The sequence below is a fragment of the Cavia porcellus genome, unplaced genomic scaffold (assembly GCF_034190915.1).
Source record: "Cavia porcellus strain 051 isolate PalLab524CR breed Dunkin Hartley unplaced genomic scaffold, mCavPor4.1 scaffold_1, whole genome shotgun sequence".
Taxonomy (NCBI): domain Eukaryota; kingdom Metazoa; phylum Chordata; class Mammalia; order Rodentia; family Caviidae; genus Cavia; species Cavia porcellus.
The window spans coordinates 141427157-141499245 of record NW_026947484.1 but is presented as its reverse complement, the minus strand read 5'-3'; the positions used below and the strand labels follow the sequence as shown (position 1 = coordinate 141499245).

The following is a 72089-nucleotide window of genomic DNA, read 5'->3' as shown; positions in this document are numbered from 1 at the left end:
TAACTTGTAGGACACAATGAAAGCAGTCCTAATAGGGAATTATATAGCAATAAATTGTCATATTAAGAAAATAGAATGAGTACAAATAAACAACCTAATACATCTCAACTTTCTAGAAAAAGAAGAGCAAAAACTCAAAGCTCATAGAAGAGAGGAAAATGTAAAGAGCAAAGCAGAAATTAATGCAATTGAGACTAAAAGAACACCACAAAGAACTAAAGAATAAAAAGCTGTTTTTTTAGATAATAAACAAAATTGATAAATCCTTATTCAATCTTATCAAGAAAATGAAAGAAGAAACTCAAATTCATGCAATAAGGACTGAAGAGAGAAATTGCTACAGATCCAAGGGAAATTCAAGAAGATCATGGATATCTACTTTGAAAATGTCTATTCCCATGGGGTGGAAAACACAGAGGAAGTGGACAGATTTCTAGAAACATGTAAACTACCAAAGCTCAATCAGGAAGATATAACAATTTTGAATAACCCAAAAAACCCATGCATATTATTGTACCATAGGGTCACACAGTTATTGAAACTGAAAATGTGATTTAAAACTTATCAACAAAGAAAAGCCCAGGTCCTGATAGAGTCACAGCTGAATTCTCCAAAAAATTTACAGAAGATTTAACACCAATAATCCTTAAACTCTTCAATGAAATTGAAAGAGAAGCAATTCTCACTAACCCATTGCTGAAGGTAAGTACTATTCTGATACCAAAAACAAAGGAAGACTCAATCAGAAAGGCAAAGTATAGGCCAATCTCACTGATGAACATCAATACAAAGATTCTCATTAAAATACTGGCAAATAGAATGCAACAAATCATCAAGAAGATTACACATCACGACCAAGTGGGATTTATTCCCAGAATGCAGGAATGGTTTAACATATGCAAATCAATAAGTGTAATACATCACATTAACAGAGCCAAAGAAAAAGACCTCAAGGTCATCTCAAAAGACACAGAAAAAGCTTTTGATAAAGTCCGGCTTTTATTCATGATAAATACCCTACAGAAACTCAGAATGGATGGTAACTGCTTAAATCTGATAAAGGCCATCTATGACAAACCAACAGCCAATATTATACTAAATGGAAAAAAACTTAAAGATTTCACTCTAAAATCAAAAAAGATAAGAATGTTCACTATCACCATTCCTATTCAATATAGTTGTGGAAACATTACCCAGAGCAATCAGACAAGAGAGAGAAATAAAAGGAATAAAGATTGGATAGGAAGAAGCTAAATTATCACTATTTGCAGATGACATGATAGTCTATGTAGAAGACCCTAAAAACTCCATTAAAAGACTACTAGAGTTTATCAATAAGTTCAGCTATGGGGGTGGATACAACTCAACACTGAAAAAATCAATAGTATTCCTGTACACAAACAACAAACTCCATGAGAGAGAAATTATGGAAATATTGCCTTTCACAATAACATCTCAAAAAATGACATACTTAGGAATCAGCCTAATCAAGAATGTAAAAGATCTATATGCTAAAATTTATGCTAGTCTAAAAAAGGAGATTGAAGGAGATATTAGAAAATGGAAGGATATTCCTTGCTCTTGCTTAGAAAGAATCAACATTGTGAAAAAGGCCAAACTACTAAAACTGTTATACAGATTTAATGCAATCCCAACCAAAATACCATTAGCATACCTTATAGATCTAGAGAAAACACTCCTAAAATTCATTTGAAAGCAGAAGAAACCCAAAATAGCAAAAGCAATTTTGGTCAACAAAGGCAAAGCTGGAGAAATCTCAATCCCTGACCTGAAATTATACTGCAAAGCTACAATGAAAAAGTCAGCATGGTACTGGCAAAGAAATAGACCTGAGGATCAGTGGAATGGATTGGAAGATGAAAACACAACTACAAAGACTCTTGGGGACCCACTCTATGGTATTCTCAGTTTCCTTCCCTGAAGTTGTATCTGATTCCTGATCTTTCTAATATCACTGTATAGTACAGAGAAACAGAGAACATTATGCCCAAAAGGAAGAAGACCACTGAAATCTCCAAGAGTGGGAAAAGCTGGAGAGCAGTTATACCTATTTTTCAGACTGTAATGAGAATAGAGTGCTCCAAGCAAAAGAGTTCAGGATAGGAGTACAGGCAGATGACAGTAGACAAGTGATAAAGATGATGAAAGAAAGCACATCGAACAAGAAAAAAGATAAAGATGGCTCCCGTTATCCAGGAGTCATGCCTTCCTTATCAAAGCAGAATTAAGCCTGGATGTTCCTCTGGCTTGCCCAGTGGGGTTGAATGAGGAGTCATGTGGTTTGTAGAGACTCAGCAAAAATAGAGGAAAATAAATGTAAAAATGCAGAAATCCTACTCAATTATGTAGTGGACATATTTGCCTCTTAAAATTTTTTCTGATCTCCCCTTCCATATTACCCAATGACTGCGCTTAGTATTAATAAACAGTTATGTACAAGTTGTCTATACTGGCTAAACCTGTGCATGGAGTCAACCCAAACTTGTCAGAAGAAGACATTACCTGAAGTTGTCCTGAGACGACAACAACTGCGATTCCAAAGAAAAAAGCACTAAGGGAAGGGTAACCAATCAAAAGCATTACTTTAGGGGAGCTCATATACAGAGAGGGCTGCAGTATATCCCAGCAAAGAACCCCAACAAGGGCTGCCCTATCTAGGGATGTCTGCAACAAAGGGATCAGGTTATGGAGTTTAGATAAGGGTTTAAGAAATTTGACTCAGGGCTGGGATTAATTTTTCAGGTTTTAGGCTATCTCTCTCTCTCTGTTTCCTAACAACTTCATGGCCAGATAGTATTATTTTTCTCATTTTATTGATTGAGAAATGGAAACAGAAATTTAGAAACTCGAGCAAAGTCACACAACTAGTAAATGGCAGAGCAAGGAATCTGTCTCAGATGCTATTCTCTTAACCACTGTAATGTATAATTAACCCTTCTATTGAAATGTCTTTTCCTTATCAATCTCTAACTATAGATTTCTAAAGTTCAAAAACCTACTTTTACTCATTTTTATATCTGAAAAAAATATATATATATCTTATAAGATATTGTCTATCTTGTTGGGGGCTTACTAAGCAAATGAGAAAAACAAGTTCATTAAGTGAGACAATTCAATAATTCTTTAGAGTCCAATTCATGGAAGGTTACAGGACAACAGGACTTTCAAGTTTATAAGTTCAATCTCATTTTACAAAGGAAGGTCTGAATTGAAGAGAGGAAAGTGATTGGCCCCAAGTATTATAGCCAGTTAGCAGTAGAGGGCAGGACTCTTAGATCCAGGAATAGTCCAGAAATAGTCTTTCCCTTCAGGAGTTTATAATGAAAGAACTGCTGCAGGTACTAACAGGAATGGTATTGACATGAAAAGATCTTGCTAAATCATCTCATGTAGTTGACCACCAATAGTGTTGTCTCTACCCTGAGTGCCTAATGAGGGATCCTGGTGATCTGAGCTTGAAAAGAATAAGGAATCTGAGATAACAGCCAGAAGCCAAGTATCATAAGGGTCTCACCTTGTGTAAGGTTCAGTACAAGTAGCACTTACTTCCTGCAATCTCATTTTGTAATCTTTGAACTGACAGAACAGATCAAGAAGGCACTGATTTGTTTCAAGTATTACATTTTTTAGACATTTTGGTTCAGATCATAGTTGTTTCACCTAGTCCTCTTTGTTGGCCACTTACAAATGTTATTCTTTATGATTCTATTTCTCTTCTTTTCACTTAACTTTTCCTGATTGATCTTGTCCATTCTTATGATTTCAGCTTCTGACTTGACCCTAGATACTTACTTATTGAATAATTTAATAAATAAAGAATTAAACAAATTGATAAGGAATGACAGGAATACAGATAGCTCATTTATTAAGCTCACTAAGAAACAGAAATGAAACTATATCTGGTGATTGGAGACAGAAGCAAATGACACAGAGATACAGTTTTGTAAGTGCATTTATTTAAATATTTATTAAAACCCTACAGAAAAAGAAGATGTTTTTAGCGTTGAAGAGAGCAAAGTTTGTGTGAAGGCTGAGAAAACCTTGTAGAAAAGCAAAGTGTGAGCCTGAGAAAATGGTTAAAGCAAAAACTGTGAGGAAAAATAAAGATGTAGCCAAGAGCACAGGTATAGGGATTTGCAGTGCAACAGAGGAAGATAAGGCCATTTCCTCACCAGTGAAGCTCCTGTCCTTCACAGTTGTCACCAAATATTTTATCACTTTCCTCAGCTAAGATTCTCACCTCCTCAGGCACCAGCACATCCATTTCACTTCAGCTGTTGTTACTGCTGAAACCCAGCAGAGACAGAACAGGTGCTGTCTTTCCTTTGGCAATTCCTGAGCTCTGGGAGCAGCAGGATGGCCACTCTGGTATTTCAAATCCTTCCCTTATGCCACAGAACATCTCCCTCATACCCTCTTGGTTCTTATATAGCCGCTGTATCCCCAGAGCTCTTCCTTAGACTCTATTTACTCCCATTCTTTCCTTACCTAAAGAGCCTGACTGGATCAGAAAGCACTATGGGTGAGATCCTGCTATTTCTGCATATACTGGGTAGAACATTATTGAAGAGAAATTCTGATTGTCTGTAGGACAGTGGTGTTTTTGTGGTTTAATGATGTAGGATTTGTTTTTAGATCAGACCTCAGTCAGGAAGCTATTTACTGTAGCAATGTCACTTAATAGGTTGGGTTAGAAAACAGACAGGACAGTAAATACTCAGAGATGTGTAAAAAGTTGGCTAGAGCTGCAGTTTTGTGCCATTTAAGAGAGAGAGATTGCTCCAGAATAGTAATCAAAGTAGGCAGACAAAATTTTGCATAGCTTCATATTCAATTATTCATCTGATAAATATTTGAGTACTCGTTATATGCCAAACACTGTGGAAAAACACTAAAGATAGAACAGTCAACAAATAGATCAAAATCATTGCCCTCAAACAGTTTATACCTTGGCATGGGGAGACAATCAGTCAGTCAGTCAGTTGGTTAGTCATTTGGTCAGTATAAATAAACAAACAAATAGATAAGTAAATCACTTGTGAGGCAGGGTTTTGGTATGTAGCCCAGTTTTGTCTTGAATTCACTATGTAGTCCACACTGGTCTTAAACTTGCAGTGAACTTCTTGTCTAAGCCTCCCCAGGTGCTGAGATTACAGGTGCATACCACTACACCCACTTAAAAATAAATCTCTTAAACAAGAAAATTGTATTGTACATTAGAAGGCAATAAGCACTAAGGAAGGGAAAAGTAAATTGTGGTCCCCACACTTTATGGAGCTAGCCTGTGAGACCAATAGAATGCACAGAAGTGATGGTGTGTGACTTCCAAGGCTAGATTATGAAAGATCATGCAGCTTCTACTCAATTCTTTTATATTAGTTATTCTGGAGATGCCATGTCAGAAAGCATATTGCAGCATTTGGAAGGAGCCCTTGTGGGAAGGAACTGAGGCATCCTACCAACATCCTAACATGTCAATAAGGCATCTTGGAAGAGGATCCTTCCATTCCAAACAAGGCTTTAATGCTCACTGACATTTAACAATAACCTGAGAGGATACTCCAAGCCAGACTCATTTACATAAAGTGTTCCTAACTCAAAAATTATAAAAGATAATAAGTGCCTATTGTTTTAAGTTACTAAATTTGGGGTAATTTGTTATACAGCAATTGCTAACTAATACTAAAGGAAGCCAGGCATGGCAACAAGGTGGGATAGGGGCTCAAATTTTAGATAATGTATTCAGAGGAAAATGCTGGAGAGCTAAATAACAACAGCTAAATCTCTCCAAGATTTAGAATCCAGACACTGAAAAATAACAAACTGGGGAAGAAAGGAGGATAGCAGATACCTGGGACCCAAAAAGGATCTCATTGGGAAGTCAGAGCCTACAGAGGAGTTGAGGAACAGAACACAACACAGAAAAAGAAGGGATAATGTATGATTTCCCCTGGCTCCAAACCCAAGGATTACAAGAAAAGGAGACTGATTCTACTGAGAGAGTGAAAGTGGGAGACTCCAGAGGCCTCCAGAGAGAAATGCCATAGTAGAATGTACCAGTGGATGCTCTCTGCTGAAAATCTGGTAACTCCAGTCCAGGTTCTGACCATATCTCCTGGAAAGAGTGGTCAGATGCTATACCGAAAGAGTTTGACTGAACCTGGGACATAGCAGCAATGGATTAGTTTCATTTCTTGACTCCCAGAACTATGCTCCTCCAGTGATTGAATAAGAAAAAGCCATGAGAGACAGATGTGGTTAAGATGCCATGGTCAGGCCCAGAAAAGATCACTAGAGGGGTCTGAGTTAAAGGGGTCAGTATCTCACCATTGCCAAAGGCCAGGCTCAGCCTGTGTTGCTCTGAATTTGAAGGTTGCAGAACTGGCACATCTATCCTAATTCTAAAGCTTGCTGGTGACTGAGTCCAACATAAATCTTGACTCTAGCTGTCTTCTTTATTTACCAGTATGTCTTGAAATGGATATTTCCCCAAAATTGTAAATTCTGAAAGAATTTACACACATTTGAAAACCACACATTTGAAATTAGATAAATTTCTTTTTTTTTCATTTTTCTTAGTTTTTGTTTGTGTATTTTTTCTGAGTGTGCACATTATTTTTAGTCTTTTGTTCTTTTTCTCTTTTCCTTCCATTCTTCTTCACCAGTCTCTTGGAGATTAAGAAATCTTTTTTTTATCCTGCTTTCTTTCTGATTTCTCTCTTACTACTCTCCCCTATTTTTCCTTTCATATTTTCATTTTTTCCCTTAATTGTTTCTCATATATCTATATCTACATCTACATGTCAACACTGATATCAATATTGATATCTATCTATCTAGATATATTTGGTACCAGGGATTGAACTCATGACCTTGTGCTCGTCAGGCAGGTGCTTATGCTGCTCAGCTAAATCTCCAGCCCCTTTCTCTTATATTTTTACTGTTTATATAATTTCTTTCATTTCCTTCTCTTTTTCTTGTATCTTCTATTTCTTGTCATTTTTGTTACCTTTACTTAATTCTGTAAACATTCTTCTACTCCCAATCGTATCATTGTGCCACTTTGATTTCCTCATATCATTGAGTTTAAGACTTTAAAAATTTCCTCTTGCATTCCCTTATCCTCAAACTCTAAATTCTTAACAATATAAACATGTTGATTAAGGGGACAATTCCAGAGGAAGAGTTAACAGTTATAAACATATATGCACCATATACTTGTACATCTAACTTCATAAAACATAAACTAGTGGACATGATAAATCAGATAAACACCAACACAATTGTAATGGAAGACTTCAATATCCTACTGTCACAAATGAACAGATCAGCTATACAGAATAAATTTGAGAGTTGAACCAAACCTTCAAACAAATGCACTGAACAGATATCTACACAGTATTCTGTCCAACAACACATTCTTCTCAGCAACACATGGGATTTCCTCAAAGATAAACCACATGCTATCCCATAAGTTTGCTTAAACAAATGCAAAAGAATTGAAATTATCATATGCATATTATCATATCATAGTGCAGTGGAACTTGAAGTCGATGGCAAAAGGCAGCACAGAAATTATGCGAACAACTGGAAATTAAATAATACCCTGTTGAATAATCAGTGTATCACAAATGAAATTAAAGAATAGATTAGGCAATTTCTTTTTTTGTATTTCTTTTTTATTTAGAGAAAGACAAAACAGAATAGAAAATGGGCAGAAATAGTACATACTTTCAAAGAAAAGAAATAAACAGTAATAAATCTCTAGTTGATGTGTACATATTGTCCCCCCACAAATAATTGTTCAAGATACAAAAGAGGAACATGTAAATGGGAATTCAACCGGGGAAACTGCAAACCACTCTGTTCAACTATCCAACAAAAACTAAGTAATGTGAGTATCAATCCTATACACTTAGACATGTACGCATTCATCCATATCTTTATTTATGTTGATAGCTAACAAACCCTATTAGATTAAAATCCTTCTGAACAAAGATTAATAATACTGATGGATTTCACATTATAACACTCTCGAATCAGCACTGGGTACTGCAGTGCCCCCTTTTTTCCTTCAAAGTATTTGTTCATTTCATCATGTGTCATAAGATTAGTTCTCATAAACGGTTTATAGGTTTTACGCAAGCATGAGTCTTAACATGTATTTCTATCCTTTCTATCTTAGAGGGAGAAACAGAAAAAAGCAGGACAGAACTAAACATATTCCTATAGACACATACAACTAAAAAGACATATAAAACTGCTGTATAAAGAGTTCTAAGATGGTTACTGTGCTGTGTCTTGTTATCATCAACCGAATTGGCTATATCATCAGATAAAGTATAATTGAACATATCAGTACATAACAGAATTAACAGAAATACAACTTTGTAGATATTGTAGAGCTACAAAAACAGGTAGTAATCAAATCAGAATGGGTATCATGGTGAATCATTGTCATTTTCAGTATAGTTGTCTATATTCCTCAACTCAATACCAGCAACCTAACAGTTTTGAATAAAATCTGTCAATAATAAGCAGTATTCAAACAAGTCTGATTTAACTAAGATCAGTCATGATACAACAGTATAAGTCATACAGGGATCCTGATTGAGTTAATAGGTAATTAAAGATGACCACTGTGCTATGTCCTGATATCTTCGGGACATCTGTCTGTGCCCTCAGATCCAGTGCTTGTATACAAACTAGGATTGAACAAGTTCCAAACAAGCAGAGTGGTGAAAGTAATAAGAGTTTTAATTCCTGATACACTGTTAGCTATATCTTTTGCTGTTTTTTTTGAAGACTATTTTTCCCCTTTACTCCCCCAGAATGAACTGTGTGATTAGGAAATTTCTACAATCAAATGATAATATCAGTACAAAATAGTGGAACCTATGGTACAGAATAAAAGTAGTCCTAAGAAGAAAGTTTATAGCAATGAATTCTCACATCAGAAAAATAGATCAAGCTCAAATCAATAATCTAGTGATGCACCTTAAGATCCTAAAAAAATGAGAACAGTACAAATCCAAAGCTACTATGAAGAAGGGTAAAGACCAGGACATAAATGAACAAAATTGAAACTAGAAAAAAATCAACACAAAGAATCAATCAATGAATTGCAGACTTAATTTTTTGAAAGATTAATTAACATATACAAACCTCTTGCCAACCTTACCAAAATAAAGACCCAAATCCGATGCAATTAAAAATAAAAAAGTGAAATCACAATAGATTCTTCTGAACTCCAGAAGATTATCAGCAGTTACTTTGAGATCCTGTATTCTAACAAAATGAAAATTCAGGAGAAATAGATAAATTCCTACATGTATATGAACTACAAAGCCAAACACTGAAGATATAAAAATCCTGAATAATCCAATATGTTTCTGAAATTGAAGAATAATAAAAAATACCAAGAAAAGCCCAGATCATAATCCAATTACTGCCAAAATCTACAAGAATTTTATAGTAGATCTAATGCCACTTCTCCTCAAATTATTTAATGAAATTTAAGGGAAGTGGTATTCTTTAAGCAAGTGATATTCTCTGGAAGCAAGCATTATCTTGATTCCAAAACTATAAAGGACTAAATAAAAAAAAGGAAACTATAGCCCAATGTCTTTTATAAACTCGATACAAAACTCCTCAATAAGGTATAGAAAAGCTTGGTTCATGAGCACAGTTCATTCCATAAACATGGTTGCAATCCAAAGCACTTGTACTTCAAAGTAAATTTCCCGATAAGAAATACTGGAAACTCAGATGACTCATTTCACAACTAAAAATATTCATACAAAAATGATTACCAAACTGCAATATGATAAAAAATACAGTGGTACTTAGGTATACAAATGATTCATTCCATGACTCTGGACTGTGTTGAGTGGGCCTGCAACATTGCAGTGAGTTTCCCTCTCGAACAGAACACCTCAGTGGGTAAACAGGAGCAGCACCAAACCATTCCCTCCAGCTATAGAATCTTGGTAAGCCTGGAAAGAATGTGGGATGAGTCCTTCCTCTGTATAGAGAACATCAGGTGGGTTGAGGAGAGTTCTGCATGATAAGAGCTCCTCCAACCTGGAAGAAATTAGAAGGGCTTATGAGATACTCAGTGACACAATAGGGTCCTAGCTGAAGCAAACACTATAACTAGGCAGATCTGGTGGCCTAGAACTACCTGAATCCATAGTAATAGCAGGTACTAAGGGTTGACTTATGTCAATACTCCTAGGCTAGTCAGCCCAGGAAGAATATAGGACTTAACCAACAGGCCATACAGGAAGAATTCAGGTGACTGGCCTTACCCTTCATTGTGGAACTCAGCAACTGAACAAACATCAACCACACAATAGATCCCTAAGACATGCACCTTGGACAGTTGAGACTTGTGGGACTGAAAGACCAAATATTAGCCCAAGAGGTAAAAATGACAAAATGTAAAAGCAAAATGCAATCTCAAACATCCAGTCCACAAGGAACAAGTACAGGAGACACTGAAATAGAGGACATTAGAAGTCATACACCTGAAATTTCTGAAAAGATAACAAGTGAAATAAAGAAACATCCATGAGGCTAATGAAGAAATCAGATTAGAAATAATCTCTCACATTAAGAAAGAAATGACAACCTTAATATAGGAGCCTTAATATAGGCTCAGCATAGCTAGAGAAGATATAGACAAAAAAAGTACAAGAGCATAGAAAAGATGAAAATCTTGAAGGAACAAGACAGAAAAGATGTAGAATGCATGAAACAAATTCAAAGAGATATTCAAGAAATGAAAAATTCTACTTAAAGCTGGAAAAACCATTTGAATAAAACTGAGGATAGAATTTTGGACCTAGAAGACAGAGTCACAGCTAGTGACCATGAAAGGAAAGAACTTTTAAAAATAACAAAGCAGCACGAAATGACAACTCAACAGCTTCAAGATGATTAAAAGAAAAACAATATAAGACTAACAAACATCAATGAAGATGTAGGGGACAATGCAAGTGACATAGGAAAATTACTCACAGAAGTAATAGCAGAAAAATTCCCAAACATGGGGGAAAATCTGATATACAAACAAATGAAGCATATAGAATGCCAGTCATAACCAAAATAAATCTACACCCAAACATATAATAATTAAGATCCCAGACATACAGCATAAAAACAGAATATTAAAAGTTGTTAGAGAAAAGACATTACTCACCTATCAATAAAAGCCCATTAGAATCAGGCAGAACTTTGAGCACAAATCCTCAAGTTAAGATGAGCTTGAAGTGAAGTATTTCAATCCCTGAAAGAAATAAACTTTCCACCCAAATTGCTGTACCCTGCAAAACTGTCTTTAAAATTTAATGGAGAAATAAGATACTTCCATGGCAAAGAACAACTGAAGAAATTCATGTCCACCAAATCAACCATAGAAAGAGTACTGAAAAACATACTAGATAGAGACAAAAATGACTGTAATTCCCAGAACAACAGCAGAAAGAAACTACCAGACAGGGTAAGAAAATCAGCAAAAGGAAAAAGCAGGAAAACAATATGACAAAGTTGAGTCAGAACATATCAGTTATATCCAATAATGTACATATCAGTTATGTGTATGAATGTAAATGGACTCAAATCACTTATTAAAAGAAATAGATTGGCAGATGGATCAAGAAACAAGATCCCACAATATGCTGTACACAAGAAACACATCTAATTCAAAAGAAGGCTCATAAACTAAAAATCAAAGGATGTAAAGCAATATTCCATGCAAAAGGAAACCAGAAAAAAGAGGAGTAACTGTTTTGTTAGCAGACAAGTGTTTTGCACTTCAAACAAAAATTGACCAAAAGAGATTTAAAAAGTCTCTACATACTTGTCAGAGGAATAATTCAAGAGGAAGAGTTAACAATCATAAACATATATGCACAAAATACAGGAGAAACAAAATATATAAAACAAATATTAATAGACATAAAAAACAAATAAGCAACAACACAATTGTCATAGGGAAAATTAATACTCCATTGTCACAAATATATAGAACAACTTGACAAAAAATAACAGAATTGAATCAAACCTGTGGAAAAAATGGATTTAGTAGATGTTTACACAGTATTTCCCCAATTGCAACAAAACACACATTCTTCTCAGCTGCACAGAGGACATTTTCCAAAATAGGGCATATATTAGCCCAGAGAACATACTTAAGTAAATGTAAAGGGATTGAAATTATTTCATGAGAATCAATAACTGAGATTATGCCTTACTAAAGAATTTATGCAAGTTGAAAGAAATCTCCATCATAGTGAAAAGAAAACCCACAAGCTGGGAAAAAATCTTAGTGAACTGTCCCTCAGACAAGGGACTTCTGCCTAGAACATATAAAGTGCTGATCCCAGAGTGTCATGATGTGAAATCCAGCAAAACTATTATGCTTCATTCAGAGTGATTTTAGCCTGCTTTGGTTTGTTTAATCTCAACATAAATGAAGATATGGATAACTGCATATATGTTTAAGTGTATAGGATTGACAATCATATTATTAAGTTTTTGTTGGATAGCTGAGCAGAACTGTTTGCAGCCATGCTGTTTGAGTGTTCCACTTTTGTATCTTAAAGAACCATTTGTAAGAGGACAGTATGTAAACGTCTACTAGTGATTTCTTATTGTTTATTTTTTCCTTGAACCTATGTATTATTTCTACTCATTTTCTGTTTTGTTTAGTCTTTCTTTAAATAAAATTTAAAAAAACAAAGTCAACATTCAAAAATCAATAGCATTCCTATGCACAAACAAAAAACTCACTGAGAGAAAAATTATGGAAAAAAACACCTTTTGCAATAGCATCCAAAAAGTGAAATACTTAGGAATAAACCTAATGAAGAATGTAAAAGACCTATATTATACTACTCTTAAAAAGGAGATTGTAGAGGACTTTTAAAAATGGAAAGACATCTTTGCTCTTGGTTAGGAAGAACCAACATTGTGAAAATGGCCATACTACCAAAATTATTATGCAGATTTAAGGCAATCCTGATCAAAATGCCACTAACATACCTTACAGATCTAAGGAGAACATTCCTAAAATTCACTTGGAAACAGAAGAAACCTAGAATAGCAGTGGCAATTCTGGGCAACAAAAGCAAGGTGGAGGGGTATCACAATTCCTGGCTTGAAATTATTCTACAAAACCACAGTGATAAAATCAGCATGGTAGTGGCAGAAAAACAGACTGGAGAATCAATGGAACAGATTACAAGTTTTAGACACAACGACAAAGACACTCAGCCACCTTATCTTTGACAAAGGGGCTAAACTGGAAGAAAGATAGCCTCTTTAATAAATGGTGCTGGAAAAATTGGCTTTCCACATGCCAAAGACCGAAACTGGATGCATGCCTATCATCATGCAGTAAATTAAATTCAAAATGGATCAAAGATCTGTATATTAAAATTGAAACACTAAGAATATTGGAAAACAAGGTAAGTAGAAATCTTGGAGACATAGAGATAGGCAGAGAATTCATGAACAAAACGCAAACCACATGGGAAATACTTCAAAGAATCAACAACTGGGAACTGATACTATTAAAGTCACGGTTGTCCAGGCTGCAGGACAAAGATGCAGTTGTCACTGGATGTCCCAAGTCAGGGTGCACAGCCATATTTCCCACTGTGGCTGCCACAACACAAAGCAGGCATTTGGGTTCCTCCACCTCCCTTATATCAGCCAGACTCCCCCACTGAACTCTGTGGTTCCTACCTCATGCTGCTGGCTTGTACCTTTTGGCCCTGTTCCCTGCCTTGCCCATAGGTCTTTGAGAAGTGGTAAGAGGTGCAGAAAGCTGCAGTGTCTCCTGTTAAAGAACCATTTAAAAGTTTCTAGGGGTCTCAATGTATTTGTGCTGGTTTGCTTATTCCCTTCCTTTGCTCTAGTGGTTAGGGATCTAGTTCAGCAGCACAGCATCTGCCTGACAAGTGTGAGATCCTCAGTTTGATTCCCAGTACCAAGAAAAAACAAGATCCTAGCCTTGCTCTAGGCTGCTTTCCCACATTCTCTGGAGAATGTAAATTTATAGTTATTTTTTCTAGTAAACAAGAACAGGTCATATGAACAAACTCAAGAAATTTAGCAATCTGTACGGTCTTAATAGTCATCTATATAAGCTTAAGCAAAACTTTAGGTATTTCAGCACGCAAAGAATGATCCTTCAATCCTTGTTTTATACTCAGTAATTTCTCAATGCACTCCATTCCTTATTTATGTTACATGCATTCCCAAAGTGTCGCCTTGTCTTAGCTTACTAAATTGCCCCCGTGTTTGGGTCCCACATTTGGGCACCAACTGCCATGACCCATTTAGTGGGGTCCTGAAAGGGGGCAACAGGAGATTAAGAAAAAACTAGACACATACTAAAAGGAAAGCTGGAACCAGGTGGGACCTGACCTCTCTGAAGGAGAGAGAGGCAGTGACAACCTAGCACATTCTGAATCTTTATTTATACACAGAAAAATGGGAAGAATTACATAAAAGGCTGGAAAGTGCAAGGTCTCAGTGTTTTGCTGAGGGCACTTAAAGTGAAACATTCTCAGAGCCATCTGTGCTGTATGTGGTCAACAGGGTGGAACACCAAAGCAGACACTTGCTGGACTGACTTTGCTCTAGTTCTGATAACTTGTGTACGTGGCTCACTGCTGTTGCTCCTTGTTACTATAGCCCCAAGAGTGTAGTCTATTCCCAGTTCAGCTGCTTCCTACAGAAATGGCTATTTCCAAAACAGTTACATAAATTTAACACAACTTTAATCAAACTACTAATGACATTCATCACAGAGTGAGAAAGGGCAATCCTAAAATTAATGTGGAACCAGAAGAGACCTAGAATAGCAAAAACAATTCTAGAGAACAAGTGAAAGGCAGGGTATCATGATTCCAGCTTCAAATTATACTACACAGCTACACTGATAATAAAAAATGGCATGGTATTTCTCCCCACAAAAAGAACATACTTGTGGATCAGTAGAACCGAGTAGACATTAAGAGTATTAGCATACACCTGTAACCTCAGATCTCAGGGGAATGAAACAGGAGAATAATCATGATTTTGAAGCCAGTCTGCGCTGTGTAATGAGTTCAAGGCAAGACTGAATTATACAGTGAGATCTTGACTCAGAATAAAAACAGAATGGAATGTACAGAAACAAGTCCAGGCACACTCAGTTACACTATCCTTTTTTATAATTTTAGAGAGAAAAAACCTCAAAATTTCAAAACATGATAATTAGGGAGGTAACAATGGTATATGCACTCTGCATTACTGCCTTCAAATCAGTTACTCAGAGCACAAGACATCTGTATTTAATTGTCTTTACAATAGTAGCACAAATTTTTCTCGATGAGCTCAGAGAAATCGGTAGAGTTATATGATCTTTGAGAAAGGGGGAAAAATCCTTTTGCTGAAGGAAAAACATCCTCTTTAACAAGTGGTTCTGGGATAACTGAATATCTACACAGCAAAGATTGAACCTAGACCCATAAATCTCACCATACACTAAGCTAAAATAATGGATCAAAAATCATTTAGAGACCCAGACAAAAAAATAGGCACTTAAAATGAATAGGCACTTCTCAGATGAAGAAGTACCAACAGCAAATAAATACATTAAGAAAATGTTCAACATTGCTGATCATTTGAGAAGTGCAAGCTAAAACAACACTGAGATTTCACCTTACTCCAGAAAGAATGGCTAACATCAAGGAAATCAACCAATAATGAATGCTGGCATAGTTGTTGGGAAAAGGAAGCCCTTCTTTATTGTTGGTGGGTACATAAACTGGTACAGCTTCTGTGAAAAATGGTAAGGAGATTCCTCAAAACATAAAACTAAAGCTTCCATTTACCCATCTATTCCCCTGCTAGGTATAGTCCTAAAAGTGCCAAAGACATTACATCACAGTGATACATGCATCCCCTTATTTATATCAGCAAAATTTATAATAGCTAAATCTTAGAAACAATGTATATATTCACCAATAGATGAGTGGAAAAAGAAAACGTGATATTTGTCCACAGTAGAGTGCTATTCTGACACAAATATAAACTTGAATCATTTGTGGGAAAATGAATGTACTTTGAGACTATATTGCTAAGATAAACCAGACTCATAAGCTTAAATGTCACATGATTTTTATATGCAAGACCGAATATATAAATACAGTTTAAAACATAATAAGAAGAAATAGACAATAAAAGTTAATGTAAACCAGCCCAGTTTTTTCTAAAAGTATACCTTGTTTCAGTATAATTGTCTTAAGTGTTTTGTACTTTCTTTGTCTATAAACCTGGTTATTAATCTGTATAATTAACTTTATAAAACAATAAAGTAAATAAATGAATTGAATGATGGAACAAAAGGAGGGCCATAGGAAAGGGAGAAAAAAGAACTGAGATGTGTTATATACATGTTCCAATTTCCTACAATCAATATAATCGTTGTATACTAAAAGCATATACTAATACAAAAGTTCAAGTAATGTAGTCAGAGTAGATCTCACTTAAAATGTGATGCTTGGGCAGAGACTTGAAAGGCATCTGAAACAAGGTTTGCAAATATTTGGGGAAAGAGCATCGCATGCAGAGGGAACAGTTGGTGCATAAGAGGCTTGGGGAGACAAGGAGGATTTGAGTAATAGTGAGCACAATGTGGTTTGAGTGGAGAAAGGTGGAAGAGGAATCAAAGATAAGATTGAAGAGGTAAGGAGGGAGGAACAGTGGCTAATCATTAGAAATGGCAAGTGAAAATTGGCACTCCCAAAAATTTATTGTTGCCCCTGGCAAAAGTAGTTTCAGGCACCTAATAGAGAAGAATACTTGCTTGGAGTAGATTTACAAATTTGTAGAAGAAAGGAATGGAAGGCACCAAGTCTTTCATGAAATTTTGTTGTAGGGGAAACAGAAATAGAATGTAGCTTTTAAAGAAAGTAAGATCAAGAAAAGATTTGCTTTTTAGATAGGAGAAATAAAAGTATGTGTGTAAGTATGGTTAAAACTATTCTGCTTATAAATAGGCAGATAACAAAGGGCAGAGTCTACGATGGAGTCAGGTTGGTGAGTCTACAAAAACACACACAAAACATTAAGAGATAATTCAAGGCATACAGATAACTAAGCTCAGAAACATAAAAGTAAAAATGACAGAAGTTAAGATACCGATAGATTGAGGATAGTCTTCAGTTGCCTCTATTTACCTATAAAAGTCTCAAGATCATCCTTTTTATAGCTAAGTAATATTCCATTGTATAAAAATACCACATCTTTTTCATCCTTGCTGCAGTTGATGGACATTTTGATTGTTTCCAAGATTTAGCTGTTACAAATTGCACTGCTATACACATGGGTGCACATATAAAGCTGCAAGACAGATAACCGTACTAAGTTTTTGCTAGTTCATCAAACAGAATAGTTTGTACTGTCATTGTTTGATTGTCTAAACATTTTTTATGCTTTGATCTTGCAACTTGAACAACTACTTCCAAAATAACAATGTATAATTTATCAACCAGTGATTTATTACTGGTTTTTGACTAGTCACTTTGTACTGTTATTTTTTTGAAATTCTCTATTATTTCTACCCTTGTTTCTGTTTTGCTTTTTTCCTCTAAAAAAAAGTAGTAGGTTAAGGATTTGAGACTCAAATCTAATTGAATGCCAAAGCTCAAGTTCGTAAACATGATAATTCTTCAATAAAAGTAACTATATTACCAAAAAATTTAAAAAGATATAGACAGGCCAAGACTGATTAGGAGATACAAAAAGTCAATATATCCTTATAAAGGGAACAATCCAAGAGGAAGAGATAATGGTCATAAATACATATGCAATAAATACCAATGCATCCAACTGTATAAAGCTATATTAAAAATATGAAAAATGAAAGAAGTACTAATACAATTGTAATGGGGGAATTCAATACCCTACTGTCATAAATCAATCAACCTGATGAAATAATAAAAAATGGAATATTAGAACTAAATCAAACTTTTGAATGAAAGGACTTAGTAGACATCAGAAGTGGATGTCAGATGTAGAACATCAGAATACATATTCTTCTCAGCTGCACACACAATGTACTACAAACTAGAACACATACTTTCATAGAACATGCTTAAGTAAATGCAAAGGAATTGAAATTATTCCATGTATATTATCAGACAATACTGCAATGAAATTTGAAATCATTCACAAAAAAACTCTGTAGGAACTTCATAAACACATAGAAATTAAATAACATCTTCATGAACAACAAGTTGGTTACAGATGTATTTAAAGAAGAAATTAGTTTCTATAACTAAACAAAAATACCAGTACAATATGCCAGAACTTAAGGGATGCAAAGAAAGCAATCCTATGAGTGAAATTTATACCAGTGAATACCTGTATCAGGAAAACAGAGCAAACTCAAATAAACAATATTTTTGTGTTGAATAGATTTTTGAGGCTTATTGACATCACATGAACAAGATGTTGGACATACAATCACATCAAATAACTTGTCACAGCTTTGATGTTTAAACCAAACAAATTTGTAGGGCAGATTTAAAAAAAACATGAAGTTATAACAATTTAAAATCAGTTAAATTACTACTTCTAGGAATTCAAAACACACAGTCATAGGTTATTTTCAATACAAGAAACTTAAATTTGTTTGCATTAATTTCTTAAAATTACTAATACAAAGCACAGCTTTTATTTTTATTTACAGCATACTTTCGTACTTCTATGTAATCTATCCCAAATCCAAAAAACGAAACTCCAAACCAAAGGTTCTTCAAGATCATGACTTAACAGCTTGTTCTGAAGCTAAAATGAAGCCTGAAATGACAAAAGCATTGTAACCCCTAAAATAAGTGAATTCTGCAAGTCCTATAATGTCCAAGAGCATTTATGAAAGAAGAAAAATAAAAATATTTGAGTATATACACAATAGTGATTTCTTCGGTCCAATACAGATGGAAGAAAATTGCTACTTAAAGATGAAACAGTTAAGCCATTTTTTAAAGAATGTAGATCTAGAGCCAATCATATCTTGACAGTATTATTTTCAAGCCCTCACTTGTCTACTCCCACTGTTGCCCATAAGTATCAGTATGATAAAATTCATAGTTGTCATTACTGTACCCATAGTCATACCAGAATAGTCACCACCTTGTTGAAGTGGTTGCTGAACGATGGGTTGGGAACCCCATTTCGCTTGGTTGCTGATCTGATGATGCTTGGAATCAGGTTGGTTGTTTCCATCTGTCTTTCTCTTGCCTCCTACATTTCCCCCATGATTGCCCTTGGCTCCATGGGAACCACAGTCTCTCTGCTGTTGTGCAGGACCCACGTGTCAGTGGGGGCAGTCCCAAAGGTGCACCCTCTGTGAATAACCAAATCTGTATCTTGGCAGTGGTGCTCCTTGCCCCCTTAGTGGTGGTGGAGCACCTTGTCCTCCCATTCTTTCTCCTCTTTTTCTTACTGCATAGCCGTGGTGAGGATCTTCATAGCCTCCATAATAGTCGTGATAATCATAATCATAGTAATCATGATAATAATCTTCAGAGCCATAGTAATCTGGAGGAAAGCCATATCCACCTCTATCTCCACAATGTTCTTGACCTCTAATGGGAGGTGGCATTTGAGGAGGAAGGTGCGAGCATAATTTTCATACGCAGTACTTCTTGAGGCCTATGTAACAGCTTGCCACTCTTTTCGTTTTTTTTCCTTCTTTTTAATTTTAGAAAGAAAAACAGAAAAAAAGAGTAAGAATGATACAGAATTTCAAAAAAGGTAGGAAATTAACACTAGCTAATATATTGCATGTTGTTATCTTACAAGTGGCTGTTCAGGTTACAAGGTCTAGGCATAAAAATGATCAAACAATCAATGATAGCACAAACAATCCTTATGATGAATTAATAGAGATAAGTTATCTATCCTGTATACATATACATATCTACCATATCTACATTATATATATATATATATATATATATATATATATATATACACACCTACATACATGCAATCTTTTCTTTTCTTCCTTTTCTCCTTTCTGTATCCTGGTTGGTCTTTCCTTCTGAGCACTTTTTTCTTTCATTATTATAATATTCATTATATACTTTGGATCTTATTACTCTTTCAGTTTTTTATTATTATTTCTTATAGTAGAGAGACAACATGAAATTTACAAATGTGAGTCTGATTTATTTCACTTATAAGAATAGTCTCTGCTGTTTAGCTGCCGCGCCTGGCCATAGGTCTGCAGAGGAGGAGCTGGGCAGATCTGGGGTGCCCTCACCGGCCTCTCTGCGTGTCTGGAGGACTCTGGATATCTGCGCCCAGACTGCTGGAGTTCCCCCAGGCTTCCAGGTGCAGTGAAGGAGAGAGGTGGGTTTGAGGCTTCCACATCAGCCTCCCCATTCCAGCTTCACTTGGAGACCTGCTGAGCTCCCGATAGGTGGGCTGGCCCACACTACCAGCCTAGCCCAGCCTGTTTAGCTGCCGCTCCTGGCCATAGGTCTGCAGAGGAGGAGCTGGGCAGATCTGGGGTGCCCTCACCGGCCTCTCTGCGTGTCTGGAGGACTCTGGATATCTGCGCCCAGACTGCTGGAGTTCCCCCAGGCTTCCAGGTGCAGTGAAGGAGAGAGGTGGGTTTGAGGCTTCCACATCAGCCTCCCCATTCCAGCTTCACTTGGAGACCTGCTGAGCTCCCGATAGGTGGGCTGGCCCACACTACCAGCCTAGCCCAGCCTGTTTAGCTGCCGCTCCTGGCCATAGGTCTGCAGAGGAGGAGCTGGGCAGATCTGGGGTGCCCTCACCGGCCTCTCTGCGTGTCTGGAGGACTCTGGATATCTGCGCCCAGACTGCTGGAGTTCCCCCAGGCTTCCAGGTGCAGTGAAGGAGAGAGGTGGGTTTGAGGCTTCCACATCAGCCTCCCCATTCCAGCTTCACTTGGAGACCTGCTGAGCTCCCGATAGGTGGGCTGGCCCACACTACCAGCCTAGCCCAGCCTGTTTAGATGCCGCTCCTGGCCATAGGTCTGCAGAGGAGGAGCTGGGCAGATCTGGGGTGCCCTCACCGGCCTCTCTGCGTGTCTGGAGGACTCTGGATATCTGCGCCCAGACTGCTGGAGTCCCCTCAGGCTTCCAGGTGCAGTAAAGGGGAGAGGTGGGTTTGAGGCTTCCACATCAGCCTCCCCATTCCAGCTTCACTTGGAGACCTGCTGAGCTCCCGATAGGTGGGCTGGCCCACACTACCAGCCTAGCCCAGCCTGTTTAGCTGCCGCTCCTGGCCATAGGTCTGCAGAGGAGGAGCTGGGCAGATCTGGGGTGCCCTCACCGGCCTCTCTGCGTGTCTGGAGGACTCTGGATATCTGCCCCCACACTGCTGGAGTTTCCCCAGGCTTCCAGGTGCAGTGAAGGAGAGAGGTGGGTTTGAGGCTTCCACATCAGCCTCCCCATTCCGGCTTCACTTGGAGACCTGCTGAGCTCCCGATAGGTGGGCTGGCCCACACTACCAGCCTAGCCCAGCCTGTTTAGCTGCCGCTCCTGGCCATAGGTCTGCAGAGGAGGAGCTGGGCAGATCTGGGGTGCCCTCACCGGCCTCTCTGCATGTCTGGAGGACTCTGGATATCTGCGCCCAGACTGCTGGAGTTCCCCCAGGCTTCCAGGTGCAGTGAAGGAGAGAGGTGGGTTTGAGGCTTCCACATCAGCCTCCCCATTCCAGCTTCACTTGGAGACCTGCTGAGCTCCCGATAGGTGGGCTGGCCCACACTACCAGCCTAGCCCAGCCTGTTTAGCTGCCGCGCCTGGCCATAGGTCTGCAGAGGAGGAGCTGGGCAGATCTGGGGTGCCCTCACCAGCCTCTCTGCGTGTCTGGAGGACTCTGGATATCTGCGCCCAGACTGCTGGAGTTCCCCCAGGCTTCCAGGTTCAGTGAAGGGGAGAGGTGGGTTTGAGGCTTCCACATCAGCCTCCCCATTCCGGTTACACTTGGAGAATTGCTGAGCTACCGACGGGTGGGCGGGCCCACACTATCAGCCTAGCCCAGCCTGTTTAGCTGCCGCGCCTGGCCATTGGACTGCAGAGGAGGAGCTGGGCAGATTTGGGGTGCCTGCATCGGCCTCTCCATGTGTCTGGAGGACTGTGGATATCTCTGCAACCAGGGAGGGTCCACAGGTTCCTGAAGCCCTGCGGCCTGTGGTGAGTACCCTAACCCGGCTGTAATTGAAGAACTGTGGAGCTTCCAAGGGGCAAGTGGGCGCACAGTGTCCCTGAGGCCCAGCTTGTCTGGAACTGCGGAGTTCTGAGCAGGCAGAGGAGGGCCACTGGTTCTGTAGGCCCAATGGCTTGGGGTACCGCGGCGCCACAGTCTCAGTAGCTCCAAACATAGAAGGGGATTTTCAACAGATCCTGAGGAAGCTTTCAAATAACACTTGAAACACAGAAATATAGGAAAATGACAAAACAAAAGACCAAATTACAACCTCAAACCTCCAGCCCATCTCAAGAAACCCTAGGAGCGATGTATATAGAAGAAAATATATCCCATCCACCTCATATATCGGACACAATAGCCACTGAAATTGACAAGCAACTCCAGGAAGCTTTAAAGAAATTCAAACTCGAAATAATCTTCCAGATAAAAGAAGAAATGATAAAAGAAATGAAAGAGATTCTAAATATATCTAAAGAAAACACAGATAAAAAATTGGAGGAACTAAACAAAAAGATAGAATCCCTAGACGAGCAATATAAGAAACAAACAGAATACATAATGCAGATGCACAGAGATTTACAGGAAATAAAAAACTCCACTGAAAGTTGTAAAAACCGCCTTAATGAAAGTGAAGATAGAATTTCAGACCTTGAAGACAGGATTGCAGCTAGTGAACAGGAAAGGAAAGATCTTTTGAAAATAACAAGGAATCAGGAAACAACAATTCAACAACTGCAAGATGATGCAAAGAAGAATAACATAAGAATGATAGGGATTAATGAAAGAGAGGGAGACAACATGAAGGATGTCAGGAGGATATTTAGAGAAGTAATAGCTGAAAATTTCCCAAGCATGAGATCAGAAACTGACATCAGGATCAGTGAAGCATATAGAACTCCAAATAGTCATAACCAAAATAAAGCTACACCCAGACATATAATAATCACCATCCCAGAAATCCAACACAAGAATAGATTATTAAAAGCTGTCAGAGAGAAAAGACAGATCACTTATAAAGGAAAACCTATCAGAATCACAGCAGACTTCTCAGCACAAACGATAAAGTCAAGAAGAGCATGGAGTGAAGTATTCCAGATCCTAAAGCAAAATGATTTCCAACCAAGACTGATGTATCCTGCAAAACTATCATTCAAAATAGATGGTGCAATACGATACTTCCATGACAAAGAACAGCTGAAGAACGTCATGAACACCAAACCAACCCTGCAAAAATATTGAAAGACAGTTTAGATACACAAAGGAAAAAAGCACTAAGCAAAGCAAATAATTAAACAGATCAGAAAGATAAAGATGCAACAGCAGAGAGATAAGAATCCTACAATTAACCAGCATTTAACAGTAATAACCATTAATGTAAATGGTCTCAATGAACCAATCAAAAGAAACAGACTAGCAGAATGGATCAAGAAACAAAATCCAACCATATGCTGTTTACAGGAAACCCATCTAACCCAGAAAGATACTCACAGACTGAAAGTCAAAGGATGGAAAACAATTCTTCATGCAGCAGGAATCCAAAAAAAGGCAGGAGTACCCATTCTGTTTGCAGACAATGTGAACTTTAAACCAACAATGACCATAAAGGACAAAGAAGGTCACTACATACTGATAAGGGGAAAACTCCAAGAGGAAGAGATAACTATCTTAAATATATATGCAAACTCCAGAGCACCCAGTTATATAAAACAACTATTAACTGAAATGAAAACTCAAATGCTCAGTAACACAATTGTAACAGGAGACCTTAATACGCCATTGACACCAAGGGACAGATCAACCAGACAGAAAATGAGCAAAGAAATAACAGAACTGAATCACACCTGCGAACAAATGGATTTGATAGACATATACAGAATGTTCCACCCAACAACATCAGAATACACATTCTTCTCAGCAGTACATGGATCATTCTCTAAAATAGACCATATATTAGCTCACAGAACATATTTAAGCAAATGCAAAAGAGTTGAAATCATCCCTTGCATATTATCGGATCATAGCGCTCTGAAATTAGAAATTAATGACAAAGGATACTGCAAAAATTCCGCAAACACATGGAAACTAAATAACACACTCTTGAGTAATCAGTGGGTCACAGAAGAAATTAAAGAAGAAATTAAACAATACCTAAAAGAAAATGAAAATGCAGATACAACTTACCGGAATCTGTGGGATGCAATGAAAGCCGTTCTGAGAGGAAAATTTATTGCACTGAGTTCCCACATCAGGAAAACAGAACGAATACAAATAAATAACTTGGTGCTACACCTCAAACAGCTAGAAAAAGAAGAGCAAGTCAAGCCCAAAGCCAAAAGAAGAGAGGAAATTATAAAAATCAGAGCAGAAATCAATGCAATAGAGACTAAGAAAACAATCCAAAGAATCAACGAATCAAAGAGTTGGTTCTTTGAAAGAATAAATAAAATCGATAAGCCCCTAGCCAACCTTATTAAAAAAAGGAAAGAAAAAGCTCAAATTCATGCAATAAGAAATGAAAAAGGAGAAATCACTACAGACCCAATAGAAATACAGAGGATCATCAACACCTATTTCGAAAACCTCTACTCTCAAAAGTTTGATAACACAGAAGAAATAGACAGATTCTTAGAAGCATATGAAGTACCAAGATCAAGAGGATATAAAACTGTTGAATAACCCAATCTCTGCTAATGAAATTGAAAATGTAATTGGGTCCTTGCCCACCAAGAAGAGCCCAGGCCCAGATGGATTCACTGCAGAATTCTACAAGAAATATAAAGACCTAATGCCGACACTCCTCAAACTATTCAATGAAATTGAAAGGGAAGCAATCCTTCCTAAGTCATTCCTGGAAGCAAATATTACTCTAGTACCAAAACCTGAGAAAGACCCAACTAAAAAAGAGAACTATAGACCGATCTCCCTAATTAACACAGATGCAAAAATCCTCAATAAAATATTGGCAAATAGGATGCAGCAAATCATCAAGAAGATTATACACCATGACCAAGTGGGATTCATCCCAGGAATGCAAGGATGGTTCAACATATGCCAATCAATAAATGTAATCCACCATATCAATAAAGCCAAAAATGAGAATCACATGATCATTTCTATAGATGCAGAAAAAGCCTTCGATAAGGTCCAACACTTATTCATGATAAGAACTTTACAGAAAATTGGAATAAATGATCTTTACCTCAATATAATAAAGGCCATTTATGACAAACCAACAGCCAGCATCATACTAAATGGCCAAAAATTGAAAGCCTTTACTTTAAAATCGGGTACAAGACAAGGATGTCCTTTATCACCACTCCTATTTAATATCATACTGGAAGTACTAGCCAGAGCAATTAGGCAAGAAAGAGAAATAAAAGGGGTAAAGATAGGAAAAGAAGAAGTTAAATTATCATTGTTTGCAGATGACATGATACTCTACATAGAAGACCCCCTAAACTCCATTGAAATACTCTTAGATACAATAAATAAATTCAGTAATGTGGCTGGATACAAAATCAATACTCAGAAATCAATAGCATTCCTATACATGAACAACAAAATTACAGAGAGGGAAATAAGAGAAACTGGACTATTCACATTAGGAAGCAAAAAAATGAAATATTTAGGAATTACTCTTATGAAAGAAGTGAAAGACTTATACAGTGAAAATTATAATACACTGAAAAAGGAAATTGAAGATGATCTCAGAAAATGGAAAGACATCCCTTGCTCATGGATAGGAAGAACAAACATTGTGAAAATGGCCATTCTCCCAAAACTGTTATACAGATTCAATGCAATCCCAATAGAAATACCATCAACATACCTTATAGATCTAGAGAAATCACTCCTAAATTTCATCTGGAACCAGAAGAGACCTAGAATCGCAAAGGCAATTCTAAGCAGCAAAGACAAAGCAGGAGGCATCACAATCCCTGACTTGAAGTTATACTACAAAGCAACAGTAGTAAAATCAACATGGTATTGGAATCAAAACAGAGCCGAAGATCAGTGGAATAGATTAGAAGATACAACCACAACTACGAACACACTCAACCACCTTATTTTTGATAAAGGAGCCAAGCAGGTTCACTGGAAGAACGACAGTCTCTTTAATAAATGGTGCTGGAAAAACTGGCTCTCCATTTGCCGAAAACTAAAGCTAGACCCATGTCTATCACCATGTACTAAATTAAAATCTAAATGGGTCAAAGATCTGAATATTAAAACAGAAACACTAAATCTATTGGAAGACAAATTAGGTAGAAACCTTGGAGACATAGGAGTAGGTAAAGAATTCATGAACAGGACTCAAACCGCACGGGAAATACTTCCCAGAATCAATAACTGGGACCACTTCTTATTAAAAAGTTTCTGCATGTCAAAAGAAATCTCCAGCATAGTGAAAAGAAAACCCACAAACTGGGAAAAGATTTTAGTGAACTCTCTCTCAGACAAGGGCCTCTTGTCTAAAACATATAAAGAATTAAAGAAACTCAGACCTCCAAAATTCAAAGATCCAATCCAAAAATGGGCATCTGAGATGAATACGCAATTCTCAGATGAAGAAATGCAAATGGCAAATAAATACATGAAAAAATGCTCATCATCATTGGTCATTAGAGAAATGCAAATTAAAACCACACTGAGATACCATCTCACTCCTGAAAGAATGGCCAGGATCAAGAAAACCAACAACAAATGCTGGAGAGGCTGTGGGGAAAAAGGAACTCTCCTGCACTGCTGGTGGGAGTGTAGACTGGTACAGCCTTTGTGGAGATCTGTCTGGAGATTCCTCAAAAAGTTGGGACTGGAAATCCCATTTATTCCAGCTATTCCACTTCTAGGCATATTCCCAGAAGAACTGAAAGCATCATACCACAGTGATATATGTGCACCTATGTTTATAGCAGCACAATTTGTAATCGCCAGATCTTGGAAACAACCCAAGTGTCCATCAACTGAGAAATGGATAAAAAAGTTGTGGTATTTCTATACAATGGAGTATTATTCAGCTATAAAGAAGGATCACATTGAGATATTTATCAATAAATGGGCGCAGCTTGAGACCATACTCATTAGTGAAATAAATCAATCTCGCATGTGTGAATACCGAATAGTTTCCCTAATGTAAATAATGATTCAAATATATAAAAATATGTGGTAATCATGATTCCCCATTAGGTGGCCTTGAAGCCTTATAAAGTTTTCACTCATTAATTAGAAAGGCTTTATTCTGGGCTTCTTGATATGAAAATATTTGAAGCTAGAGTATATGAAGTTTTATCCAAATATTTCAAGGAAAAGGACACTATGGTAACTACTATTAAGTCAGGTTATAAGGTGGTGAAGTACTAGGTTGTTGAAACAGTCATGCTGTGACCTCTATTGTTATATTGTTATGTCCTGTTTTATCTCAATCTCCCCCTTATTGTTTCAAAAAAAATTGTTTAGTCATTTCTTATGTTTGTCTTAAAGAAAAAATTCAAAAAAATTAGGATACATAAATAGTAACTCTTTTTGATTTCCTATTAACTTGTTTTGAAGTCCTGTAGTACTCCCACGATCTTGTTTTGACTGATTAGACTCTGTTCCATTCTATATGATAGTATCAAGTTTGAAGACATAGGCAACTACTTTGAAGACAATAAGATTCACTAAGATATCCATTCTGGTTTGACTATTGTCTTCTTTGGAAGTCCTGTAATGTTTACAATGCCTAAGTTGTATTGGTCTTGTTCTCTACTGTTTTGTCCAACTTTATGATATCTGGTGAGATAGACAACTCTTTTTAAGGAAACAGGGGACAACGTTGATAACCATTGTTGATAAACTTGTACTCTGTTCTGCACCATGTGCTATGTCTATCCTTGGTATTGACTGACAGCTTTGTTTTGCCATATTTGACTGTATTCTCCCCCCCCCCAAAGAAAGTAATGAGCACTAAGGAGTAGTAAAATCCAGGATGTGTGGGTTTTGTTGTAAAAAAGAGAGGGGAAAAAAAAAAAAGAAAAAGAGCTCTAACGGATATAACAGCAAGTGTGTTTGGGGGTGTTAAATAGCTGACTATATCAATGTTTTTGGAACATTGAACACAGCTGTTTGCGGACTCCCTGTTTGAATGTCCACCTTGTGTTCTTTGATACTGTGATTTGAGGAACTATATTCAAGAAGATAGTGTGTAATCTACTAGCAGGTGATTTCTTACTGTTATGTTTTTTTGTTTTGTTTTGTTTTGTTTTTTTTGTAGTTCTGTATTGCATGTACCCTTATGCCGCTTTGGTTTGTTTTGTGTTTTTCTCTTTTTCCTCTTAAATAAAAAAAAAAGAATAGTCTCAAGTTGCCTCCATTTACCTATTTAAGCCCCGAGATCATCCTTTTTATAGCTCAGTAATATTCCATTGTATAAAAATACCACATATTTTTTATCCATCCTGTAGCTGATGGGCACTTGTGTTGCTTCCAAGATTTAGCTATTACAAATTGTGCTGCTACAAACATGGGTGCACATATAGCACTGTGGAAGACAATTTCAATTCTTCTGGGAAAGTACCCAGAAGGGGAATAGCTGGATTGAATGAGACTTCCAATTCTAGTTTTCTTAGGAATCACTATGCTGATTTCCATAGTGGTTGCACTATTCTACACTCCCACAACAGTGGAAAAGTATTCCTTTTCCCCCACAGCCTCGCCAACATTTGTTATCAGTTAATTTCTTGATGGCAGCCTCTTTCTCTGGAGTGAGATGAAATCTCAACGTTGTTTTAATTTGCATTTCTCCAGTGACCACTAATGGTGCACATTTCTTCACTTATTTTTCGCCATTTGCAATTCTTCATCTGAGAAGTGCATTCTCATCTCAGATGCCCATTTTGGAACTGGGTCTTTGAATTTGAGGGGCCTGATGATTTTCAGTTCTTTAAATGTTGTGTAATATAAGTCCTTTGTCTGAGGGACAGCTGACTAAAATCCTTTCCATTTCTATTGGTTTTCTTTTCACTTTGTTGTAATTTCTTTTGAAGTGCAAAAACTTTTTAATAAGATGAGGTCCAGTTGTTGATTTTTTGAAGTACTTCCCAAGTGGTTTGCATGAACTCTCTGCTTACTCCTATGTCTTCAACTTTGTCTTCCAGTATATTTAGTGTTTCTATCTTAATATTTAGATCTTTGACCCATTTTGAATTTAGTTTAGTGCATGGTGATAGGCATCTATCCAGTTTCAGTCTTTGGCATGTGGAAAGCCAATTTTTCCAGCACCTGGTAAAGAGGCTATCTTTCTTCCAGTAAGCATGTTTAGCCCCTTTGTCAAAGACAAGGTGACTGAGTGTCTTTGTCGTTGTGTCTGAAACTTGTAATCTGTTCCATTGATCCTCAGGTCTATTTTTCTGCCAGTATCATGATTTTATCACTGTGGTTTTGTGTTGGGTGCAGGCGCTCAACATACCATACCCCACCCAGGACTAAGGACCACGCCAGCTTCCGCAATGCGCTACGTCCCTCTTTAAATTAGCCAACCCGTGCGCACTTCGTGCTCACTCCGTACTCTGTGGCAACTCCTGATTGGCCACAGCTGGATATGGTAGCTGGAGCCTGCGTCCCATTCCCGCCCTGCTTCCTCGTGGCAGCCTGTGATTGGTCACGGCCAAATATATAAACCAGAGCCCGCGTGAATAAAGCAGCAGTTAACTGTCATCCACAAGAGCGTCTCCTGTCTCCTGTTTCATTGGGGCTGCGCCAGTCAGTTTTGTAGAATAATTTCAAGCCAGGAATTGTGATGCCCCTTCACCTTGCCTTTGTTGCCCAGAATTGCCATTGCTATTCTAGGTTTCTTCTGTTTCCAAGTGAATTTTAGGAATGTTTTCCTTAGATCTGTAAGGTATGTTAATGGCATTTTGATCAAGATTGCCTTAAATCTGCATAACAATTTTGGTAGTATGGCCATTTTCACAATGTTGGTTCTTCCTAACCAAGAGCAAAGGGTATCTTTCCATTTTAAAAAGTCCTCTACAATCTCCTTTTTTAGAGTAGTATAATTTTAAAGTATAGGTATTTTACATTCTTCATTAGGTTTATTCCTAAATATTTCACTTTTTGGATGCTATTGCAAAAGGTGTTTTTTCCATAATTTCTCTCAGTGAGTTTTTGTTTGTGCACAGGAATGATATTGATTTTTGAGTGTTGACTGTATTCTGCTCCACCACTGAATTTGTTAATTAACTCCAAGTAGTCTTTTGATGGAGTTTTTAGAGTCTTCTATGTAGAGGCTCATGTTATCTGCAAAAAGTGATAATTTAACTTCTTCCTTTCTTATTCTTATTCTTTCCATTTTTCTCTCTTGTCTGATTGCTCCAGCCGACATTTCCAAAACTATATTGCATAGGTGTGGTGATAGTAGATATCCTTATTTTATTCCTGATTTTAGAGTGAAAGCTTTTAGTTTTTGTTCATTTAGTATAATGTTGGCTGTTGGTTTATTGTAGATGGCTATTATAGGTTGAGGTAGATACCATCTATTCTGAGTTTCTGTAGGGTTTTTATCAGGAGCCAATGTTGGACATTATCATATGCTTTTTCTGCATCTATTGAGATGATCATGTGATTTTTGTCTTTGGCTCTGTTGATGTGGTTTATTTCACTTACTGCTTTTCATGTGTTAAACTATCCCTGCATTCCTGGGATAAATTTCACTTGTCATGATGTATAATCTTCTCAAGTATTTGCTGCATTCTATTTGCCAGTATTTTGTTGAGATTTTTTGCATCAATGTTCATTAGCGAGATTACCCTATACTTCTCCTTTTTGGTTTGGTCTCCCTCTGCTTTTGATATCAGAGTAATACTTACTTCCAGGAAGAGTTAGGAAGAATTGCTTCACTTTCAATTTCATTGAAGAGGTTAAGGATTATTGGCATTAAGTCTTTTCTAAGTTTCTTTTAGAATTCAGCTGTGAATCCATCAGGACCTTGGCTTTTCTTTGTTGTAAGTTTTTAATACATTTTCAATTTCAATAGCTAACATTAGATTATTCAAAATTGTTATAGGTTCTTGATTTTACTTTGGTAATTCATGTTTCTAGGAACCTGTCCATTTCTTTTGTGTTTTCTATCTTATGTGAGTAAGGATTTTCAAAGTAGGTATTCATGATCTTCTGAATTTCCTTAGGACCTTCAGTAATTTCTCTTTTCATTTCTTATTGCATGAACTTGTGGTTTTTTTTTCTTATTGGGTTGGCTAGAGGTTTATCAATTGTTTTCTTCTTTCAAATTCTGATTCATCAATTCTTTGTATTGTTTTCTTAGTCTCAATTATGTTAATTTCTGCTCTGATTATTATAATTTCCTCTCCTCTATGAGCTTTGGGTTTTACTTGCTCTTTTTTTTCTAGAAGCTTGAGGTGCAGCATTAGGTTGTTTATTTGTTCTCATTCTGTTTTCCTGATGAGAAAATTCATTGCTATATATTTCCCTCTTAGGAATGCTTTCATTGCATGCCATAGGTTTCAGTATGATGTATCTGCATTTTCACTGAATTGTAGATATTGTGTAATGTCTTCTTTAATTGTTTATTGTCTTCTTTAATTCATTTGTAACTCATTGGTTGTTCAGAAAGTTGTTATTTAATTTCGATGTGTTTATGCAAGGTTTGCAACTTCTCTTGCCATTAATTTCCAATTTCAGTGCACAATGGTCAGATCATTTCAACCCCTTTATATTTACTTAAGAACATTTTTGGGTTAATATATGATCTATTTTGGGGACTGTCCCAGTGCAGCTGAGAAGAATGTATAATCTGATGGTATTGGGTGGACTGCTCTGTAATCATCTACTAGGTCCATTTGCTCACACCTTAGATTCAGTTCTGTTATTTCTTTGTTGACTGTTTGCTAGTTGATCTATCTCTTTGTGACAATAGGGTATGAAGTTCCCCTATTACAATTGCGTTATTTTGTATTTGGGTTTTCATACTTATTAGTATTTGTGTTATATATTTGGGTGCTCCCGCATTTGGTGCGTATATATTTATAATTGTTAGTGTTTCTTTTTGAATCCCCCCCCCCAAATATTTAGTGACTGTTGTAGTGAGGGCTATGAGGAGAACAATTAAAATCAGGGCATGGAATTTATAATATTATTTTATGATGGTCACCAGAGTTAACACAAAATGCAAGAAATCTATCCACAACACTAAAGACAGAATATTTAGCCAAAGGCCTAAATCCCACAACGTCCTACATGAGTCCAGATAAAGACCTAGAGCCCATGACAGTGTCTCCCACAAGTCCAGCTGGAGGCCTAGAGCCCAGGAAAAGGACTCACAGCAGCCTGTTTATTGGATCCATGCTGGGAAGGCCCAAAGGTCAGTGGTGGAAGCTAGAAAGTCTATAGCGGCACGGTGAAGGAGCTGTGCTGATAGGTTAAGGGCTCTATTCTAGAGTCAAGAAGTCACACACAAAACAAAGACCAGGGCTGTCCTGAAAAGTACCACAGCCATCCTCAGCAACATGAAGGCTCCAAGCTCCTCCGATGATAAGCACAGTCAAGTACATGGCAGGAAGCTAGCATGACAGGTTCATCCTGGAGGTTAAGCAGCACAAGTCTTCCCTTCTGGAGCCAGGAAGCAATGCTCGATGTGAGGATCAGAGCTTCTCCAGGAGAACCAATGGCTCAAACAGCAACATGTAGAACTCATAATGCCTCAACACCTCAATGCCTCTCTTCTCCACATTTCTATTTATGCTAGCCACTTTCCTCAGGTGGAACATCTACACTCAGTGTCCTGCTGATTTAATTCAGCTGACATTAAGTTGACCACCAGTTTTTAATCCATAACAGTGGCTTTCTTTATCTCTTTTGATCATTCTTGTTTTGACATTCACATTGTCTACAAACAGAATAATTAGCCTTGCTTTTTATGGGTTTCTGTCATATGGAATATTGCTTTCCATCCTTTGACTTTTAGTCTATGAGTTTCCTTTTGAGTCTGATGTATTTCTTGTATACAGCATATTATTGGATCTTGTTTCTTGATCTATTCTGCAAATCTATTTCTTTTAATTGGTGAACTGAGTGCATTTCCATCGATGGATATAACTTATACATACTGGCTCAACTTTGTCATGTTATTTTCCCATTGTTGGTTTATTGCTTTTCCCCCTTGTTTAATTGCTTCCCCTGCCTGGTGGTTTCTTTCTGTTGGTGTTCTGGGAAATGTAGTCAATTTTGTCTCTCTTTAGTATGTCTTTCAGTACTCTTTCTCCATTTGGTTTGGTGGACAATAAATGTTTTCTGATACTCTTTGTCATGGAAGTATCTTATTTCTCTATTAATTTTTAAAGAAAGTTTTTTCAGGCTAGTTCAACCTGGGTTGAAAGTGTTTTTTTCTTTCTGGGCTTGAAATATTTCACTCCAAGCACATCTTGACTTGTGGGTTTATGCTAAACAGTCTGCCATGATTTGAATGTGCTTTCCTGGATAGGTGAGTAGTAACTTTTCTCTAACAGCTTTTAGTATTTGTTTTTATACTGAATTCCTGGGATCTTAATATATTTCTGGATGTAGATTCATTTTGGTTATGACTGTTTTGCTGTATACATTACTTATCTGTATATCCAATTCTTTCCCCATACTTGGGCAATTTTCTGCTATTACTTCTACAAAGGATTTTTATGTCATTTGCCTTGATCCTGCATTTTCTTTGATACCTAGCAGTCATATAGTGTTTCTTTTTGCATTGTCTTGAAGATGTTGAATGGTTATTTCATGATGCCTAGTTATTTTTAAAAGTTCTTTCCTTTCATGGTCACTAGCTGTGACCCTATCTTCAAGGTCCAAAAGTCTACCCTCAGCTTCTTTCAAATGATTTCACTATCTTTCAGTGGATATTTTTATTTCCTGGATATCTCTTTTTTTTAAATTTTTTTTTTGTCTTTTTCTTTTTTATCGGCACCGGGGATCGAACTCGCGACTGCCTGCTTGCAAGGCAGGCGCTTATGCCTGCTGAGCTAAATCCCCAGCCCCCCTGGATATCTCTTTAAATTTGTTTGATGCATTCTATTTTTCCTAAAATGTTCATTCAAGGTTTCCATCATTTTTCCATTCTTCTGTATTTTTTAAAATGTGTCTTCTCTAACTATGCTGATCAACTCTTATTGTGGTTGTCATTTTTTCATTATGTGAAAGATTATTTCTAATCTGATTTCCTCAATAGCCTCATGGATTTGTTTCTTTATTTCACTTGCTATCTTTTCAGGAACTTCAGATGTATGACTTCCAATGTCCTATATTTCAATGTCTCTTGTATTTGTCCCTGATGGACTGAATGTTTGAGATTGCATTTTGCTTTTTTGTTTTGTCATTTTCACCTCTTGGGTTAATCTTTTGGATTTTTTTCTATCCCGCTAGTCTCAAGTGTCCATTGTGTGTGTCTTAGGATCTCACTGTGCCCAGTTGCCTGACCCCACAATGTAGGGGAGTGGACAGTCACCTGAATTCCTGCTACAGAGCCTACATTCTTCCTAGGCTGATGAGCCTAAGGATATTGATGTAAGTCAACCCTTAGCTCCTATTTTTACTGTGGCTTCAGGCTGTTCCAGGCTGCCAGATCTATCTGGCTGTAATGTGCACCTCAACTGAGACCCTATTGTGCTACTGGGGAATATTGTAGGCCATTTTTAGCTCCCCTGGGTTAGGGGAGGTCTTGTTGGCACTCTCCTCAACCCACCTGGTGTTCTCTGCAGATTCTGCACATGGTGAAAGTGGTTTCTGATGCCCCAGGGGCTGTTGAGATATTTTGGGTAGGGGGAAAGGGTGATTGATAATCTTGTCAGCTGCCAAGGTCTCTCATGTGCAGGGTAAGGGGGACCGATGACCCCACCAGCTGCTGAGATCTCTCAGGTGTGGGGTAAGGGAGGCCAATGATCCTGCCAGCTGCTGATGTCTCTGGGTGCGGGTGAAAGGGCATCTTTTCTTGGCTGGTGGCTTAGCTAAGACTATTTCAATTTCTTCCTCTTCTATTTATTTGCATTCATTTCATCCATAGCAGCTCATCTGTCTTCAAAATTAACAAATACATTATCTTCCAACTTCTTTACTCTTTCTTGATTTCCAAATTCAGAAACTGACTTTTCCAATATTCTTCTGCCACTGTAATACCCAAATTTCTCACAAGTAAAGCTCTTACCTTATCCATGACTTCTGGATCTGATTCTTACACAGGGTCAGCCCATTCAGTTGTAACTACATTTCCCCACACTTCCTTGTCCACTCATCTGCCAATGTCTGGCTTGTGCTGCTGACTTGTTCAAGGAAGTAGGGCCCCCAATTCTTGTTTTTGTCATCAGGTTGGTGATACAGTCCATCAAACCCTCTGTGACTTTACTGATTTCTTCCAGAGTGTTTTCTTTAGTCTTATTCTTTGGGACAAATCCAATGAAAAGTCTGCTGTTTGCCACAGAAATACACACTCTAAGTTATTTACCAGGGTGAATTTCATAGTTGTCACACAGTTTAACAGATTCCTGTGCAATTTTCTTTCTATAGAAGTGATAAATGCATGTCCTCAGTTCTGACTAGACAGTGGATCCATCATAAGACATAGACTCCAAATGGGTCTAGCCTTCTCAAAAAGAGTCACCAATTCATCTTCATATAGATTTGTTGGTATTTTACTACAAAGGCCTCTGTTTCAACTAATATGGTAAAACTAAAAGTTGTCATCCTTCCAAAACTGCACCACAAGAGAAACTTGCCAACAGACTGCCAGCATTATCATTTAAATGTGGATACTGTTTAATTTCTGCTTTAATTTCCTCATGCACCATGGGCTGATCAGGAAGATGCTTACTTTCTGTGTTCTTATGTAGTTTTGGTGATTTCTTTTGCCATTGATTTCCAATTTCATTGCACTATGGTCAGATAATATGACTGAAATAATTTCAGTTCCTCTGCATTTACTTAAGCATGTTATGTGGGGTAAAGTGTGTTCTATTTTGGAGAACACCTCATATACAGTTGAGACGAATGTGTATGCTGATATGGGGTGGAACATGCTGTAGACATCTAAGTCCATTTGTTCACAGGTTTGGTTTAATTCTGATAAGTTCTTTGTCATTTTTTTGTCTAGTTGGTCTATCTTACTGTGACAGATGAGTATTAAGATTCATTACAATTGTGTTAGCGCTTATTTGACTTTTCATGTCTGTTGATATTTTATGTAGTTGTATGCACCAGTATCTGAAGTGGGAAATCCCAATCCTGAGACACAGTGGAGAGAATTGGTCTCAAGGTCACATTAGACAGGGCAATATCTAAAACATACATTATGTTCCTGACTTATGAACAAGATCTGTTCTAAGAGAAAATTTGTAAACTGGATTCATTTATAATTCTGACAAAGTGAGTCTTCTACGATTTTGACACAATATACAATGTACCACATTAAAAACACAAATACTATAAATAAACTATTTTTATTTTTATAGTTACCTTAAATGTTAGTACAGCACAGTACAACTGTAAATAAACAATAAGAATACCCGTAGCACAACTGTCACAGTGTCTAGCAGACATGTGAGCTACTTCCACAATTTGTCCACACCTATAGATATTCATGTCTGTGAGAGATCACAATTAAAATGTTCATAAATCAAGGACTGACTATATACATTTGCAAGCCCTAAACACTAGCCTAAGGGAAAGCCTATAAACTGCTCTTTTGATCTGTCCCTCTGTCTCCTGTCTCTATGTCACTCTCTTCCTCTCTTCCATTTCTTCTTCTTCTCCTCCTCCTCTTCCTCCTCCTCTTCCATTTCTTCTTCTTCTTCTTTTCCCCCTCCTCTTTCTTTTCCTTCTCCTCCTTCTCCTCCTTTCTCCTTCTCCTCCTCCTTCTCCTCCTTTCTTCTTCTCATTCTCCTCCTCCTCTCTCTCTCTCTCTCTCTCTCTCTCTCTCTCTCTCTCTCTCTGTCTGTGTCTCTCTGTGTCTGTCTGTCTGTCTGTCTGTCTGTCTGTCTCTGTCTCTCTCTCTCTGGGTCACTGTCAACTGAAGAGCACTTACTAGGTCTACCTGATTCCAAGGCTCCCCTTTTGGGGTGGCTGGGTTCTAAAATGTGTAGATTCAAGTGGTCATTCTAGTATAACTGTTATTACTCACAGAACTTGATGGAATATATGGATTCAAATTGAGAAGGAGCCTACCTGTTTATTTTTCCCTCCTGTCTCCCTTAAGAAAACCCCAATCCCCTTATTTTCCTTTCTGTCCCACTCAGGCTTTTATTTGTCAGACAATTCTAATCCTTTAACTTTTTCTGATATTAGTTATCAGGGAGATGGAGAGTGGAGGAGCCTACTGCATCCCAGCATGTGGGAGGGGAAGAGGAAACATGTGGTCTCTGTGTTTTAAAGGCCTGCAGGCCTGAAGGAAAGGGTGCCACTTCAGTTCTTTTCAGCTATCTGCCATGATCATCCTGGGTCTTAGGGCCATTTGTTGAACATCACCTATAGATGTTTCTTCCTCAGGCATCTTGGGGTTCTTTATCTAATACTAGATATCTTTCTCCCTCCATCTTAATTTAAGAATTCTTATGATAATTTTGTTCTCAAATTTATTTCCCCATCCAAAATGGTACGTGACCTGTAGTTGCTAAATGACTTCTCACTGTGAAGATTTTGTTTGCCAGGAAACTCACATTCTTTTCTGATATGTATTAGTGGGTGTACAGTGGAAGTTATAGGCAGAGGAAGGGGCTGAGGAGACCATAAAGATCTCGAGGTTTTAAAGCCAGGTCTTGCCCGGGCTAAAAGTGGCAAAGTGACCCAGAATCCCATTTCTCCCAGGCTAATAGTAGCTCATATGTTGTCTTGTTACTGAGACAAAATATCTGACACCTGAAGTTAAAGAAGGAAAGTTTTATTATAGCTCATAGTTTGTAGAGTTTTCATTTCATGTTTGGCTGGCTAAAAGTGAGGGGGGCATGGCAGAGGGGCACTGCAGAGAAGACAAGTCAAAGACACCAAGCAGCAAGCAATAAATAACAAGCTACTGAATAAAGTAAGCTACTTTCTGTCCTTCATATTTTATCCACCCAGGATGGGGCACTCTTAATCCTACCAAGAACTATACCAAACCTTCAGTGACTGATTTAAATAATTACGTATTCTTAATCCTAGCATCACGCACTCTAGATCCAATCATCTCTGAAATACTTTCATCTATGACCACATGAGGGGACATCTAGACACAAGCCATAACAGATGGTCTTTCCAGTTTTTTTGATCCCTTTCCCTAGGGATTAGTCTTACTCTCAGTTCTTACAAGTTCATCCACCAATTTCCTCATCCATTAGACTTTCCTTAGCTCTTTGCAAGTGAGAAAGCTCCACCTGCTCTACTTGCAATGATTGGGAGAAAAAAATTGTAAGAACTCAGAGATCCTGTTCCTTTGGATAGTGGGTTACATCTGAAGACAATTTGTCACTTTATTCAACTCTGTCAGCCAGGATATCCAGAAGGCACCTACAGAGGAACATTTATCAGAGTTTTATTGAAGGAAGCACTTACTACCCTTCTTTAGCCATTCCATGATGTTAACTGAATTAAAGAATATCGTATAGGATGTGAATGACCACTTTAGGAAGCAATTAGAGATTATGAAAGGAATTAAGCAGAAATACTGGAGATGAAAAGCATAATTGAAAGCCATGTCAACAGATGAGATCAATCATAGGAGACATTCAGAATTTGAGGACAAGAATGATGTAGTAGATCAATTACTCAGTAATACTCTAGAAACAAGAAACCACAATAGATTGATTCAAGAGTGCCTATATAAATCTAAAAGAACACATCTAAGAATTGGAGATGTCAAGGAGAAATTAAAGGCATAGCAAATTTATTTTTTAACTGCATCCAGGATACATATTAAATTTTTTATTGTTTATTGGTACATTATCAATGTACATAATGATCATATTTAGCATAAGGAATATGTACCTGTACATGATATATTTTGATTTCTTTTTTCCCCAATTCCCTTCTTCCCCCTCAACTCCTCTTCCCCTACCTGTTTACAAAGCTTTGTTTCCATTTCATCCTTTTTTAAAAACATTATTTTGTTTTCCCTCCCCTCCTTTCCTTCTCCCTCTTCCTTTGTTCCTCTTTGCTTTTGAACAATTTCTTCCCATTCCGCAACATCTATTGTAAATTTTGGTCTTTATTCAGTCTTTCAGTTTCTCTCACCAGGGATACAATGCAATGTTTACACATATGAGTCTGACTTATTTCACTTAAAAGTATGGTCTTAAGTTACATCCATTTACCTAGAAATGCCTTAAGTTTATCCTTCCTTATGACCGAGTACTACTTTATTGAATAAAAAAACCACATCTTTTTAATTCATTCCTTGGTTGATGGACATTTGGGCTGTTCCAAAGTTCACTATTACAAACTGTGCTGCTATAAACATAGGTGCACATATATCACTGTATATGATATTTTAAATTCTCCTGAGCATAAAACATTCATACAGCAAAATCATTGCAGAACACTTCCCAAGTATAGAGTAAAATGAATGAGGTTTTCTAAAGAAACTCAAATAAGTATGACCAGAAAACAACTTTCCATTACTTATCATAGTCAAAATTCAAGACATTCAGAAAAAAAACAGAGAATATTAAAAGCCATTAGAGAAAAACATCAGGTAATTTATAAAGATAAGCCAACCAGAACAATAGCATATTTGTTAATGCAAATACTAAAGGCCAAGAGATATGAAGTGTTTTTGAGGGGTCATAAAAGAAAACAACTGCTAACCTAGAATTTTGCACAATTATCCTTTGAAATTGATATAGAAATAAGAATCTTCCATGACAAAATTTAAACATAAATAAACTCATGACCACTAAATCATAATTTCAGAAAACACTCAAAGGAACTCTAAACAGAGACAATGGAGACCAACATACCAAACAGCCCAAAGGAAAGAGAGAGTAGTGGAATAAAGATTAAATGGGTCAAAATGGTTAGATGTGGTATGCATACGTATCAATCTCCCATAATGAAGGTATTTGTTCAAACATATTCTAATAAAAAAGAAAGTGGCAAGATTAATGGAATAAGTATGTTTGAAGTAATGGAAAGTGTTTTAGGGGGAATAATAACTGCATTTTTTACTGAAATGATTTTAAAAATTTTATTTAAAGAACAAAGCAAAACAAAACAATAAAAGGGTACAAGTAACACAATTTTAAAAAACAGTAAGAAATCACTAGTTAATAGATGACATATTGTTATCTTAGAAATAGTTGTTCAAGTTACAAAATTAAAGCATGCAAAGTGGACATTCAAACAGTGAGACTGCAAACAGTTGTGTTCAACAATCCAACAAAAACTTAGTAATATGGTCATCTATCATACACACCTAAACACACTTGGAGTTGTGTCCTATAGAGCAATTTCTTTTCCTCTCTTTTTTACAATAACATTTACACATTTTGGGTTTTATTATACCACAGTTCTTATTACTTTTTTTGGAAGAGAATAAAACCAAATGTGGCAAAACAAAGCAGTCAGTCAGACAAAGGATGGACATAGTACACGATGTAAAAACAGAATACAAGGTAATCAACAATGGTTACCATAATGCCTCTTGGTACCTTAACAAGAATTGCCTATATCATCAGATATAATAAAATTGAATAAAAGAGTACAGAACAAAACCAACAAAACCTAAAGTTTGGAGACATTACTGAACTTCAAAAGAAGGTAATAGTCAAACCAGAATGGGCATCATAGCAAATCTTATTGCCTTCAAAGTAGTTGCCTATACCCTCAAACTTGATACTATCAAACAGAACAGAATAGAGTAAAATCAGTCAAAACAAGATGGTGAGAGCAATACAGGGCTTCAAATCAAGTTAACAGGAAATCAAAAGAGTTATTATAATATATTCTGCTAATTTAAAAAAATTTTCCCCTTAATTAAAATAATAATAATAATAATAATAATAATAATAATAATAAAATTTTAAAAGGGGGAGAATGAGATAAAAGAGGACATAACAACATAGCAATACAGGGCAGAACAGAACAATTTAAGCAATATAGTGTTTCACTACAAGATAGCCCGACTTAATACTAGTTACTACAGTGTCTCTTTCCTTGAAATATTTGAGTATAACTTGGTATATAGCATCAAACATATCAAGACAGTGTGAAACCATTCAAGAGGATGAAAATATTACAGGGTATTTAGAACCAGCTAATAGAAAATGAACAATGGTTTCTATATTATCTCTTTGCCTATAAAAATTTTTGTTTATACTACCACATATAATAAAATCCAGTAAGATACAACATGATAGAAGCAATGGAAACAGAAGAACAACAGTTTGGTGGGGCTTGAAAAGAAGATGATATATTAAATCAGTACTAGCAATTATGATGTCTTGTTTTCTTCAAAATAGCTGTTCACATTATCACAGATAATAATATCAAACAACCTAGAATAAAACCATTCCAGTTAATGAGTGAAAACTTCATTAAGCTTCAAAGCCATGTAATGATGAATAATGATTACCACATATTTTTATGTATTTGTACCACTTCTTACACTAGGGAAACTATTTGGTATTCATACATGTGAGTTTGATTTATTTCATTTATGAGTATGGTCTCAAGCTGTGCCCAATTTATTTATAAATATCTCAATGTGATCATTGTTTATAGCTGAGTAGAATTCCATTGTATGAAAATACCACAACTTTTTTATCCATTCATCAGTTGATGGACACTTAGGTTGTTTCCAAGATCTGGCTATTGCAAATTGTGCTGCTATAAACATGGGTGCATATATGTCACTGTGGTATAATGCTTTCAGTTCTTCTGGAAATATGCCTAGAAGTGGAATAGCTGGGTAAAATGGAACTTACAATGCCAGCTTTTTGAGAAATTTCCAGACTGACCTCCACAGTGGTTGCACAGTCTACACTCCCACCAACAGTGCAGGAGAGTTCCTTTTTCCCCACAGCCTCTCCAGCATTTGTTGTTGGTGATTTTCTTGATCCTGGCCATTCTTTCAGGAGTGAGTTGGAATCTCAGTGTGGTTTTAATTTGCATTTCTGTAAAGAGTAATGATGACGAACATTTTTCATGTATTTATTTGACATTTGTATTTCTTCATCTGAGAATTGTGTGTTCATGTCAGATGCCCATTTTTGGATCGGATCTTTGAATTTTGGGGGTCTGATTTTTAAAAATTCTTTATGTATTTTAGACAGAAGTCCTTTGTCTGAGGGAGAGTTCACTAAGACTTTTTCCCAGTATGTGCATTTTCTTTTCACTATGCTAGAGACTTCTTTTGACATGCAGAAACATTTTAATAACAGGTGATCCCAGTTATTGATTCTTGGAAGTATTTCCCATGTAGTTTGACTCCTGCTCATGAATTCTCTACCTACCCCTATATCTTCAAGGTTTTTACCCAATTTGTCTTCCAATAGATTTAGTGTTTCTGTTTTAATATTCAGATCTTGGATCCATTTAGATTTTAATTTAGTACATGGTGATAGGCATGGGTCTAGTTTTAGTTTTCGGCATATGGAGAGCCAGTTTTTCCAACACCATTTATTAAAGAGATGGTCGTTCTTCCAATGAACATGTTTGGCCCCTGTATCAAAGATAAGGTGATTGAGTGTGTTGTGGTTGTGGTTGTATCTTCTAATCTATCCTATTGATCTTTGGCTCTGTTTTGATTCCAGTACCATGTTGATTTTGCTACAGTTGCTTTGTAGTATAAATTCAAGTCAGCAATTGTGATGCCTCCTGCCTTGCCTTGGCTGCTTAGAACTGTCTTTGCTATTCTAGGTCTCTTCTCACTCCAGATGAATTTTTAGGAGTGATTTCTGAGATCTATGAGGTATGATGATGGTATTTTTATTGGGATTGCATAGAATATGTACAAAAGTTTTGGGAGAATGCTCATTTTCACAATACTTATTTTTCCTATTCATGAGTACAGGGATCTTTCCATTTTCTGAGATTGTCTTCAATTTCATTTTTAAATGTATTATAATTTTCCATGTGTAGGTCATTCACTTCTTTCATCAGAGTAATTCCTACATATTTCATTTTTTGGTTGCTAGTGTGAAGGGTGTGGCTTCACTTATTTCTCTGTCAATGATTTTGTTGTTAGTATATAGAAATGCTATTAATTTTTGAGTATTGATTTTGTATCCAGCTACATTACTGAATTTATTTCTTATATCTAGGAGTATTTCAATGGAGTCTTGGGCGTCTTTTATTTAGGGTATCATGTCATCTGCAAACAATGATAATTTAACTTCTTCTTTTCCTATCTTTACCACTTTTTATTTCTCTCTCTTGTCTAATTGCTCTGGCTAGTATTTCCAGTACTATGTTAAATAGGAGAGGTGATAAAGGACATCCTTGTCTTGTGCCTGATTTTAAAGTAAAGGCTTTCAATTTTTGGCCATTTAGTATGATACTGGCTGTTGGTTTGTCATAGATGGCCTTTATTATATTGAGGTAAAGACCATCTATTCCAATTTTCTGTAAAGTTCTTACCATAAATGAATGTTGGACCTTGTTGAAGGCTTTTTCTGCATCTATAGAAATGATCATGTGATTGTTACATTTGGCTTTATTGGTATGGTGGATTACATTTATTGACTTACATATGTTGAACCATCCCTGCATGCCTGAATATGAATCCCAGGAGGATGAATCCCACTTGGTCATGTTGTATAATCTTCTTGATGATTTGCTGCATCCTATTTGCCAATATTTTATTGAGGATTTTTGTATCTGTCTTCATTAGGAAGATTAATCTATAGTTCTCTTTTTTAGTTGGGTCTTTTTCAGGTTTTGTTACTAGAATAATATTTGCTTCCAGGAATGAGTTAGAAAGAATTGTTCCCTTTCAATTTCATTGAAGACTTTGAGGAGTGTCAACATTAAGTCTTTTTTGTATTTCTTATAGAATTCTACAGTGAATTCATCTGGAACTGGGCTCTTCCTTGTAGATAAGGACTTAATTTCATTTTCAATTTTTAAAATAGCGATTGGTTATTGAGCAGTTTTACATCTTCTTGACCTAGCTTTGGTACTTCATATGTTTCTAGGAATCTTTCTATTTTTTTCTGTGTTATCAAACCTATGAGAGTAGAGGTTTTCAAAATAGGTGCTGATGATCTTCTGTACTTCTTTTGCCTTTTTCATTTCTTATTGTATGAATTTGAGCTTTTTCTTCCCTTTTTAAAATAAGGTTGGCTAGGGGCTTATCAATTTTATTTATTCTTTCAAAGAACCAACTCTTTGATTCCTTGATTCTTTGGATTATTTTCTTAATCTCTATTGCATTGATTTGTACTCTGATTTTTATAATTTCCTCCCTTCTTTTGGCTTTGGGCTTGACTTGATCTTCTTTTTCTAGATGTTTGATGTGTAACATCAGGTTATTTATTTGTATTCGTTCTGTTTTCCTGATGTGGGAACTCAGTGCAATAAATTTTCCTCTGAGGACTGCTTTCATTGCATCCCATAGATTCTGGTAAGCTGTATTTGTGCTTTCATTTGCTTGTAGGTATTCTTTAATTTCCCCTGTGACCCACTGATTACTCAAGAGTGTGTTATTCAGTTTCCATATGTTTGTGGGATTTTTGAAGTATGTTTTATCATTAATTTCTAATTTCATGATGCTATGATCCGATAACATGCAAGGGATAATTTCAACTCTTTTGCATTTATTTAAATATTGTCTGTGATCTAATATATGGTCTATTTTAGAGAATGACCATGTACTGCTGAGAAGAATATGTATTCTGATGTTGTTGGATGGAACACTCTGTATCTATCTATCAGTTTTGTTATTTCTTTGGTGATTTTCTGTCTGGTTGATCTTTTCCTTGATGTCATTGGTGTGTTAAGGTTTCCTGTTATAATTTTTACTGATAATTTGGTTTTTTCACTTCTGTTAATACTTGTTTCATATAATTGGGTGCTGTGGAATTTGGTGCATATATATTTAAGATTGTTATCTCTTCCTCTTGAAGCTTTCCCCTAACCAGTATGTAATGACCTTCTTTATCTCTTCTGATCATTTTTGGTTTAAAGTTCACACTGTCTGCAAACAGGATGACTACTCCCGCTTTTTTGGGGGGGGGTGTGTTCCTGTTGCGTGAAGTATTGTTTTCCATCCTTTGACTTTCAGTCTGAGTATCCTTTTGCGTTAGATGGGTTTCTCTTTTTTTTTTTAAGATGGGTTTCTTGTAGACAGCAAATGGTTGGATGTTGTTTCTTAATCCATTCTGCTAGTCTGTTTCTTTTCATTGGTGCATTGAGACCATTTACATTAATGGTTATTACTGTTAAATGTTGGTTTATTGTTGACATGTTATCTCTCTGCTGTTGCATCTTTATCCTTCTGTTCTGTTTAATTATCTGCTTTGCTTGGTTTTTTTCCTTTGTGTATCTAAACTGTCTTTTAATATTTTTTGTAGGGTTGGTTTGGTGTTCATGAAGTTCTTCAGCTGTTTTTTGTCATGGAAGCATCGTATTTCACCATCAATTTTGAATGATAGTTTTGCAGGACACAGCAGTCTAGGTTGGAAATCATTTTGCTTTAGGATCTGGAATACTTCACTCCATGCTCTTCTTGACTTTATTGTTTGTGCTGAGAAGTCTGCTATGATTCTGATAAGCTTTCCTTTAAAAATGATCTATCTTTTCTCTCTAACCGCTTTTAATATTCTATTCATAACTTGGATTTCTGGGATGGTGATTATTATATGTCTGGGTGTAGTTTTATTTTAGTTATGACTATTTGGAGTTCTATATGCTTCACTGATCCTGATATTGGTTTTCCATCTCATGTTTGGGAAATTTTCAGCTATTACTTCTCTAAATATCCTCTTGACATCCTTTATGTTGTCCCCTTCTTTTTCATTTACCCCTATCAATCTTGTGTTGTTTTTCTTTTCATCATCTTGCAGGTGTTAAATTGTTATTTCCTATTCATTGTTATTTTTAAATGATCTTACCTTTCCTGTTCACTAGCTGCAATCCTGTCTTCGAGGTCTGAAATTCTATCTTCACTTTCATTGAGGTGGTTTTTATAGCTTTCAGTGGAACTTTTGATTTCCTGTATATCTCTGTGCATCTGCTTTATGTATTCTCTTTATTTCTTATATTGTTCATCCAGGGATGCTATCTTTTTGTTTAGTTCCTCCAACTTTTTAACTGTGTTATCTTTAGATATGTTCACCATCTCCTTCATTTCTTTTTTACCTGGGAGTTTATTTCTAGTTTGAATTCCTTTAAAGCTTCCCAGATTTGCTCCTTTATTTCAGTGGCTATTATGTTGAGATTTCAGGTGTATGGCATATATTTTCTTCTGTATACATCGCTCCTAAAGTTTCTTTGGATAGGCTGGAGGTTTGAGATTATAATTTGGTCTTTTGTCATTTTCCTATATTTCCATGTTTCAAGTGTTATTCCAAGGCTGCCCCAGGGTCCGTTGGAAATCCTCTTCTATGCCCTCAGCTCCTGGAACTCTGGCCACCCAGTTCCCTGGATTGAGAGAGGTTCACTGGGGCTGGGGCAGGCCAACTCAAGCACAGCCTCTGGAACCGATGGCGCCTGCTTGCTTGCTTAAAACTCCAGAGTCCACCAACACAGCCGGGGACAGGGAGGACATTGCAGGCCTGCTGAGGACCTGCTGCGCTTGTCCAGTGAGCCAGAAAGCTGCAAAGTTCCCTGTCTAAGGCTGAGCGAGGGTCCCAAACTAGCTGGACTCGGGGGAAAGTGTGAGGCACTCACCCCAGGCCCCCCAGCCTCTGGGACCAATGGTGCCCACTTGCTTGCCTAGAACTTCAGAGTACACCAAGAATGGCTGGGAGCAGGGAGGCTGTTGCAGGCCTGCCCAGGACACGCTGCACTGGTCCAGTGCACTGGGAAGCCACAAAGTTCCCTGTCCAGGGCTGAAAGAGGGTCCCAAACTAGTTGGACCCTGGGGGAAAGTGTGCAGGGCACTTACACCAGGCCACCCAGCCTCTGGAACTGATGGCTCTGCTTGCCTCCTCAAACTCCAGAGTCTGCCACGCAAGACCAGGAGAAGGGAGGCTGTTACAGGCCCGCCCAGGACCCACTGCACTGGTCCAGTGCACCCAGAAGCCACAAAGTTCCCTGTCCGGGGCTGAGTAAGGGTCCCAAACTAGCTGGACTCAGGGGAAAGTGCACAGGGCACTTACACCAAGCTGTCCAGCCTCTGGAACCAATGGCGCCCTCCTGCTTGCTTAGAACTCCAGAGTCTACCCAACTGTAAAACATTTTTTAAATTAAAAAAATGAAAATAAAAATGAATTAGCACTTTAAAAATAACTCAATGACAAGAATCAGTAAATAGTAATACTTTCAATAGTAATATTCATGTAAATGGTCTTAACTCCCCAAGTTAAGGACACTGGCAAATTGGATCAAAATGCAAAACCCAACTATATGTTATCTGTAAGAGACACATCTCATGCACATAAACATATAGAGATTGAAAAACAATGGGAAAACAACACTCCAAGTAATAGGAACCTAAAATCAAACAGGAGTAGCTATCCTAATTTTAGGCAAAGTGAACTTCAAGTCAAAACTGGTAAAAAGAGACAAAGAATGTTATCACATATTGTAAAGGGAACAATTCAATATAAAAATGACAATTGTCAATATACACTGTGTCATATACACTGAATGTTGGCATATCAAATTTTATAAAACAGAAACTACTTGACATTGTTCAGTGTGATGGCACATACCTATAGATCCAGCACTCGAGAGAGTGAGGCAGAAGGATTTCAGTGAGTTCATGGTCAGCTTGGACTACACAGCAAGACACTCTCAAAATGACAACAACAACAACTTACTTGACATAAAAGGATAGATAGGCACCAATGTAACCATAATGGGTAACTTCAATAACCAATTCTCATAAATAGAGCAATCAAACAAAATCTAAATATGAGTTGAACTATACCACTGAACAAGTAGACTTAACAGAGATCTAAAGAGATAACAGAGTATCTCACAGAACTTTCTCCAAAATAGATTATATCACAGATCATAAAACAGGTTTAAAAATAAAAATAATCTCTTTTACTTTATCAGATCACAATGCAATGCAGCTAGAAATCATTAGCAATAGAAACCACAGAAGCTATGCAAACATGAAAATAAACAACACATTCTTGAATAATTGATAGGTTACAGAAGAAATTAAAAAGTATCTAGAACTATAAGACCTGTATCAGTGCTATTAAAAATGAGAAAGATGAAATTACAACAGATATTGCTGACATCCAGAGGATTATAAGTATTTATTTTGAAATTTTGTGTGGAGAGAGAAAAAAATAGATACATTTATAGAAATATTTGACTTACCAAAATTGACATAAAAATCCTGGATATACAAATAACAGGCAATGAAATTGAGGCAGTAATAAAAAGTTTACCAACTAAGCAAAGCCTGGAACCCAACAGATTCACTTCTAAATTTTACTAGAATTTTGGAGAACTAATGCCAATACTTCCCAAAAGCCTCCATAAAATTGAAAGGGAATAAACCCTGCCAAATTCATTTCGTATAGCCAGCAACACCCAAATACCAAGACCAGACAAGGACTCAAGGAAAAAAAAAAAAAACACAGGCCAACCTACTTAATGAACAATCTTGAACAAATTCTTGCAAACAGAATGAAACAGATGGTTAAAAATATCATACATCATGACCAAATTGTCATGATGGGGTGAAAGGGATGAAAGGATGCTGCAACATATGTAGATCAATAAATGTAATACACCATGTCAAAATGGCCATATTGAAAAATAAAATGATACATAGATTTAATACCATTCTAGTAAACTACCGATATTATTACCAGAACTAGAGCAAAAATTCTAAAATTTATTTGGGACTGAACAAGATATAGAATAGACTCACACCCCTCCTGTGACTCCCACCATCTCCACAGACCACCTTGTGGGATCTGAGAAACCCAGCTAAAGGCATGCACAGGACTGGGCTAGACCCAGGCCTCTCATGCAACTCCCACCATCTCTGCAGATGACCTTGTGGGACCAGAGAACTCCAGCCAAAGCTCCCACTCTTTCCCCCAGAACCTTGGACTACAGAGACAAACTTTGCTAACTTAAGGGGAGATTCAGTGACTGCCTCACCCAAATGAAAGATCTTGGCAGGCTCCAGTCAGTGTGGTGAATATGCCCCTACAATAGATGTGTACAGTGAGTAAATAGGCCAGTAGTAAATCTCCTTCCAACTAACTGTAAGACCTTGGTGAGTCTGACAAGAGTGTGGGTGACTCCTTCCAGCACGCAGAAAACATCAAGCAGAGTGAGGAGTGTGCCTATAAGGACTCCCCCAACTTGGAGAAAATCAAAAGGGCTTACAACACTCACAGGCACACAATACCAACACAGTAGGGCCTCAGTCGACACAAATACAATAGACAGGGAGATTTGGTGACCTGGAATAACCTTAGGTAAAGTAACAGCAGGAACTAAAAGTTGACCTACATCAATACTACTAGGATTGACAATTGTCATGGTTTAGGCCTCTGGCCTCCAGGCCTCATGAGTTTGCATTGTGCATTTGTGATTGGTTCATTGTCTAATGCTTGGATTGATGGTGTCAGTGCTACACCCACCTAGGGGTGGAGCCAGGATGTGATGTAATGGCAGGAAGAAGGTGTGTCTTGCTCTTTGCTGGTTCCTGCTTGCTGTTTGCAGCCGCCATGAACTGCAGCCCAGCCATGCCCACCTGCCTTGGAGCCAACTGAGTATGGACTGAAACCTCCAAAAACTGTAAGAAATAAACCTTTCCTTTCCCAACTTTGAGCTTCAGGTATTTTGTCTCAGCAATGAGTAAAAAGTAACTAAGACAATAATCCAGGAAGAATATTGAACTCACTCCACAGACCCTGCAGTGGGAAGTCAGATGACTGGCCCACCTATTAATTGTGGAATCCAGTAATCAGACAAACATCAACCTTACATTAGGACCCCAAGATACACATTACCAACAGTTGACATTAGTGGGATTGAAGGACCAAATATTAACTCAAAAGGGGAAAATGGCAAAATGAAAATTAAAAATGAAATCTTAAACATCTAGTCCACCAGGATCAAGTAGAGAAGACATTGAAATAGAGGAATTCAAAAGTAACACACTGGAAGTCTCTGAAAAGATAGTGAGTGAAATAAAAAAACAACTCAAGGAGGATACAGAGGAAATCAAATTAGAAGTACTTTCCATGTAAAGATAGAAATAACAACCTTAGTAAAGGACAAGTTGCTGAGTGCAGCTATAGAAGAAATAGAGAAAAAAGTACAGGACCATGGGAAACTGATTGAAACCTTGAATGAACAATATAGAAAACATGCAGAAATCATGAAACAAACTCAAAGAGACATCCAAGAAACAAAAATTCTATACAAAGCTAGCAAAATCATTTAATAGAAGCTGAGGATAGGATTTCAGACCTTGAGGACAGGATTGCAATTAGTGATCATGAAAAGACAGAACTTTAAAAGATAACAAAGCATCATGAACTGACAATCCAGGAGCTTCAAGTTGATGCCAAGAGAAAAAAATATAAGATTAATAGGCATCAGTGGAGATGCAGGAGTCAATGCAAATTGACATAACCAAGATATTCACAAAAGTAATAGAAAATTTCCCAAAAGTAGAAAAAAATTCTGATATGCAGTTAAGTGAGGCATATAGAACACCAAGCAGTCACAACCAACATAAATCTACACCCAGGCATATAATAATTCAGGTCTTGGACATACATCCTAAAAACAGAATATTAAAAGCCACTAGAGAAAAGACAAAACTCACCTATCAAGGAAAGCCTATTAGGATCACAGCAGACTTTTCAGCATAAACCTTCAAGTCAAGATGAGCTTCGAGTGAGGTATTTCAAGCCCTGAAAGAAAACAGCTTTCAACCCAAGCTGATGTACCCAGAAAAACTTACTTTCAAATTTAGTGGAGACACAAGATATTCCATGACAAAGAACAACTGAAGAAATTCACATCCACCAAGCCAACCCTAGAAGAGCACAGAAAGACATACTAGATAAAGATAAAAATGACCACAATCACCAGAAAAAAAAAAAACAGAAAGAAAGGATCAAGAAACATGATCCCACAATACACTGTGTACAAGAAACACATCTGACCCAAAAGGAAACTCAAAGATTAAAAGTCAATGGATGGAAAACAGTATTTCATGCAACAGGAATGCAGAAAAAAAGGGGTAAGTGTTCTATTTGCAGATAATGTGAACTTCAAACCTAAAATGATTAAAAGAGATAAACAAGGTCATTGCATATTCATTAGTGGAAAAATTCAAGAGGAATGTTGAAAAATTCAACAGTCAGTGCAAAGAAGGGGCTGGGCGGATCTGGGGCATCTGCATCAGCCTCCCTGTGTGTCTGGAGGACTGTGGATGTCTCAGCAGGCAGGTTCCGGAGGCCCTGTGGCCTGTGGTGAGTGCTGAGCTCACTCTGCCCAAAGCCCAGACTGTTTGGTACCCTCCAGGCTTTCGGGTGCAGTGAAGAGGAGAAGTGGGTTTGAGACCTCTACATCCGCCTCCCCATCCCAGCTGCACTTGGAGAGCTGTGGAGCTTCCAACAATTAGGTGGGTGCACGCTATCCCAGGAGCCCAGCCTGTTTGGGACTTGTGCACCTCACCATCAGTGTGCAGAGGAGGGGCTGGGCAGATCTGGGGCGCCTGCATCAGCCTCCCTGTGTGTCTGGAGGACTGTGCATATCTCAGCAAGCAGGGGAGGATTGCAGGTTCCAGAGGCACCGCAGCCTGTGGTTAGTGCTCAGTGCACTCTGCCTAAGCCCAGACTGTTTGGGACCCACCAGGCTTCCGGGTGCAGTGAAGTGGAGAGGTGGGTTTGAGGCGTCTACATCCGCCTCCTCATCCTGGCTGCGCGTGGAGAGCTGTGGAGCTTCCAACGGGCAGGTGGGCGCACAGTGTCCCTGAGGCCCAGCTTATCTGGAACTGCAGAGTTCTGAACAGGCATTGGTTCTGCAGGCCCAGGGGCTTGGAGTAACGGGGTGCCAGAGTCACAGGAGCTGCAAACATAGAAGGGGATTTCCAACAGACCCTGAGGAAGTTTTCAAATAACACTTAAAACACAGAAATATAGGAAAATGACAAAACGAAAGACCAAATTACAACCTCAAACCTCCAGCCCATCTCAGGAAACCCTAGGAGCAATGTATATAGAAGAAAATATATCCCATCCACCTCATATATCGGACATAATAGCTACTGAAGTTGACAAACAACTCCAGGAAGCTTTAAAGAAATTCAAACTCGAAATAATCTCCCAGATAAAAGAAGAAATGATAAAAGAAATGAAAGAGATTCTAAATATATCTAAAGAAAACACAGATAAAAAATTGGAGGAACTAAACAAAAAGATAGAATCCCTAGACGAGCAATATAAGAAACAAACAGAATACATAATGCAGATGCACAGAGATATACAGGAAATAAAAAATTCCACTGAAAGTTGTAAAAACTGCCTTAATGAAAGTGAAGATAGAATTTCAGACCTTGAAGACATGATTGCAGCTAGTGAACAGGAAAGGAAAGATCTTTTGAAAATAACAAGGAATCAGGAAACAACAATTCAACAACTGCAAGACGATGCAAAGAAGAATAACATAAGAATGATAGGGATTAATGAAAGAGAGGGAGACAACATAAAGGATGTCAAGCGGATATTTAGAGAAGTAATAGCTGAAAATTTCCCAAGCATGAGATCAGAAACTGACATCAAGATCAGTGAAGCATATAGAACTCCAAACACTCATAACCAAAATAAAACTACACCCAGACATATAATAATCACCATCCCAGAAATCCAACACAAGAATAGATTACTAAAAGCTGTCAGAGAGAAAAGACAGATCACTTATAAAGGAAAACCTATCAGAATCACAGCAGACTTCTCAGCACAAACGATAAAGTCAAGAAGAGCATGGAGTGAAATATTCCAGATCCTAAAGCAAAATGATTTCCAACCAAGACTGATATATCCTGCAAAACTATCATTCAAAATAGATGGTGCAATACGATGCTTCCATGACAAAAAACAGCTGAAGAACTTCATGAACACCAAACCAACCCTACAAAAAATATTAAAAGACAGTTTAGATACACAAAGGAAAAAAACCAAGCAAAGCAGATAATTAAACAGAACAGAAGGATAAAGATGCAACAGCAGAGAGATAACATGTCAACAATAAACCAGCATTTAACAGTAATAACCATTAATGTAAATGGTCTCAATGCACCAATCAAAAGAAACAGACTAGCAGAATGGATCAAGAAACAAAATCCAACCATATGCTGTTTACAGGAAACCCATCTAACCCAGAAGGATACTCACAGACTGAAAGTCAAAGAATGGAAAACAATACTTCATGCAATAGGAATAAAAAAGAAAAAGGCAGGAGTAGCCATTCTGTTTGCAGACAATGTGAACTTTAAACCAACAATGACCATAAAGGACAAAGAAGGTCACTACATACTGATAAGGGGAAAACTCCAAGAGGAAGAGATAACTATCTTAAATATATACGCACCAAACTCCAGAGCACCAAGTTATATAAAACAACTATTAACAGAAATGAAAACTCAAATTATCAGTAACACAATTGTAACAGGAGACCTTAATACGCCATTGACACCAAGGGACAGATCAACCAGACAGAAAATGAGCAAAGAAATAACAGAACTGAATCACACCTGTGAACAAATGGGTTTGATAGACATATACAGGATGTTCCACCCAACAACATCAGAATAAACATTCTTCTCAGCAGTACATGGATCATTCTCTAAAATAGACCATATATTAGCTCACAGAACATATTTAAACAAATGCAAAAGAGTTGAAATCATCCCTTGCATGTTATCGGATCATAGAGCTCTGAAATTAGAAATTAATGATAAAAGACAGTGCAAAAATCCTGCAGACACATGGAAACTGAATAACACACTCTTGAGTAATCAGTGGGTCACAGTAGAAATTAAACAAGAAATTAAACAATACCTAAAAGAAAATGAAAATGCAGATACAACTTACCGGAATCTGTGGGATGCAATGAAAGCCGTTCTGAGAGGAAAATTTATTGCACTGAGTTCCCACATCAGGAAAACAGAACGAATACAAATAAATAACTTGGTGCTACACCTCAAACAGCTAGAAAAAGAAGAGCAAGTCAAGCCCAAAGCCAAAAGAAGAGAGGAAATTATAAAAATCAGAGCAGAAATCAATGCAATAGAGACTAAGAAAACAATCCAAAGAATCAACGAATCAAAGAGTTGGTTCTTTGAAAGAATAAATAAAATCGATAAGCCCCTAGCCAACCTTATTAAAAAAAGGAAAGAAAAAGCTCAAATTCATGCAATAAGAAATGAAAAAGGAGAAATCACTACAGACCCAATAGAAATACAGAGGATCATCAACACCTATTTCGAAAACCTCTACTCTCAAAAGTTTGATAACACAGAAGAAATAGACAGATTCTTAGAAGCATATGAAGTACCAAGATCAAGAGGATATAAAACTGTTGAATAACCCAATCTCTGCTAATGAAATTGAAAATGTAATTGGGTCCTTGCCCACCAAGAAGAGCCCAGGCCCAGATGGATTCACTGCAGAATTCTACAAGAAATACAAAGAAGACCTAATGCCGACACTCCTCAAACTATTCAATGAAATTGAAAGGGAAGCAATCCTTCCTAAGTCATTCCTGGAAGCAAATATTACTCTAGTACCAAAACCTGAGAAAGACCCAACTAAAAAAGAGAACTATAGACCGATCTCCCTAATGAACACAGATGCAAAAATCCTCAATAAAATATTGGCAAATAGGATGCAGCAAATCATCAAGAAGATTATACACCATGACCAAGTGGGATTCATCCCAGGAATGCAGGGATGGTTCAACATAGGTAAATCAATAAATGTAATCCACCATATCAATAAAGCCAAAAGTAAGAATCACACGATCATTTCTATAGATGCAGAAAAAGCCGAGAGGAGGAGCTGGGCGGATCCGGAGTCCCTGCAGAAGCCCGTTCCTTTGTCTGAAGGACTGAATACTTCTGCAAGCAGAGAGGCATCGCAGCTTCCTGAGGCACCTCAGCCTGTGGTGAGTGCCCAGCACAGTCTGCCCAAATCTCAGACTGTTCCGGACCCCCCAGGCTTCTGGGTGCAGTGAAGTGGAACAGTGGGTTAGAGGCCACTACAGCTGCCTCCCCATCCCCCCCGGCTACACTTGGAAGTCTGCTGAGCTCCTGACGGATGGGCAGGCCTACACTAACCCCCGAGCCCAGCCGCGCCTAGCCATCTGCCTGCAGAGGAGGAGCTGGGCGGATCTGGAGTGCCTGCAGAAGTCCCTTCCTTTGCCTAGAGGACTGTGGATATCTCTGCAAGCAGGGAGGGATCACAGGCTCCTGAGGCACTGTGGCCTGTGGAGAGCACCCTAACCCGGCTGCAATTGAAGAGCTGTGGATCTTCCAAGGGGCAGGTGGGCGCACAGTGTCCCTGAGGCCCAGCTTGTCTGGAACTGCGGAGTTCTGAGCAGGCAGAGGAGGGACACTGGTTCTGTAGGCCCAATGGCTTGGGGTAGTGCGGTGTCAGAGGCTCAGTAGCTCCAAGCATAGAAGGGGATTTTCAACAGATCCTGAGGAAGCTTTCAAATAACACATGAAACACAGAAATATACAAAATGACAAAACGAAAGACCAAATTACAACCTCAAACCTCCAGCCCATCTCAGGAAACCCTAGGAGCAATGTATATAGAAGAAAATATATCCCATCCACCTCATATATCGGACATAATAGCTACTGAAGTTGACAAACTACTCCAGGAAGCTTTAAAGAAATTCAAACTCGAAATAATCTCCCAGATAAAAGAAGAAATGATAAAAGAAATGAAAGAGATTCTAAATATATCTAAAGAAAACACAGATAAAAAATTGGAGGAACTAAACAAAAAGATAGAATCCCTAGACGAGCAATATAAGAAACAAACAGAATACATAATGCAGATGCACAGAGATATACAGGAAATAAAAAATTCCACTGAAAGTTGTAAAAACCGCCTTAATGAAAGTGAAGATAGAATTTCAGACCTTGAAGACATGATTGCAGCTAGTGAACAGGAAAGGAAAGATCTTTTGAAAATAACAAGGAATCAGGAAACAACAATTCAACAACTGCAAGACGATGCAAAGAAGAATAACATAAGAATGATAGGGATTAATGAAAGAGAGGGAGACAACATAAAGGATGTCAAGCGGATATTTAGAGAAGTAATAGCTGAAAATTTCCCAAGCATGAGATCAGAAACTGACATCAAGATCAGTGAAGCATATAGAACTCCAAACACTCATAACCAAAATAAAACTACACCCAGACATATAATAATCACCATCCCAGAAATCCAACACAAGAATAGATTACTAAAAGCTGTCAGAGAGAAAAGACAGATCACTTATAAAGGAAAACCTATCAGAATCACAGCAGACTTCTCAGCACAAACGATAAAGTCAAGAAGAGCATGGAGTGAAATATTCCAGATCCTAAAGCAAAATGATTTCCAACCAAGACTGATATATCCTGCAAAACTATCATTCAAAATAGATGGTGCAATATGATACTTCCATGACAAAGAACAGCTGAAGAACTTCATGAACACCAAACCGACCCTGCAAAAAATATTGAAAGACAGTTTAGATACACAAAGGAAAAAACCACTAAGCAAAGCAAATAATTAAACAGAACAGAAAGATAAAGATGCAACAGCAGAGAGATAACATTCCTACAATTAACCAGCATTTAACAGTAATAACCATTAATGTAAATGGTCTCAATGCACCAATCAAAAGAAACAGACTAGCAGAATGGATCAAGAAACAAAATCCAACCATATGCTGTTTACAGGAAACCCATCTAACCCAGAAGGATACTCACAGACTGAAAGTCAAAGGATGGAAAACAATTCTTCATGCAGCAGGAATCCAGAAAAAGGCAGGAGTAGCCATTCTGTTTGCAGACAACGTGAACTTTAAACCAACAATGACCATAAAGGACAAAGAAGGTCACTACATACTTGTAAGGGGAAAACTCCAAGAGGAAGAGATAACTATCTTAAATATATACGCACCAAACTCCAGAGCACCAAGTTATATAAAACAATTATTAACAGAAATGAAAACTCAAATTATCAGTAACACAATTGTAACAGGAGACCTTAATACGCCATTGACACCAAGGGACAGATCAACCAGACAGAAAATGAGCAAAGAAATAACAGAACTGAATCATACCTGTGAACAAATGGGTTTGATAGACATATACAGGATGTTCCACCCAACAACATCAGAATACACATTCTTCTCAGCAGTACATGGATCATTTTCTAAAATAGACCATGTATTAGCTCACAGAACATATTTAAACAAGTGCAAAAGAGCTGAAATCATCCCTTGCATGTTATCGGATCATAGCGCTCTGAAATTAGAAATTAATGATAAAAGATACTGCAAAAATCCCACAAACACATGGAAACTGAATAACACACTCTTGAGTAATCAGTGGGTCACAGAGGAAATTAAAGAAGAAATCAAACAATACCTAAAAGAAAATGAAAATACAGATACAACTTACCGGAACCTGTGGGATGCAATGAAAGCCGTCCTGAGAGGAAAATTTATTGCACTGAGTTCCCACATCAGGAAAACAGAACGAATACAAATAAATAACTTGACGCTACACCTCAAACAGCTAGAAAAAGAAGAGCAAGTCAAGCCCAAAGCCAAAAGAAGAGAGTAAATTATAAAAATCAGAGCAGAAATCAATGCAATAGAGACTAAGAAAACAATCCAAAGAATCAACAAATCAAAGAGTTGGTTCTTTGAAAGAATAAATAAAATCGATAAGCCCCTAGCCAACCTTATTAAAAAAAGGGAAGAAAAAGCTCAAATTCATGCAATAAGAAATGAAAAGGGAGAAATCACTACAGACCCAATAGAAATACAGAAGATCATCAACACCTATTTCGAAAACCTCTACTGTCAAACGTTTGATAACACAGAAGAAATAGACAGATTCTTAGAAACATATGAAGTACCAAAGCTAGATCAAGAGGATGTAAAACTGGTGAATAACCCAATCTCTGTTAATGAAATTGAAAATGTAATTATGTCCTTACCTACAAAGAAGAGCCCAGGCCCAGATGGATTCACTGCAGAATTCTACAAGAAATACAAAGAAGACCTAATGCCGACACTCCTCAAACTATTCAATGAAATTGAAAGGGAAGCAATCCTTCCTAAGTCATTCCTGGAAGCAAATATTACTCTAGTACCAAAACCTGAGAAAGACCCAACTAAAAAAGAGAACTATAGACCGATCTCCCTAATGAACACAGATGCAAAAATCCTCAATAAAATATTGGCAAATAGGATCCAGCAAATCATCAAGAAGATTATACACCATGAGCAAGTGGGATTCATCCCAGGAATGCAAGGATGGTTCAACATACGCAAATCAATAAATGTAATCCACCATATCAATAAAGCCAAAAATAAGAATCACATGATCATTTCTATAGATGCAGAAAAAGCCTTCGATAAGGTCCAACATTTATTCATGATAAAAACTCTACAGAAAATTGGAATAGATGGTCTTTACCTCAATATAATAAAGGCCATTTATGACAAACCAACAGCCAGCATCATTCTAAATGGCCAAAAATTGAAAGCCTTTACTTTAAAATCAGGCACAAGACAAGGATGTCCTTTATCACCACTCCTATTTAATATAGTACTGGAAGTACTAGCCAGAGCAATTAGGCAAGAAAGAGAAATAAAAGGGGTAAACATAGGAAAAGAAGAAGTTAAGTTATCATTGTTTGCAGATGAAATGATACTCTACGTAGAAGACCCCCTAAACTCCATTGAAAGACTCTTAGATACAATAAATAAATTCAGTAATGTGGCTGGATACAAAATCAATACTCAGAAATCAATAGCATTCCTATACACGAACAACAAAATTACAGAGAGGGAAATAAGAGAAACTGGACTATTCACATTAGCAAGCAAAAAAATGAAATATTTAGGAATTACTCTTACGAAAGAAGTGAAAGACTTATACAGTGAAAACTATAATACACTGAAAAAGGAAATTGAAGATGATCTCAGAAAATGGAAAGACATCTCTTGCTCATGGATAGGAAGAACAAACATTGTGAAGATGGCCATTCTCCCAAAACTGTTATACAGATTCAATGCAATCCCAATAGAAATACCATCAACATACCTTATAGATCTAGAGAAATCACTCCTAAATTTCATCTGGAACCAGAAGAGACCTAGAATCGCAAAGGCAATTCTAAGCAGCAAAGGCAAAGCAGGAGGCATCACAATCCCTGACTTGAAATTATACTACAAAGCAACAGTAGTAAAATCAACATGGTATTGGAATCAAAACAGAGGCGAAGATCAATGGAATAGATTAGAAGATACAACCACAACTACAAACACACTCAACCACCTTATCTTTGATAAAGGAGCCAAGCAGGTTCACTGGAAGAACGACAGTCTCTTTAATAAATGGTGCTGGAAAAACTGGCTCTCCATTTGCCAAAAACTAAAGCTAGACCCATGTCTATCACCATGTACTAAATTAAAATCTAAATGGGTCAAAGATCTGAATGTTAAAACAGAAACACTAAATCTATTGGAAGACAAAGTGGGTAGAAACCTTGGAGACATAGGAGTAGGTAGAGAATTCATGAACAGGACTCAAACCGCACGGGAAATACTTCCCAAAATCAATAACTGGGACCACATCTTATTAAAAAGTTTCTGCATGTCAAAAGAAATCTCCAGCATAGTGAAAAGAAAACCCACAAACTGGGAAAAGATTTTAGTGAACTCTCTCTCAGACAAGGGACTCTTGTCTAAAACATATAAAGAATTAAAAAAACTCAGATCTCCAAAATTCAAAGATCCAATCCAAAAATGGGCATCTGAGATGAATACGCAATTCTCAGATGAAGAAATACAAATGGCAAATAAATATATGAAAACATGCTCATCATCATTGGTCATCAGAGAAATGCAAATTAAAACCACACTGAGATTCCAACTCACTCCTGAAAGAATGGCCAGGATCAAGAAAACCAACAACAACAAATGCTGGAGAGGCTGTGGGGAAAAAGGAACTCTCCTGCACTGTTGGTGGGAGTGTAGACTGGTACAGCCTTTGTGGAGGTCTGTCTGGAGGTTTCTCAAAAAGTTGGGATTGGAAATCCCATTTATTCCAGCTATTCCACTTCTAGGCATATTCCCAGAAGAACTGAAAGCATCATACCACAGTGATTTATGTGCACCTATGTTTATAGCAGCACAATTTGTAATCGCCAGATCTTGGAAACAACCCAAGTGTCCATCAACTGAGGAATGGATAAAAAAGTTGTGGTATTTCTATACAATGGAATATTATTCAGCTATAAAGAAGGATCACATTGAGATATTTATCAATAAATGGGCGCAGCTTGAGACCATACTCATAAGTGAAATAAATCAATCTCCCATGTATGAATACCGAATAGTTTCCCTAATGTAAGTAATGATTCAAATATATGAAAATATGTGGCAATCATGATTCCCCATTATGTGGCCTTGAAGCCTTATAAAATTTTCACTTACTAATTAGAAAGGCTTTATTCCGGGCTTCTTGATATGGAAATATTTGAAGCTATAGTATATGAAGTTTTATCCAAATATCTCAAGGAAAAAGACAGACACTATGGTAACTATTATTCTTTAAAAAAAATATTTAGTTATTTCTTATGTTTATTTTAATTAAGGGGAAAATTTAAAAAATTAGGATATATAATAGTAACTCTTTTCGATTTCCTATTAACTTGTTTTGAAGTCCTGTAATGCTCCCACGATCTTGTTTTGACTGATTAGACTCTGTTCCATTCTGTGGGATAGTATCAGGTCCGAGGGTATAGGCAACTACTTTGAAGGCAGTAAGATTCACTAAGATGCCCATTCTGGTTTGACTATTGTCTCCTTTGGAAGTCCTGTAATGTTTACAATGTCTAAGTTTTATTGGTCTTGTTCTCTACTGTTTTGTCCAACTTTATAATATCTAATGAGATAGACAAATCTTTTTAAGGAAACAAGAGACAACGTTGATAACTATTGTTAATAACCGTATACTCTGTTCTACATCATGTGCTAAGTCTATCCTTGGTTTTCACTGACAGCTTTGTTCTGCCATATTTGACTTTATTCTCCCCCACCCCAAAAAGTAATAAGAACTAAGGAGTAATAAAATCTAAAATGTATAAATTTTGTTGTAAAAAGAGAGGAAGGGGAAAAAAGAGCTCTAACGGATATAACAGCAAGTGTGTATAGGGATGTTGAATAGCTGACTATATTAATGTTTTTGGATCATTGAACACAGCTGTTTGTAGTCTCTCTGTTTGAATGTCTACTTTGTATTCTTTGATACTGTGATTTGAGCAACTATTTCCAAGATTATAATATGTAATCTATTAACAGGTGATTTCTTACTGTTATGCTTTTTTTTGTAGTTCTGTATTATATGTAACCTTACACTGCTTTGTTTTGTTTTGTGTTTTTCTCTTTTTCATCTTAAATAAAAAAAAAAAGAAAAAGCCTTCGATAAGGTCCAACATTTATTCATGATAAGAACTTTACAGAAAATTGGAATAGATGGTCTTTACCTCAATATAATAAAGGCCATTTATGACAAACCAACAGCCAGCATCATATTAAATGGCCAAAAATTGAAAGCCTTTACTTTAAAATCAGGCACAAGACAAGGATGTCCTTTATCACCACTCCTATTTAATATAGTACTGGAAGTACTAGCCAGAGCAATTAGGCTAGAGAGAGAAATAAAAGGGGTAAAGATAGGAAAAGAAGAAGTTAAATTATCATTGTTTGCAGATGACATGATACTCTACATAGAAGATCCCCTAAACTCCATTGAAAGACTCTTAGATACAATAAATAAATTCAGTAATGTGGCTGGATACAAAATCAATACTCAGAAATCAATAGCATTCCTATACACGAACAACAAAATCACAGAGAGGGAAATAAGAGAAACTACACTCCTTACATTAGCAAGCAAAAAAAATGAAATATTTAGGAATTACTCTTACGAAAGAAGTGAAAGACTTATACAGTGAAAATTATAATACACTGAAAAAAGAAATTGAAGATGATCTCAGAAAATGGAAAGACATCTCTTGCTCATGGATAGGAAGAACAAACATTGTGAAAATGGCCATTCTCCCAAAACTGTTATACAGATTTAATGCAATCCCAATAAAAATACCATCAACATACCTTATAGATCTATAGAAATCACTCCTAAATTTCATCTGGAACTAGAAGAGACCTAGAATCGCAAAGACAATTCTAAGCAGCAAAGACAAAGCAGGAGGCATCACAATCCCTGACTTGAAGTTATACTACAAAGCAACAGTAGTAAAATCAACATGGTATTGGAGTCAAAACAGAGCAGAAGATCAATGGAATAGATTAGAAGATACAACCACAACTACAAACACACTCAACCACCTTATCTTTGATAAAGGAGCCGAGCAAGTTCACTGGAAGAACCATAGTCTCTTTAATAAATGGTGCTGGAAAAACTGGCTCTCCATTTCCCTAAAACTAAAGCTAGACCCATGTCTATCACCATGTACTAAATTAAAATCTAAATGGGTCAAAGATCTGAATATTAAAACAGAAACACTAAATCTATTGGAAGACAAATTGGGTAGAAACCTTGAAGACATAGGAATAGGTAGAGAATTCATGAACAGGATTTAAACTGCCCGGGAAATACTTCCCAGAATCAATAACTGGGACCACTTCTTATTAAAAACTTTCTGCATGTCAAAAGAAATCTCCAGCATAGTGAAAAGAAAACCCACAAACTGGGAAAAGATTTTAGTGAACTCTGTCTCAGACAAAGGACTCTTGTCTAAAACATATAAAGAATTAAAAAAAATCAGACCCCCAAAATTCAAAGATCCAATCGAAAAATGGGCAACTGAGATGAATATGCACTTCTCAGATGAAGAAATGCAAATGGCAAATAAATACATGAAAAAAATGTTCATCATCATTGGTCATTAGAGAAATGCAAATTAAAACCACACTGAGATACCATCTCACTCCTGAAAGAATGGCCAGGATCAAGAAAACCAACAACAAATGCTGGAGAGGCTGTGGGGAAAAAGGAACTCTCCTACATGAAGTGTAGACTGGTGCAGCCCTTGTGAAGGTGTGTCTGGAGATTTCTCAAAAAGCTGGGATTGGAAGTCCCATTTATTCCAGCTATTCCACTTCTAGGCATATTCCCAGAAGAACTAAAAGCATCATACCACAGTGATATATGTGCACCTATGTTTATAGCAGCACAATTTGTAATCGCCAGATCTTGGAAACAACCCAAGTGTCCATCAACTGAGGAATGGATAAAAAAGTTGTGATATTTCTATACAATGGAGTATTATTCAACTATAAAGAAGGATCACATTGAGATATTTATCAATAAATGGGCGCAGCTTGAGACCATACTCATAAGTGAAATAAATCAATCTCGCATATGTGAATACTGAATAGTTTCCCTAATGTAAGTAATGATTCAAATATATAAAAATATGTGGTAATCATGATTCCCCATTATGTGGCCTTGAAGCCTTATGAAATTTTCACTTATTAATTGGAAATGCTTTATTCTGGGCTTCTTGATATGGAAATATTTGAAGCTATAGTATATGAAGTTTTATTCAAATATTTCAAGGAAAAAGACAGACACTATGGTAACTACTATTAAGTCGGGTTATTTGGTGGTGAAGCACTAGGTTGCTGAAACAGTCATGCTTTGACCTGTACTGTTATATTGTTATGTCCTGTTTTATCTCAGTCTCTCCCTGATTCATTAAAAAAATTATTTAGTTATTTCTTATGTTTTTTTAATTAAGGGGAAAAATTTAAAAAATTAGCAGGATATATAATAGTAACTTTTTTTGATTTCCTATTAACTTGTTTTGAAGTCCTGTAATACTCCCACTATCTTGTTTTGACTGATTAGACTCTGTTCCATTCTGTATGATAATATCATGTTTGAGGGTATAGGCAACTACTTTGAAGGCAATAAGATTCACTAAGATGCCCATTCTGGTTTGACTATTGTCTCCTTTGGAAGTCCTGTAATGTTTACAATGCTTAAGTTTTATTGGTTTTGTTCTCTACTGTTTTGTTCAACTTTATAATATCTAATGAGATAGACAATTCTTTTTAAGGAAACAAGTGACATTGTTGATAACCATTGTTGATAACCTTGTACTCTGTTTTACATCATGTGGTATGCCTATCCTTGGTTTTGACTGACAGCTTTGTTTTGCCATATTTGACTTTATTTTCTCCCCCCAAAAAAGTAATAAGAACTAAGGAGTAATAAAACCCAAAATGTGTAAATTTTGTTGTAAAAAAGAGAGGAAAAAAAAAGAGCTCTAAAGGATACAACAGCAAGTGTGTTTAGGGGTGTTAAATAGCTGACCATATTAATGTTTTTGGTTGGATCATTGAACATAACTGTTTGCAGTCTCACTGTTTGAATGTCTACTTTGTATGCTTTGATACTGTGATTTGAGCAACTATCTCTAAGAAGATAATATGTAATCTATTAACTGGTCATTTCTTACTTTTTTTTTGTAGTTCTGTATTACTTGTACCCTTACACCGCTTTGTTTTGTTTTGTTTTTTCTCTTTTTCCTTTTAAATAAAATTTTAAAAAATTCAACAGTCATAAACATATATGCACCAAGTACAGGAGCACCCAACTATATAAGACGATACTAATGGACGTGAAAAACCAAATACACAAGAACACAATTATAACAGGGGCCCTTAACAGCCCATTGTCACAAAGAAATAGATCAACTACACAAAAATCAGCAAAGAAATAATAGAACTGAATCATACCTATGAGCAATTGGACTTAGTACATTTTTACAGAGTGTTCCACCCAAGCACATTAGAATACACATTCTTCTAAGCTGTGCATGGGACATTCTCCAAAATAAACCATATATTATCCCATAAAACATTCTTAAGTAACTGCAAAGGTATTGAAATGATCCCATGCATATTATGTCATCATAGTGCACTGAAATTGGAAATTAATGGCAAAAAATTGCAAAACATGAATACATACAGAGAAATTAAATAACAATTTTTTGAACAACCAGTGAGCTACAGATGAAATTAAAGCAGAAATAAAACAACACCTACAATTCAATGAAAATGCAGAAACAACATACTGCAACCAGTGGGACGCAATGAAAGTGGCCTCAAGAGGGAAATATATAGCAATAAATTGTCATATCAAAAAATACAGTGAGCACAAGTAAATAACATAATGCTTCATCTCAAGCTTCTAGAAAAAGAAGATCAAATTAAACTCGAACTCATAGAAGAGAGGAAATTGTAAAGATTAGAGCAGAAATCAATCAATTGGAACTAAAAAAAAGTACAAAGAATTAATGAATCTAAAAGCTGGTTTTTTGAGAGAATAAACAAAATTGACAAACCTCTAGTTAACCTTATAAAGAAAAAGAAAGAAAAAACCCAAATTCATGCAATAAGGTCTGAAAGGGGAGAAATTACTATAGATTCCATGGAAATTCAAATGATCATTAATACCTATTTTGAAAATCTCTGCTCGCATAGAGTGGAAAACAGAGAGGAAATGGACAGATTTCTAGAAACATACGAAGTACCAAAGCTCAACCAAGAAGTTATAGCAATTTTAAGTAACCCAATATCAGCTATTGAAATTGAAGACATAATTAAAAACTTACAAAGAAAAGCCGAGGTCCTGATTCAGGCTGAATTCTACAAGAAATTTAGAGAAGATTTGATGCCAATACTCCTTAAACTCTTCAGTGAAATTGAAAAGGAAGCAACCCTTCCTAAACCATTCCTGGAGGCAAGTATCACTGTCATACCAAAACCAGAGAAAGACCCAATCAAAAAGGAGAACTATAGGCTAATCTCACTAATGAACATTGATGCAAAGATTCTCAATATAATACTGGCAAACAGAATGCAGCAAATCACCAAGAAGATTACACATTATGATCAAGTGGGATTCATTCCAGAAATGTAGGGATGGTTTAATATATGAAAATCAGTAAATGTAATACATCGACAGAGCCAAAAACATAAACCACATGGTCATTTAAATAGAGGTAGAAAAAGCTTTTGATAAAGTCCAACACATAATCATGATAAAAACTGTTCAGAAACTCAGAATACATGGTATCTACCTAAATCTGATAAAACCATCTGTGAAAAACCAACAGTCACCATTATTCTAAATAAACAAAAACTTAAAGCTTTAACTTTACACTACTTTTTTTTTTTTTTTTTTTGGTACCAGGGATCCAACTCACAACTTAACGCTTGCCAGGCAGGCACTTATGCTGCTGAGCTAAATCCCCAGCTAAGCTTTAACTTTAAAATTAGGAACAAGACAAGAAGGTTCACTATGGCTACTCCTATTCAATATACTTCTGGAAACACTATCAGGGCAATCAGACAAGAGAGAGAAATAAAAGGAAGAAAGATAGGAAAGGAAGAAGTTAAATTATCACTATTTGCAGATGACATGATACTCTATATAGAAGACCCAAAACAACTTCATTAAAAGACTACTAGAGGTAATAAAAAAATTCAGCAATGTAGCTGGATACAAAGTCAGTGCTCAAAAATCAATAGCATTCCTGTACACAAACAAAAAACTTACCAAGAGACAAATTATGGAAATATGGCCCTTCACAATAGCATCTAAAAAATGAAATACTTAGGAATCAACCTAAGAATGTAAAAGACCTATATACTGAAAATTATGCTATGCTAAAAAAGGAGATTGAAGAGGATATTAGAAAATGGAAGGATATTCCTTGCTCATGGCTAGGAAGAACCAATATTGTGCAAATGGCCATACTCCCAAAACTGTTATACAGATTTAATGCAATCCCAATCAAAATACCATTAACATACCTCACAGATCTAGAGAAAACACTCCTAAAATTCATTTGGAAACAGAAGAAACATAGAATAATAAAGGCAATTCTGGGCAACAAAGACAAGGCAGGAGGCATCTCAATTCTTGACTTGAAAGTATACTACAAAGCCACAGTGATAAAATCAGCATGGTACTGGCAAAGAAATAGACCTGAGGATCAATGGAGCAGATTACAAGTTTCAGACACAACTACAAAGACATCCAGCCACCTGATATTTGACAAAGGGGCTAAACATGTTCACTGGAAAAAGGAGCCTCTTTAATAAATGGCACTGGAAAAATCAGCTCTCTACATGCCAAAGACTGAAACTAGATCCATGCCTATCATCATGCACAAAACTAAAGTCTAAATGGATCAAAGATCTAAATATTAAAACAGAAATACTAAATCTACTTGAAAACAAGGTAGGTAGAAGTCTTGGAGACATAGGGGTAGACAAAGAATTTTTGAACAAAATGCAAACTGTATAGGATACACTTCAAAATCAGCCAGTACCATGCTGATTTTATTACTGTGATATAACCATTTCTGAGGACAATATGTAATTTATCACTAGTGATTTCTTACTGTTTATATTTTGAAATTATGTATTATTTCTGCCCTTTTTCTGTTTTTTCTCTTTAAACAAAAAATAGAAAAATAAATAAATAAATAAAAGTAAAACAGACCACCTTCCAAAATCAGATGGCATTAGACATTCTAATAGCACAGGAGGTACTTCTACAATTGTAAAAACTAAAAAAAGCAAGGTAAATCTCAAGTTATACTATAAAGCTAGAGCAATAAAAATATTTAGTGCTGGCACAAAAATATGTGTGCCCACAGAAAAGAATAGAGCACACAGAAATAGTCCTATGCATATTTAGCATATACTCTAAGAGAAAAGAGGGATTCCTTAACAAATGATGCTGAGAAAACTGGTTATCCAAATGCAAAAGACTGAATCTAGACCCATGTCTCAAACTTGTACTAAAATCAAAGCAAAATACACCAAAGGGCTAGATATAAATGCAGATATACTAAACCTGCTGAAAGATAAAATAAGTAAAACTCATAAACACACACACACACACACACACACACACACACACACACATATATATGTGTGTGTGTGTGTGTGTGTGTGTGTGTGTGTGTGTGTGAATATATAAAGATTTCCAGAACAGAGCCCCAATTGCATAAAAAATAATACCAAGCATCAGTAAATAAGATAACAAATTAAAAAGCTTTTTTGGGCAAAAGAAACAATCCATAGAGAGACAACCCACAGAATGGGGAAACAATTTGCCAACTATTCCTACAATAGAAGAATAATATTTAGGACATATAAAAAATTCAAAAAATAGATCTCAATCCACCTTGGAGGGTGGCTACTCCAGCGCTCCCCTCCCATCTCAGACCTTGGACCTCCACTTCTGATGGCAGCCACTCTGGCTGCTCTCCCATTTTGGACCCCAGACCTCCAACTCTGAGGGCAGCCACTCCAGGACCTGCCCTCCCACTTTGGACCCTGGATATCCATACCTCACACCCTGGACCTTCACCTCAGAGGGCAGCAGCTCTGTGCCTGCCCTCCAACCTTGGATCCTGGACCTCCACCTTGGAGGGCAGCTGCTCCATGCCTGCCCCCACCAACATCCTGGACTTAGTAATATGGATCTTTGGCTCCCACTCCTCCTCCCAGAACCCTGGATTGCATTAGATTAACCATACTGGGTTGATGAGAGATTCAGTAACTCCTCATCCCGAAGACCTCAGCAGTCTTCCATCAGTGTGATAAGTTTGGCCCTAAAATAGAGGACTTCAGTGAGTAAACAGGAACAGTAGCAAAGTCCCCTCCAGCTGGAGGACCTTAGTGATCTTGGCAAGAGTTTGAGTGAGTCCTTCCTCCATACAGAGAACATCAGGTGGGCTGAGGAGTGTGCCAATAAGGCCTCCCCTAACCTGGAGAAAATTAAAAGGGCTTATGAGACACCCACTGAAACAGTAGGGTCCAGCCAAGGCAAACACCTTGGACAGGTAGATCTAGTGGCTTGGAACAACCTGAAGACATAGTAAAAGCAGATACTAATGGATGATTTACATCAATACTCCTAGGCTAGTCAGTGTAGGAAGAATATAGGACTCACCCAACAGACCCTGCCAGAGGAATTCAGGTGACTGGCCCTACTCTTCATTGTGGTACCCAGAATTTGGACAAACGTCAACCACACAGTGTACCCCAAGATACAGACTACCAACAGCTGAGACTAGTGGGAATGAAAGATCAAATATTAGCCCAAAAGTTAAAAATGACAAAACAAAAAAGCAAAATGCAGTCTCAAACATCTTTCCATCAGGAGCATGTATAAGAGACACTGAAATAGAAGACTTTACAAGTCATACACCTGAAACTTCTGAAAAGATAGCAAGTAAAATAAAGAAACAAAACCATGAAATTATAGAGGAAATCAAATTAAAAATAATTTTTCATGTAAAGACAGATGACAACCTTAAAAAAGGACTTGCTCAGCATTAGCTAGAGAAAACATAGATTTAAAAAGTACAGGAGCATAGGAAAATGATCAAAACTTTAAACAAACAATATAGAAAACAAGTAGAATACATGAAACAAATGCAAAGAGATATCCAAGAAATAAAAAATACTATTGAAAGCTGGCAAAACCATTTAAATGAAGCTGAGGATAGAATTTTGGACCTTGATGACAGGATCACAGCTAGTGATCATGAAAGGATAGAACTTTTAGAAATAAGAAAGCAGAATGAAATGACAATTCAACAGTTTTGAGATGATGCCAAAAGAAAAAATATTGCATCAATAAAGATGCAAGAGTCAACACAAATGACATCAGTAAACTATTCACAGAAGTAATAGCAGAAAATTTCCAAACATGAAGAAAGAATCTAATATAGAGATAATGGCATGTAAAATGCCAGACAGTCACAACCAACATAAATCTATACCCAGTCATATAATAATTTAGATCCCAGACATACAGCATAAAAACAGAATACCAAAAACTGTTAGAGAAAAGACACAACTCACCTATCAAGGAAAGCCCGGAATCATGACAGACTTTTCACCTCAAGTTAAGATAAGTTTAGAGTGAAGTATTTCAAGCCCTGAATGAAAACAACTTTCAATCCAGATTGATATATCCAGGAAAACTTGCTTTCAAATTTAGTGGAGAAGCAAGATATTCCATGACAAAGAACAACAGAAGAAATTCATGTCCACCAAACCAACCCTAGAAAGAGTGCTGAAAGACTTACTAGATCGAGATAAAAATGACCACAATTTCCATAACAACAACAGAAAGAAACTACCAGGCAAGACAATTAATTAAACAGGGGGGAAAAGCAGCAAGCCAACAGCAGGAACATAACATGAAACAGTTGAGCCAGTAAATATCAATTATGTCTATCCATGTAAATGGCCTCAATTCACCTATTAAAAGAAAGAGAGTGACAGCATAGATCAAGAAACAAGATCTCACAATATGCTGTATACAAGAAACACATCTGACTCAAAAGTAAACTCATAGACTAAAAGTCAAAAGATGCAAAATAGTATTTCATGAAACAGGAACTCAGAAAAAAGGAGGAGTAGCTATTCTGTTTTCAGACAACGTGAACTGCAAATCCAAAATTATTAAAATAGATAAAGAAGGTTACTAAATGCTTGTTAGTGGAAAAATTCAAGAGGAAGAACTAACAATCATAAACATATATGCACCAAGTACAGGAGCACCCAGCTATATATGACCCAGCTATATATGTGAAAAACCAAATAAGCAACAACATAATGGTAACAGGGGAACTTAATACCCCATTGCCACAAACAGATAGATCAACTAGACAAAAGTCAACGAAATGACAGAACTGATTCATACCCATGAGCAAATGGACCTATAAGATGTTTACAAAGTGTTTCATCCAAGCATATCAGAATACACATTCTTTTTAGGGATGTTCTCCTTGGGATGTTCTCCAAAATAGACCATATATTAGCCCATAAAACATTCTTAAGTAATTGTAAAGGGATTGAAATTATCCCATACATATTGTCTGACCACAGAAACTGGAAATTACTGGCAAAAGAAGTTGCAAAACTTGCATAAATACATAGAAGTTAAATAAAAACTTCCTGAACAATCAATGGGCTGCAGGTGAAATAAAAGAATAAATAAAGCAATAACTACAATTCAATGAAAATGCAGATGCAACATACTATGACTGGTGGAATGCAATAAAAGTGGTGCTAAGAGGGAAATAAATAGCAATAAATTGTCATATCAAGGAAACAATGAGCACAAATAAACAACATAATGCTACATCTCAATGTTCTACAAAGAGAAGAGCAAGTAAAACCCAAAGCTCATAGAAGAGTGGACATTATAAAGACCAAGGCAGAAATTGAAAGGGAAGCAATCCTCCCTAAACCATTCCTGGAGGCAAGGATTACTCTGATACCAACACCAGGGAAAGACCCAACCAAAAAGGAGAACTATAGAACAATCTCACTAATGAACATTGATGCAA

General features: G+C 37.0%; 1 pseudogene; it reads right to left on the bottom strand.

Annotated features, from left to right (window-relative positions):
• Positions 1-19127: 19127 nt before the first annotated feature.
• LOC100718448 (heterogeneous nuclear ribonucleoprotein R-like) lies at positions 19128-38497 on the bottom strand (annotated as a pseudogene).
• Between the last annotated feature and the right edge of the window lie 33592 nt (positions 38498-72089).